The sequence below is a fragment of the Sciurus vulgaris genome, assembly GCF_902686455.1.
Source record: "Sciurus vulgaris genome assembly, chromosome: 6".
Lineage (NCBI taxonomy): Eukaryota > Metazoa > Chordata > Mammalia > Rodentia > Sciuridae > Sciurus > Sciurus vulgaris.
Genome location: NC_136466.1, coordinates 6,002,590 through 6,074,678, shown reverse-complemented (window position 1 = coordinate 6,074,678; position 72,089 = coordinate 6,002,590). Strand labels below are relative to the sequence as shown.

Genomic DNA, 72,089 nt, shown 5'->3' with positions numbered 1-72,089 from the left:
GTGAAAATTTCCAGTGTCCCACCTTTAGGAGGAAGACCATATCAACAACACCCACTGCAACATTATACAGCCTCAAATCTAATAGCTCCAAGCAAGGCATCCACTGCCCTCTCCTACAAACTGCAATCATGAGTTCAATCAGTGTCCACAATAAAATAGAAAATTTGCCAAATGGATTTACGATCTCAAATAGTAAATGTTTAGTCGCAATTTCCCTGCTGTGACTATAGGGTCTGAGCAGAAAAAATTATAGAGGCAGATGGGTTTATTAAAGGGCTCAAAGTTTCAGAGGATTTAATCCTTAAAATGCTGACTCCATTTCTTGAGACTCAAGGTTAGGTTCAACATCATGGCAGGAGAGAGTGGAAGAGGGACACAGCTCACATCTCAGTGATCAGGAAGCTGAGGGAGAGTGTGTCTACTCTCCAGATACAAATATATACCCAAAAGCCATACCCCAATTCCAATCTCCTCCAGCCCTCACCCTACTACTTCAATTAATCCCATCAGAGTTTAATTCCTCTGATTGGGTTAAGACTCTTACATCCTAATCATTCCCCTCTGAACCTTTCTGCAATTTTTACATGTGAGTTTTGGGGAACAACTCATATCCAAACCATAACAGTGGAAAAAGAAAGAACAACAGTAAAGAACATGGTGTTCACGAGGGAGAAACAGATAAGCCACAAGCAAAATTGCACAGGAAGAATGGAAGAGGAACCAACAGTAAATTTGCTATTAGGTGGAGAAAAGGTAGAAAGAGAATCTAGAAAGACAGACAAAGAAGAGGAACAATACACATAAAGAGAAGACAAAACTTAAAAACATGAATAGGCAGAGTATATAGCAGATCAGCAAAATACCATTCATGTATCACCATCTTCAACTAAATGATGCTCAAAAAACACCTGCTCCAAATATGTGGATAGAGAAGAAAAAAATAAAAATAAAAATAATCTTGATATAAAATCAAACAACATTCTCGGCCAGGGTCCAAGATTCTCAGCCCTGTCTTTGACTTCCCACAGGAGTGCCTGGCCCAGACAGGCCCTGGAGAACCAGTCACCATCCCATCAATCTGAATCTCAGATGTACTGGGTTTGGCCACCTTGCAATCCCAAGATCTCAGTGCCACTAGAATTTGGAGAGAGACCACCAGGGATGAGCAATCCTGAGAGAAAGTAACTAGATGGTGGCAACTCACATCCTTGGGAGGAAGAACCCAGTTGCAGCCAAGCTCATAGGCACCATAACACTGAACCTCCAGGTCCTGGTGGCATCCCTAGACCATTGTGGCTGCATCCAAAATGGCAATGGCAACAAACCATTGGGCACCCCAAACAAATCCAAGGCTCTGGCCCGCGTCTCAAAGTAGATGTGGCTGTGTGCAGGTATGCCTGAATTCTCCCTGGAAGTGGACCTCTGAACTGTGTGGAAGTGTTAGTAGCAGAGGCCAGTGGCATCAGGCAGTGGGTAAACAGAAGCTGCAGACCATTAGTGGCATTGGCAGCATGTAGGGGTCTGTGGCAGTAGTGGCAACAGCATCAGCTGTGGCTTCAGCTGCCACATTACCCAGAGAGAAGACCTCCAGGTGAGTGGCAGTCGATTTGGTGGCACTAGTATTGGTGGTTTGGAGCAGCAGTGGAGGTAGCATTGTAGAGGGCAGCCAGGCATCTGAGACAGCGTCAAGGGCAGTAGATGTTCAGGAGACGGTGTCTGCGACAGAGTCAACAGCAGCTGCAGTGGCCTGTCAACAGACCTCGTGTGGTCTGCGGTGGTGTGAGCAACAGTAGCACCTGGAGAACACACCTCTGGGCATGTGGGTCAGTGGCCTCACGACCAGCTGTAACCCTTCCCACAGAAAAAGACCTCTGGAGGGTCTGGATGGTGGCATCTGCAGCGGTGGCATCTGCAAGCAACACACAGAGGAGACCTCATGTCATTCTAAACATTAAGTCTGTTGATGTGGTAAATTACTCTATTGATTATGGATGTTGAACCATCCTTGCCTCCCTGGGATGAACCAAGCTCCCTTGACCATGGTCACTATGTTTTAATAGGTTTTTATTTATTTATTTATTTATTTATTATTTATTTTTTATTGTAAACAAATGGGATACATGTTGTTTCTCTGCTTGTACAGGCATAAAGGCATACCATTTGTGTAATCATAAATTTACATAGAGTATGTTGTTTGATTCATTCTGTTATGTTTTCCCTTTCCCCCCCACCCCTCCCACCCCTCTTTTTCCGTTTTATGCAATTTGCCAGAATTTTGTTAAGAATTTTTGCAATTATTTCATTAGGGGTATTGGTGTGAAGTTTTCTTTCCTTGGTGTGTCCTTTGGTGTTGGTATCAGCTTATACTAGCTTCAATAGAATGAGTTTGAAGGGTTCCCCGTTTTCTATTTCATGGAATACATTGAGGAGTATTGGAATTAGCTCTTGGAAAAGTCTTGTAGAACCCGATTGAGAATATGTATGGTCCCAGGCTTTTCTTGATTGGTTTGACTTTGATGGCTTCTTCTATTTAATTGCTTGAAATTGATTTGTTTAAATTGTGTAAAGTCCTCTTCATTCAGTTTGGGTGGATCACGTGTCTAGAAATCTGTCAATGTCTTTGAGGTTTTCTATTTTATTGGAGTGTAGTTTTTCAAAATATCTTCCTTTTATGTTTGTATTTCAATAGTGTCTGTCACAATATTTAATTTTTCATCATGAATTTTTGTAATTTGAGTTTTCTCTCTCCTCTTCATTAGTGTAGCTAAGTGTTACCAATTTTGTGTATTTTTTCAAAGACCTAACCTTTGTTTTGGTCAATTATTTGAATTGCTTCTTTTATTTCAAATTCATTGATTTCAGCTCTGATTTTAATTATTTCCTTCTCGCCTATTTTTGGTGATGATCTGTTCTTTTCTAGGGCTTTGAGATACAATGTTAGGTCATTTATTTCTTGACTTTTTATCCTTTTTCAAATGTGTTCCATGTGATGAATTTTCCTCTTAGGACTGTTTTCATAGTGCTACAGAGACTTGGATATGTTTTATTGTTGTTGTTGTTTACCTCTAAGAATTTTTATCCCCTTCCTAATGTCTTTTGCTATCCGTGCATCATTCAGTAGCATATTATTTAGTGTCCAGGTGTTTAGTAGTTTCTCATTTGTATTTTATCATTGATTTCTAATTTTATTCAATATGATCTGATAGAATACAAGGTAGTTTGTTTTTTTTGAGCATTTGCTAAGAGTTGCTTTGTGGCATAACAATATGGTTTATTTTAATGAAGGATCCAGGTGCTGAGAAATAAGTGTATTTACTCATTTTTGGATGGAATATTGTACATATGTCTGTGAACTCAAAACTTGTTGACTATATTATTATGTTCTGTGCATTCTTTGTTCATTTTTCTTTGGAATATCTATACAGGGGTGAGAGAGGGTAATGGTAAAGTCACACACTATTATTGTATTCCTTGCCTATTTGATTCCTGAAATTGAGAAGGATTCACTTGATGTACATAAATGCTTCATTGTTTGAGGCATAAATATTTATGATTGTTAGTCTTGTTGATTAATGTTTCCCTTAATCAGCATGAAATGTCCTTCCTTATCCCGTCTAATTTTGACTTGTTGTCCACTTCATCTTACATGACAATGGAAACCTGGGCTTTTTCACTGAGTCCATGTGCATGGTATGATTTTCCTATCCTTTCAACTTCAGTCTGTGAATGTCTTTTCTTATGAGATAAGTCTCTTGAAGGCAGCATATTGTTGGGCCTTTTTAAAATCTAATCATCCCATCTATATATTTTGATTAATAAGCTTAGAACATTAACATTCAGGTAATGATTGAGATATATTGTGTTCCTCGGTCATTTTGGATTATTTTTGGTTTTTAATTTGACTTCGTTTCTCTTTTGATTAGCTTTTCCTTTAGAATAGTTCCTCCCTTTGCTGACTTTCATTGTTAAAATTTCATTTCTTCTTCATGGAATATTTTGCTGAGCATAGTTTTGTAGTCCTGTATTTCTGTTTATAAATTCCTTTAAATTTTGTTTATCATGAATGATATTTTTTTCTCATCAAAGCCTAAGGTTAGTATTCCTGGGTATAAGATTCTTGGTTGGCATTTATGTTCTTTCAGAGTTTTGAGGATCTGGACTGAGAAATATGCTGATATCTGTATTTGTTTTCCACAGTATGTAATGTGATAATTTTTCTTCTGGCATTTATAATTCAATTTTTATTTTGTATTTTGGTAATTTTCATTGAAATGTGGCTTCGTGTGGCTCTGTTGTAATTTTGTGCATTTGGTGTTCGGTAAGCCTCTTGTATTTGATTTTCCATTTCATCATTCAGGTTTGGGAAATTTTCTGATATTATTTCATTGAATGGAATGTTCATTTCTTTGGTTTGTATCTCTGTGCCTTTCTCAGTCCTCATAATTCTTCACTTGGTCTTTTCATGTTATCCCTTTATTCCTGGAGGTTTTGGTCATGATTTCTTAACATCTTCTCTGTGTGGTCAACTTTATTTTCAAGATTAAACATTTTGTGTTCATTGTCTGGGATTCTGTCTTCCAAGCTATCCAGTCAGTTTGGGATGTTTCTGATGAGTTTTCAATTTGGTTTACTGTTTTCTTCATTTCAATTATTTCTGTTTGTTTTTTTTATCAGAATCTTTACCTCTTTATTGAAATGATATTTTGCTTCCTGCCTTCTGTCTTTTAACTCTTTATTGATGTGATAATTCCTTGCCTGCATTTGCTCTCTTATGTCATCCTTTAGTTTGTAGGTCCTTTTAATTATGTATACTCTTAACTCTCTTTCTGACATTTCTTCCATCACAGTGTCAGTGAATTCTCTTAATATAGAATCTTGTTTCATTTGGGATTCTTTCTTCCCATGATTTTCACACTGTTCTTGTATGTTCCCCTCTAGCAGGGCAGATAAGAAATAATTTTTCTCCCCTATAGGTTTATAGTGTATCTGCAGGATTCTGATACTTCACCTTTTAGGAGGAGATCAATATTAGCAGCACACAACACAAAGAACATGCAGCCTTACAAGAAATAGCAACTATTAAGATGATAACAGTATTGTCATAAGATCTGAAGATGATGAGTTTGATTATTATGTACAGCATAAACAATAATTTGCAATAAGGTCTACAATTGCTAGTGGTGGACAGATGATGGGGATGTTTGTAGGATGTAATGTTGATCAGATAGGAAGTGTGTATATAGAGGCCTTAGATCATAGGAAGAGTGAATATGGACTCAAAAGATGTTGGTTTTTAGCATGAGAAAAGGGGAGAGTCCAAGGGAACAGATGTAAGGAGAATAGAGAGACTGAGAGAAATCATAAAAGATAGAGAAATAGGAATATAATAATAATAAAATTTACAACAAAACTGTAATATACTACTAAAACATTCCAGGCTTCAGTAGTCCAATGTGTGAAAGATATTTGATAATGAGGAGTCCCAGGATGGGATCTGCCCCAACTATCAATAGCAGTGTCCTGCTCAGGGATAAACCAAGATGGTGGGCACAGGCATCCCCACATGTTGGTAGATGGGGGAGCCACAGCATCCACTGCTGATTCCTCCCAGGGTGCTGTGGTGCTGGAGATCCATGTGGGTGGGCTGGACCTGGGTGGCATGGTGCTGGAGATACTTGTAGGTCAAACAAAGACATTTCAAATGCAGGGCTACTCTGAATTGGTAAAAGGCAACAAGAACGGCTGCCACATAGGTCAACAAACACCAATGTCACTCTATGGGATGCAAGCATGCTGGCTTCTCACTGATTTACCTTCAATCACTGGAGCCAGAATGCATGTCTGAATCTTTCACTGCACTTTAACTAACGTGTTTTCCTTGGAGTTAAAACTAATGAAGTACAGCCATCAAATTATATGGACTACATTAATATTTTAATGTAAAATCAAAGTGTCAACTTCAGTTTTGATATGCCCAACCCCATTTTTTCCTCCTCCCTCCCCATCTCACAAAGGTAAAAGAAGTGAATTTTTGGTATTTCACTGGGTGCTTCATTATTTAAATTTGATTTGTTTTATTTGAACATTGCAGGGGCTTAAAATATTATTTCCAAGATCCTGCTTCTGCAGTGGGAAGGTCATTTGACTTTTAACAATATTAGATTTTTTATGTTGCTCTTCATTAGCATGCAGAACAAGGCACCATAATGTGGGAACATTTATAGAAAAACCTTTAAATTTAAAAAATAAAGTTTTTAGTGTTTGTTGCCTCCATTCTCAGGTTTCCTTTATTGTGCAATATAGATTTTTTTCTCTTTCTTATCCCTCTGCATCATTTAAGTGGTTCTTGTATTGGTACAATTCCCCATAATATTTAGAATGCACTATTTTGTGAATAGACTGAAGAGATTTTTTTGCTTCTTCACATCCTGTGCAGAGTTGTAATTGAAGACAGATTTCTACCCACAAAGGTTCCAGATGTTAAAATATTTCCCAACATCGACTTAATACAACGATATCACACCTCCCTCCAGGCCCTCCCAGTAGAGTTGGGGTCATACTGTATTCCTTACTGGTTATATGCTTCCCCCCCATAAAGGGTAACTTGTTCCCTGGGTGCAGGAACTCCCTCACAGGCTCTTGAGGACTGCAGTTTAAGCATACTAGATTAAACACCATAAAAATCTGCAAGACACTCTTGAAGGGAAGAGAAAATGGTCTGAGAAATGTCTCCAACGTTTACCCTCAACTTGATTTTTAAACCCATGAAGAATCTTACAGAACATATCTCTGAGATCATCTTTAGGGTCAATCCATGATGAAACCTGGATACACCTGTATAAAAATCCAGTATAACAACCTGGATTACACCACTAGGAATCAAACTGGTCATGGTACAAATCCCATGGAATGCTGAGTCCTTTTCTTCATTGTCTCCTAAGTTTCTCAGAGAGGTACACCAGGGTCTTATGAACTGCTGAAGTATGGGGGTCACCTTTGAACCCAATCATAACCAAGACAACCACTTGTTATTGCTGTATTCTGTAACAAGGTCTTTAGTGTGTTGGGATGTTAATGACTTCTACAAGCTGGTGCCACAATAAGAAAGTAAGCTGCATATCTATACCCATTTGAATGGCGATTTCTCCAGTTGCCCATGAGCATTGTTGCAGCCTGAAATGAACTTAGAATTTTTGTAGGTTCCCAATATTGGCATGAAATAGGCTATGCAAAGTTTAACATGCTGAAAGCAACCTTTATTCATGTCACCTAAATAGGGAAAAGGAACTCTGTCAAACTTGTGGCATTTTCATGACCATGCACTTGTGCATTAGTGTTAGGAAATTGCTTCAGGCTACCAGCTGTTCAATGTTACCTCCAAGTCCTTCAGCCAGGCCACTGAGTAAATCAATAGCCACTCTCATAAAATCTTTTCCTGGAGCCTCATATTGAACTAGTTGAGCATTGCTCAGCAGGGCCTTTGCAAGTGTCTTCTGTGCTTGATTCACACCACGGTGATAGGTTCACAGTATGGAGGGAAGCAAGACTGCAGGGCCATGGTAACTGAAGATATGCACTCAAGTAAAGGAAAGAGATCTCTATGTTCATCCTCTGAAGTATTCCATTTCTGGATCAGTGGAGGAATTAGCTTCTTGTTATGTTCTGTTAGTTTAGATCATATTCTATTGAATCTGCTAGCATTTCTATGGCATCATAAAAATAAGTAGTTTCTTATGTTGGTATTTTCTAAATGTGAAAACCCGGGTGTCAAGCATATAAGCAAGGCAAGGAGCAAGTTCTGTACAAGTCTCCTCTTCAAGGGTATCAAATGCACTGTAGGCCTCCTACTCTCTGTTCCCATCCACCACAGGCTTTAATAACTCTGTCATTAATGGCTCCAGGTTTGTGTTTTGTGGCTGGCTGACTACCCAGTGTGCACAGTGGCTAAGTGTCCAGCATGTAACACAATGCACAGGGGACTTTTCACCATACAGGAACTGAATAAGATGAGGAATAAGCTCAGACAGTTATGGAGTCATGCCCTGCATACAACCTTCAGCAATTGCTCCAAAAATCAAGATGTCTCATTTTTAATGTCACATTCATAAAGAAAAAGCAATTGTTTCAGAAAGGGCAAGATATGTGGCAATAGCTCATCACAATACACTTTTGCAAGAATAACTAGAGCAGCAGCACAACATTTTCTTAGATCCCAGTCAGAAATTGTATCATTATCTTCAATTTCATCATCATCATCCTCTTCAATCCCTTGTTCATCATGCTGCTGAGTCACAGACCTTGATCAATGAAAATGTGGCCTTATATCCTGTTCATTATCAGGAATTATTTCATATTCTTCAACATCACCCTTGAGCAGCATACCTGTATTTGAGTATTTCATATTGTTCACTAACACAGGAATCAATTTAGAAAAATACCTCATAAGTTCATCTTTGCATATTGGCTGCCCAGCCAAAGTAAGTCAAAATTTATAGGATGGTAAATCCACATTTTCATATTGATCTTCAGTCCTCTGTAGCATGTACTCAACTAAATTATTCATGTGAGGAAGCAGACAATCCATTCAAACTTCAAGCAACATCACAAGAGTCCAGCACACATGTTTTTGCACATTTGGTTCCTCACCACCAGGCAATGCAAAGAGATTTTGAATAAAAGTATCAATGTGCAACATCAGAGCTTGAGTCCTACTGAAGACACACTGAGAGACACATGCAAGAGCATGAAACCTCATATTAGGGCTACTGTGATTGAAGAACTATAAACATTTGGGAATCATGACGTTGACAGTGTGATCTGAAATTTCACCATCTAAAATATCAGAAGATCCTTCACTATGCTGAAGGGCTCCAAATACTCTCTTACAGATGTTGTGATTTCAGAATCAATGACTAAAGTTTTGGTAACAGGTCACACCAATTCTGAAATTCTCCCCTGGAGGTGATGTCTGTAGTCAATATCAGTGGCTCTGATAAAGGAGAGTAGTCCCAATATTATATAACATTCACTTTTAGTGAAGTCTGTCACACATTTGGGAGGTTTGGAAAATGCACTTTCACATTATTCTTCAAAATGAAGCTACTCATGGATCTTTTGGGTTCATATTCCAATTTTAATTTTGTATGAACAAAAATGAGGAAGTTGTTAAAATCTAGATGTTGATTGAGATGTTACATTTTCTAGAACAAATTCTATTTAAGGAAACTTCCTTGTGTAACCCAATTTGATATTAAAGAGTTTGGTGCTTATTGACAATAAAGTAGGCAATTGTTTTAAGAGAATTAAATTCTTTAGGCTTATCAAAACAAGGGTAAAATGGTCATTGTCGCATGGTCCTCTGGAGGGCGGTGTCTGGGGACTGGGACTTCTTATACAGTGGCAGGGTTTTCTGAAGCCCTTGCTCATCTTGTTTTCACTCATAAACCAGCTTAGTTTGCTGCCTGTGGTGCCCCAAAGGAAGTCTCTGTGGGTGGATCCCCAAGGAATCACACTCAGTAACTCAGATGCCAACATCTGCTGCTGCCACTATGACCCCTGAGAGTCAGAACCTGACCAGACCATGTTTGAATTTATACGCCCTGATTACTTTGTATGGCTAGAATTATTCAATATGTGCTCTTTTTTGTGACTGGGTTCAGCCTGATGTTTTTGAAACTAGTGCACGTTGTAGCATGTAGCACTTTTATCATTACTTTAAGAGATGAATGGGATTCCATTATATGTATCCAACAGCATTTTAAAAATACACATGTCCTTTGATGGATGTTTTGACCTTCACACTGTTAACACGATGGGAATTCACTGGTGATGGTCTGTTGAGGCTCCATTGCATGCTGGGAAGGATTCCATATGAACATGGTTATAAACATGTTGATATGCTCTTGGTAGATGTGCTTTGTTTAGGCAGATTTTGTTGAAAAGATTTCCTATGTTCTTATAAGGGATATGTTCTGTGGTCCTCTTTCCTTTTGGTGGCATTTTCCATACTACCTTTAGCTGGTCATCGCCAACCCTTTGCCTGTTATAATGAAAAAATTTGTTGTCAATCTATCCAAAGAGAGAAAGAACCCAGATGCTATCTTGAGAGCCACCAAGGGAGATGGACACCTTGGACATTAGGCCAGGAAGTGTGATATATTGGAGGACTCAGGGAGCAGCCTCACCAGAGCTGATGTTTCAACAGAAGAACCTGGGGGTTTCACAGTCTGGTAAAAGTGTACAGTATAAGTGATTCAGGCAAAGGAGACAATGTTAGTTGTCTATGACTATGTCTACAAGTTTATCTGACTTAAAGTCTTATGGCCAATGAAAAGAAGGAAAATGTTCAGGATCAGTGTCAGTAATTGAGTTGGTCCATGTTGGATAGCTTGAGAGTGATCCTGCATTCCTGAAAATTCTAAGGAACAAAAGTATATTTTAACCTATGGCACTTTATGTGTACAGACCAAACTGCCTGGGGCCCAGAGCCTAGCATATTGGAGAAACATTGATCATGATGAACCAAGATGGAAACATGCTTAAGGAGGTCACAGAGTGACCAGTGAGCATCCTCCCACTGTCTCACTCAAGCTCTTCAGCAAAGCCTGGGTCATGGTGAGCAGCCTCCATGCCATTATGGATATTCCACTTGACTCATGGTGAGGAGGACACCTTGCTGGTCATCAGAACTATGTAGCTTCTTAAAACTCGACCACTCTCATGTGGACTCTTAATTTGTCTAGGTTTTATAAGGTTTTGTTTTTTTTTTAATTCCCATTTCTACAATAACATTCCCCAATCTCTGGTGACAAAGTGCATGAATAGAAAAAGCATTGTGAAAACAAAATGAAGTCAGCTGTCTAGAGATAATGTTGATGGAGAAAGGGTTGTATGGGTGAAACCTCCTTAGGTCCAGCAACAGTGTTCCCACAGGTGAGGGAGAAAAGATAAAAAGGATTCTTCAATGTATTTTGTGTTTCTGAGAAGGAATGATTAAGCAATTAGAAAAAAATAGTTTTGAATAATGGAGGATGGGAATAGGCTTCTTGGAGTCCTGGAGGAGTCCAGGTGTCTCAGGATTGATTGCCCTACAGACCTTTGAGAGAGAGGATCTATCACCTGCGGAGGAAATCTGACTGATCCTGGCTTTGGTCTGTAAGTGACTATTAGAATTGTTGTTTATGCCAACCCCTCAGGAACTCAGAGAACTCAGCAAAATCTCCAGGACTGTGCCAATTACAGACTCCTGATCCACACAATATTAAGAAGCTCATGCACAGTACACTGGTCAGGGTGGGGCATGTGAGGTGGGGGCCTGGCCTCCTATGCAGATGGCCTCTGTGGAGGCGGGAACCTGTGCTCAGGGTTGGAGCAAATCCAGTTATCCAGTGGGCTGCTTCCATGGAGGGATGCTTTGAGCCTCTGAGCTACAGCAAGCAATGTTAAAACAGGGTTTTCTAGAGCACAGTTTGGAGTTATACTGATCCTGGCAGCCAACAGCAGCCCATGTCCTCTGAGAATATTCCTGAGCAAGCTCAGAGTCATGTCCACCACCACCCCACAGTACTATTTCAGTGGCAGGTGGACAAAGTTGCCTATAGAGTCCTCGAGAAACAGCCTGACTCCTCTGTCAAGAGTTTCCACTTTAATTTATACAACTGTATCCTCTCAAAAGCAGAGGAACACAGAGACAAAATACTTTTTTATCAGAAAGGTATTAGTAATGATTGTGATTGTGAGAAAATTATTACTGCTGAAATGTATAAATTGGTTTTCATAGCTTAACTGTTTGCTCACATATGGTTTAAATTACCATAGGTAAGAGGCAGAGAGAACCAATTCCTGGAGTGTCAGAGGTTGGTAAAGGCCTCAGGTACACACCTGGGATGGAGCTGAGGAAGATGGACACCACGAGGATGTGAGGGGTGCAGGTGGAGAAGGCCTTCCCTGGGGCTCGTTGGGAAATTTCAGCACAGTAGAAAATATGTGAATATATAATATAATTATTAAACCAAAGCAGCAACAACCAACTATTATAATAGAGATTAGAATAAGTCTCCTGGTGATGTCAGGGCAGAAGAGCCTCATCAGAGAGGTGACATTACACTAGAACTGATGGACCACATTTGACTGACAGAAGGACAGCTGGAATGTGTTTCCAGTGTGCACACCTGCATACACCAGGCCACTAAGCAGGAAGCCAGGGTCGTGTGGACACAAAACTGAGGTTTCATGATGATGTGGTACTGGAGGGACTGCAAGATGACCACATAGCAGTCCCAGACCATAATAGACAGTAACAGATGATCAACACATGCACAAAAATGCTGCTTGCCACCACTTGCCACTTGCTGCATTCAGTACGCCCTTTGGCTCTCTGCCAGTCGCCATCTTAGAGGCATGTGGCGTAACCCTGGGCCCTGGGTCTCTCCCACCACACAAAATAATAAAGAAGAGCTGGGTTGCACAACCAGCCACTGAAATGGCCCTGTTGACAGTGAGAGAGTTGACACAGGCACATATACCTGCCCAAGATGGACAGGTTCCTGAGGAAGAAATATATGGGTGTGTGCAGGTTCTGGTCAGCAGTGGTGACAGTGACAATGACAGGTTCTCTAACAAGGTACCCAAGTAGGTCAAGTTGAATACTGTGAAATAGAGGAAACTCATATTCCAGCTGTCTGGAAGCCCAGGAGGAGAAATTCAGTTACCATGGTGCAATTGGCCATTTACAGATTATTCTGATTGACTGGGAAAATAAAGAGATAATAGGAAGAAAAAACCTGATTATTACAATTCCTCTACATATTCATGTCTAATGTGTTTTCCTGCAAAGGAAAGGTCACTCCTGGTTTTCTCCTGTTTAATCATTTCTGAGCAGAGTGTATCCCCCGTGCAGGTGTGAAGGCCTGCAGCCCAGGGTCGGGCGTGACCTGCAGAGCCTATCCTCAGCTCCTCCATCATGCCTCCCTTGACCTCCTGAGACTCCCATGCAGAGCACTTGCAGGGCTTGCTCTCCTCCTCTCCTGCAGGGTCATTGCTCTCTGAAGGTGCATTTTCAATGTTCTGTAATTTATTAACATCATTCTTTCCATGAACTACAGCTGACAACATTATTTACCACTCTACCCAGTGGTAATACTGTCTTTTCCTCAGTGTTTTTAATCCATGAAGTTGGATTCCTTTCTACATAAGACAATTTGCATTTGTCTCATTGACACTTTCCATTTACTCCATTCTTCTCAATGGTATCATGATCATTTAAAAAACCATTGACTGTAATCCCTAACAGGTAGTTTGTGCTCATAGGTATAACAATTCTGCACCAGCTCAGACTAGCTCAATCCCACGTCATCTACACTGTGATTTCCTCTGCCCTTTGCCAAACTAGGCCCTCCTCAGCACCTTGCCACATTAACAACACTCACACTTAGAAAAGTGACCTTCCTGCTGCGTCTGTCTGGGTTCATCTGGAAATGTGAGTGTCCTCCAGGGTCAGGGGTGGGTGGCCAGACAAAGTAGGTTGCTGTTAATTTTGTAGTCATGGTGAAGTTGAAGTGGTCCTACTCACTCTACCTGCAATTTTTCTGACCCACATCTCCAGTTTTCCCCTGAAACAACTCACACCTGAGGGACTTTCTTGTCACAGCTAGCAGAACTCCTTTTTCTACTGTCACCTAATGATCTAATTTTCCCACTAGAATGTGATGAACCAGAAGGGAACTCAAATGCAACTTTCCTCTATAACCTTCCTCCTAATCTCTAATTTCTTTTTCCACATGTCTGTTCTGTTTAAAAATTGGCATATCATCCCAAATTGTAGGTAATGAGTATGTATTCATAACCCCCACAACACTGTCACACATCCTTGAATTTTGGACAATGTAATGTTCATCTTTTTACACACTTAGTAGAAATGTCATGGCTTCCTTCATTAGAATTAGTAAATAATTATATTGTCACAAGAATGACTAAGCAGTAAAAAGGACTGATTTTATTTTACTAATTTACAAATAAAATGCTCCCAAATAGACTTTGGACCTATAACACATACAGCTCAGGCTGGTTTGAAATAATGAAAGCCTTCATGCCCCCCCCCATGAATTTGTAATGTCAAATCTAAAGCACTAATTGATCTTAAACATTATTGATGACATAACTATGGCCTCAGCTATCCCAAACTCTGCATTATAGGGGAATAAGTATATTATTGTTTTTATAAAATTTATTCACTGCTGAGTGTCACATACAATCAACATGAACAGAAAACAGTCTCTCCTTGGTCTCTCCCACCAACTGTGCCTGCAGCCAGGGTGGACCTGTCCAGCCAGTACAGTGTCAGGAGGGATGTGAGGAGCTCAGTCACCTCTGCTTATGTGAACATGGTGCCTTCTAGGGGTCCTGGGGTTCCATATCACAGCCTGCAGAGACAGCAGGAGGCCTGAGCACACCAGGAGGGAACTGAATCTCCAGAGCCCAGGAGAGAGACCTGGCCACATGCCAGCACGCACAGTGGATGACACAGGGGAGTCCTCTGCTGGGCACCACCCTATGTCATTGCTGAGAAGTGAGTAGCACTGAGGAGAGGCTGATGGGCTCGCTGTGTGTTCCCATCTCTGCCTCCTTCACCTCAGTGTGCGTTAGGGGTGTTTATGAGGATCAGTTAACATTAGGGTGGTGAAAACTCTCACTCTCTCACCAGCCTGTAAGTGGGAAATCTCTAACAGTGTGTGCAGTTTGGCAGCAAAATCTCCTATAATTCAGAGGAAATCCACATGACATAAAATTAACCTCTGTGACCGTTCACATTTATCAATTCAGTGTATTGTTCTGCACAACTGTACAACTTCCAGCTTCATTTTGTTCCCAAACACTTTTATTACTTCAAAGGACCCATTGATCCATTACACAACATTGTCCATATTATCTCTGACTGCAGTCACTGGAAAACACTAAATGTGTTCTATATCTTTGAATTTCCATATTTGTGAAATTTCATATGAATAAAATTATTCAGTATATGATCTGTATTCTGGCTGAAGTTAGCCTAACATGATTGAAATTAATCCACCTGATAACAAGTACCATTATTTCATTACTTAAGGATGAATGACTATCCATTAAGTGTATATGCCAGAAATATTTTCATCAACATGTGCTTTGGTGGAAAATTTTTTTTCATTCTGCTCATATAAAGCAACTGATTTATTGGTTATCATAACTTTTGAAATCTTTGGCATTTCTGGTAAACACTTAACACTCTTTAAGATTATGTTGAATAATTGTGTCTGACTGGTTTCCATTGTTATGAAAATTATACTGGGTCAAAAATAACAAAACAAAACAGCCCGGTGCAGTGGTGCATACCTGTAATCCCAGTAATTTGGAAGGTTGAGTCAGGAGGATCCTGACTTCAAAAGGAGTCTCAGCAAGAGAAAACAACTAAGCAACTCAGTGAGATGATGTCTCTAAATAAAATACAAAAGAGGGCTGGGGATGTGGTTTAGTGGTTGAGTGGCCCTGAGTTCAATCTCTGGTACTAATAAAAAGCAAATGTCAAACAACAAAAATCCACACCCTAAACAAAAAACCAACTCAGATCAAGGAAAGCATATTTTGGCTCACAGTTTCAGAGTTTAGTCATCTGTCTTTTGCCAATTCCATGGTTTTCTGACCATGGTGTGGGCACATTGAGGAAGGACCCAGCAGAGGGAAGCTGCTCAGGAAGTGGCTGCCAGGCAGCAAAGACAGGGAAGGAAAAGAGAATGCAAGGAAGATGGCTGCTTCCAGGGCTTGACCCCAGTGGCTGCCTCCTCCAGCAATGCCCCCACATGCAGAAAACTGCCACCTGGTCAATTCATTCTAACCAGGATGGACTGGTTAGGTTGTTGCCCTCAAATTCCAATCATTTGACCTTGGAAAATTCCTGCCCAAATGGAAGAACCTTGGGGAGATATCTTACATCCCATCCATAACGATTCAACACCAGACCTCCAAACTCATGTCCATGTAACAATGCAAAAGGTTTTAGCCCATCTGCAAGGGTCACTAGTCTGAACAATTCCAACATTGCTTCAAGGTGCAAGTCCAAAATCTCACCTGAAATGATGGTAAACACTTGGCTGCGAGTCCCTGTATACATCAAAAGCAAGTTACTTACAGCCAATTACCACTGTCATGAGGTCATCCTTCCCATAGCAAAAGGGAGCAATAGGGTCATTGAAAGAATGGCATGGGCCCGAGGAAATGCAAAACCCAGCTGAGCAAATATATCACCCAACTCCACCTGTAATTGCTCATAGAGCATCTAGGACCCTTGACTGTGAGGTGTTATTTCCAAAGGGTTGACAATTTCTGCCTTTTTGACCTTGCCAGTTGCAGAACACAGGAGCTGTCTTTTATGTTGGCTTTCTCTGCAGACAGCAGTTTCCCCTGGGTGACAGTCCACGCTATGTGCACCAATTAATTCCTGGAGATTCCATTCCAATTTTGACTTTATCCTCCCTGTTTCACATTCACCATGTAAGGGGCAGCCTGCCAGTCCTCAGACCCTGCTACAGTTTACCTGGTCATCCAGGCCTTTCTTTGTAATGACAGTGGAAGTCTTCATGATGCCTTAATTTGAGCATCCTGCATTTCAGCAGAGTCAGCACCACAATAGATGGAGCCAAATACAGCTGCCATCTCACACCATAGTTGGGTCCCTGAAATTTCTGCCATAGTGGTTTCTGACTGTCTGCCTGGTTGAGCATGATAAAACAATTTCCTGCATTCCCTTTGCAAGCAGGGTTGCCCATGACCATTCTCAAGGGAATTTTACCTTTTACATCTTTAAGTATGCCATGGCTGTGGTCTTGCACATTCCTTAGATGCCTTCTGGCTCTTTCCTAATGTTTCTGTGTGAAAGCCTTAGCATCTCTTCAGGTGCTTCTATCTTTTAAGAAACACACGTTCTTTGGCCCCAGTTTTTACTGCTGTGATTAAATACTGTGACCAGTACAGCTGTAGAAAAGGGCAATTTATTTTTGAGTTCATGGTTTCAGAAGCCTTAGTTCATAGAAAGATGACTTCATTTCTTGGGTTTTAAGGTGAGGCTGAACATCATGGTAGAAGAGTGTAGAAAAGGGAAAAAACTCACCTTGCTATCAGGAAGCAGAGTGAGACCACTTGCCAGATACAGATATAGACCCCAAGCCATGCCCCAGTTCCCACCTCCTCCAACCACATCCTACCACTTCAGTTACCACTCAGTTAATCCCTGTCAGGGGACTAACTGTCAGGGGATTGGGCTAAGACTTTTTCAGACCAATCATTTTTCCTCTGAATCCGCTTGCATTGTTCCACATGTAAGCTTTTGTGGACACCTCACTTTCAAACCATAACAGATCCCTTTCAAATTCTGGTACAATCTGTTTCTTAGCTCTACTAATATAAACAACTGCTTTTTTACAATGCTATATATCTATGATGCTGATTTAAACATTCTACAATTTTGTAAAACTTGGGAAATTCTGCTGGTTCTGGCATTATATTCTCAGTCATGAATATTACCTTAAAACATTCTACAGAAGTTACTATATATCCTCTTGGTTTCTAAACTCCCATCAAATTTCTAACCATGGACTACTCTAAGACCTTCATTCTACAAAACACCCAAAAAACATAATCACAAAAAGACTCTAACAAGTACTCTTAAGTATAGTTTCTTTAAAAGGATAGACCTAGTATTTCAGAAGAGCTCTCTTTCCAATAGATATCTTTCACATGACTGAAATTACTATAAAAATATCTTTGATCATAGCTAATAGACAAAGCAAATATTTTTGCTACATTCTGCTGAAGTTCCATACCACACTCACACACCTACTGAGTTTTGCATTATATGACATAAGATGATAGATATAATGAAGTTCTTATATCAATGTTTCATTTCTTCATATCCCTTGCTTCCAGGACTTTTGATACAAAATACCATAAAACACACATTAAATACCCAACAGCTTTCATCAAGAGGGATGCTTTGCAATAGAACTGGTGTTTGGTTTTGAGTTCTAATCCATCCCACTTAATGATTCTTGATTTTACTTCTTGCACTTTAGGAGTCTTGTTAAGAAAGTCTGGTCCTAAGCCAGCACGATTAATTGGGCTTAACGTCTTGATGGAGTCAAACTAAAAAGCTGCTTCTGAGCAAAGGAAACAATCAATATCATGAAAAGAGAGCCTACAGAATAGAAGAAATATTTAGTGCATGCACCTCAGAGAGAGCACTAATTTCCAGGATATATAAAAAACTAAAAATCTTAAGAATAAACCAAGTAATGCAATCAATAAATGGAATAAAGAACTAAAAAGATACTCCACAGAAGAAATACAATTGATCAACAAATATATGAAAAAAATGTTCAACATCTGTTGCAATTAGAGAAATGCCAATCAAAACCACTCTAACATATCTTCTCATTCCAGTCAGAATGTCAAAAATCAAGCATATAAGCATTAATAAGTGTTGTGAAGATGGGTTAAAGGTACACTCATACATTGCTGGTGGGACTGCAAATTGCCACAACCATTATGGAAAGCAGTATGGAGATTCCTCTGAGAATTTGGACTGAACCCCTCATTTGACCTAGGTATGCCACTTCTCAATTTATACCCAAAGCACTTATAATCAGCGTACCACAGTAGATGTCACAGCCACATGAATGTTTAAGGCATCTCATTTCATAATACCTAAATTATGGAACAAATCTAGATACCCTTCAACAAATGAACAAATAAAACTGTGATATATATATATACACACACATACACAATGGAGTTTTGCTCAGCCATGAGGAAGAATGAAATTATGACATTTGCAGGTGAATGAATGGAGTTAAATAATGTCATGCTAATCAAAATAAGCCAATTCCAAAAAAAATGCTGAATGTTTTCTCTGTTGTGCAGATGCTAATCCCTAATTGTGGGAGGGCTACAGAAAAATGGAGGAACTTTGGATTTGGCAGAGGGGAGAGACGGAGAAGAGCTGGTGTGGAGTGGGAAGGATAGTGGAATGAGACAGACATTATTACCCTATATACATATATGATTGCATAACCAGTGTGATTCTGCATCATGCACAGTCAGAGGAATGAGAAGGTGTGCTCCATTTATGTACGTCTACTCAAAATGCAATCTGCTGTCATGAAAACTAATTATAACAAATAAAAAATATACCATCTGTGCAAAAATAAAAAAGTTGGTGTTTGTAATTTAATTTCTTTTAATATTGTGCATTGAATTTAACATTAATTTATCTAACTACCTCATGTAAAACTTTCAATATCACTCAATAGGATTCAGTAAGCTATATTTTAGAGAAAATGTATAAAGGTGGAATTCACCTCATTTTCCCTGAGGGACCTTCTGCTCTCGCATGAAACATTGGAACAGTGAGAACCAGAAGCCATGGTACAGCCAAGAATGTGTGGCAATATGTTGGTTCAGAGAGAACTGGATGTAAAGTTATCTGGGGGTTGGGGAATTCTATGAGAGAAAGAAGAAGACATGAGTACTGGAATGAGACTAACACAAAATAAATGTTGCAGCATCTGGAACATGTCAATGAATATCATGATGATAAGAAACCAGTAAATTTTTTACGAGGAGGTTGTAAGAACTAAAAAGTTGTTCCCATGAAAAGGTTGGTGATGACATGGCCTCAATTTGTGAATATAAATCTTTAAGAATATTAGCTACACTGTCAGAGATATCAGAAATGTAAACACAAAATGTAGTTTTTATAATGTCATAGGTAACCCTATAAGATGTTGTTCACACATCTAATGTCATCTGATTTTTTAAAATATCTTTGTATAGGATCCTCCATGTTTGGAAGAGTTCCCTTTACTTTTGTAAAGTACGACTAGATAATCATACTAGCAAACACACATTAAATCTGTCTATGTAGGAGGTTAGGATTTTGTTTTTAACTTTAGTTCAGGTTTTGCTTTTAAACATCCAGCAGGTCACTTACACCAGTCTTAAAGTAGGAGTACTGGGTTTTACATTAATGCTTATAACTTTGCAATATTTACCTCTACCATTTAATTGGGGTCAGTAGGAGTAATGGAAGTTAGCCCTACATCCTGTAAATTCTATAGGTGATGGCCTAGTATCTTTAAATTAACTCGGGTTGTTCTATTGAAAGTTGTAATTTGTAAGGAACTAATAGACAATAGTTATAAGGTTTACAAGGGAAGTACAAAATTAAATTAACAAGAGTGAAAACACATTTATTTCTTATAGTAGCTATGAACCAAGAAACATAATTTTTATAAACTCAAATCTTTATTTCAAAACTTTTGTTTGAAGAACACCAGCTTAGAAAGATGTTTTTCTAAACCTTATATTTTAGATTAATATGCCTGGAAGATATGAAATATCTAGTATAGAAAGAAGCCTGCAATAGCACCATGATCACACTCATGTCCTTCAATTAACCAAGTTTAGCTTTTGAAGAAAAATTAAGGATCTTTAGTGTAATGTAGCATTCAAAACTACCAATTGCTGTACAAACAGAGTTGTACAGATCCTAATTCCTTTAAGGCCATGATTTCTAAATAATAAAACTTAACAGACATGAGAAATTATTGTGATAGAAAAGAGCATATTAATATTTTGAGAAATCCTTGTTACTTCAACACATAGAGGATTAAATTTTGGTTTATATCAGTGCATTAATATTTGACCTTGGGAAGAATCCTCAAATAACATCAACTAATTGTGTTAATTAAATATAACCAATAAAGTTGCACACAAACATTTTGAGATTCACTCCCCACAAACTTTCTCTAATTTACTTAGATGTTTTGCAATTTTTACTTTATCACATGAAAGACTTTTCACATCCAGAATCATTAGTTTTTTCTTTTAATTTTCATATATATATATATGGGAAGAGGAGGTACCAGGGATTGAATTCAGGGGCACTCAACCACTGAGCAATATCCTCAGTAATATTTTGTATTTTATTTAGAGACAGGGTCTCACTGACTTTGAATTCAAGATCCTTCTGCCTCACATTCCAGAGCCACTGGGATTACTGGCATGTGCCAGAGCACATTGCTTAAAATATATTTTTTTACCTAGAACTTTCTTAAATCTCTTTCCTAGATGTTGTCACCTGTTTAAGTTTACAGTTTGAAACAATCCTATATGAAATTTTTGAATTTAGACAAATGACTCCACGATAATAGACAAAATACTTTGTTTTATAGAGTCTTGAATGAAGCACAACTAAAATATTTTTATACTCTGTAGAATTATACTTGACAGAATTTTTTTCTTTGAGTATTCTTGTTTTTAGTTACGTCAGAGAAATGTTTTCAATTTATACTTTATGAAAACACATTTAGTGTTTAAATATATTTCCTTCTGGAATTTATGAAGTCAAGACTACTTGATTTTATATTTTGTCGTTGATTTTTAATACTCTAACATTGTAAATTAATCAGATACTTCTTTATTTTTTAACAAAAACATTTATAAAGATTGATTCCATCTGTTAAATCTAATTTACTTGTTTCTAAATGTGAAAAAACAGGATATCAGAAAATTGTAGTTAACAATATTAGCCATCACTTTCCTATTGAAGAAAAATTTGAGACACAATGGATCTTACATTTTAGATATTTTATTGAGACCATTGTGTGACCACCTAGAAAAATTTATGAGTTAATAATTTTAAAGATATCTTACTTTCATTTATTTTTAAAATCATGTGAACAAGAAGATATTTAAGCCCATTTTCATTTAAATTTTAATTTATGAGCACTCATCTCTCTGTCAATTTTGATACCATGTACAGGATGGATGGACACAAGCACATATGTAGCCACAACACCAAAACACACACACAGGTGTGCACACATACTTAACTCAGGCAGGAAACAAAGATTTTTTATCTTTTTGTAGGTAGGTCTCCACAGGTGGAGGCAACACTAAAAATAATATTAAAACCTCTATTAGATATAACCCACTAGGAATCAGAAAGAGCCTATCTGACTTTTACATCATGACTTAAATGCAGGACAGTCCTGTGCAGGTGGAAATGCCAGGTGCAAAGCCACTGTGGACACCTGAATGAAAGGTTCAGAGGACCACTTGCCCTTGATGGCTGTCAGAGTTATTTCAACACCACCATGACTATGCACCCTTAGGATTTGGTAAAAGAAAGTTTTCTAGTGTATTTGAGAGTCAAACCTTGAAAAATTGACCTCTGAACATAGAGTTGAAAACTTCTATAGTTAGATAAAATAAGAGTAATCAGAGTAATATCAATTTAGGCATAAAGGATGAAATGTGAATTTATTATAAAACCATGAGCTTAAATATATAGAATTTTTTCAAAATGGGAGTTCTAAAAATAATACAGTCATAATTACTCTAGTAAAGGAAGCATGCAGAATCTTTTTATCAGATCAGAGTGTACCTTTTTAAAATTTTTTTGTTACTTTTAGTTATATATATAGTAGAATGTATTTTGACATAGTATACATGCATGGAGTATCACTTTCTATTTCTGTATGGTACATGCTGTGGAGTTACATTGGTCGCGTATTCACATATAAACATAGGAAGGTTATATTTAATTTATTCCACTGTCTTTTTTTATTTCCATTAACACTCCCTATCTTTCATCTCTTTTTGTGTAATCCAATGAACTATAGCAGTTGTCTGTAAAGTTAGTGGGAAACAGATGAAAGGAAGGCTGGTGTAAACCAAACTATCTTGATCTTTGTTATGTGTAGTAACACAATTAGTGAAATCACAATTAATAAATTGCACAAACTATCAATCATTGTCCATTTCTGAGACATTCATATTTCTTGTTAATAATACAAAATTTTCAATTTCAAACCAGCACCAGCAATGTAGGAGGCCCCTTAGCAACTTAGCAAGATCTTCACTCTAAGTAAAACACAAAAGGATTGGGGATCTGCCCTTGGGTTAAATCCCTGGAAAAATAACAACCAAACACCCAACAAATTCAACAACATGAAAACCACCACCACCACCAGAAACAGCAAAAGGTTGTCACAAGGCTTTAGGAAACAAGGACATATAGATGTTTCCTTTTTGAATTCCAATAAATTGAGGGAAATTAAAAGTTGACCTGGGTAAGACATTGAGGCTAGATAATTACGGTCCATTTTTCCATAATTATAATCCATGACATGTTAGTATACACATCAGAGAATAAAGATAAGTGGGAGGAAACCTGCCCGAAACCTGTCCTGCAAATCAGCCTTGGGGATTGACCATGACACTGGGCAAATCATGGCCATCATAAAACAGTGGCAGCCAACATGGGCCCAGGAATGGGGGTGCTCTTCCCCAGTGGATGGATTTGACTGTCAGGACATAGGTTCTCTATTTCTTCCATGGACAAGGAGAGTCTTCTTATTTTATGGATTATCTTACAGAAATATTACTGTGATTCACCCTACATTTTTGGTTATAACTTCTTTGGAATTTGATTTTTATATATTTTAGTAGAAATTAAATTGACTCATATGAAGAGGATTGTATCACATTATGAATCTCAATCAGGGAAATTAGGATAATGCTGAAATACATCTTTCTCATTTCCTAGAGAACAACTGTCTTTGTATTACTCTCCTCACAGCTTCCTTTACCTGTTTGTTCCTGAGACTGTAGATGAGAGGATTCAAAAAGGGAGGAACCATGGTGTAAACAGCAGAGAGAAGCATGTCCTGGAGTGTGTCAGAAGTTGCTGAAGGTCTCAGGTACACACCTATGCTGGAGCTGAGAAAGATGGACACCACGAGGATGTGAGGGGTGCAGGTGGAGAAGGCTTTGCCTGGGGTTTTGTTGGGAACTTTCAGCACAGTTGAAAATATGCGAATATATGACATGATTATTATACCAAAGGAGCCACCACCAACTATTATAGTAGAGACAAGCAGAAGGACCATGTTGCTGGTGGTGTCAGAGCAGGAGAGCCTCAGCAGAGAGGGGACATCACAGAAGAACTGATGGACCACATTTGACTGACAGAACGACAATCGGAATGTGTTTCCAGTATGCACACCTGCATACACCAGAGCACTGAGCAAGGAAACCAGGGTCATGCGAACACAAAACTGAGGGTTCATGATGATGGGGTACTGGAGGGGCTGACAGATGGCCACATAGCGGTCCCAGGCCATGATGGAGAGAAAAAGAAGTTCATCACATCCACAAAAAATGACCAAGAAGATCTGGGTTGCACATCCAGCCACTGAAATGATCCTGTTGCCAGTGATGGAGTTGACACAGGCATTGGGGACAGTGATGGAAATGAAGCACATGTCCAAGATGGACAGGTTCCTGAGGAAGAAGTACATGGGCATGTGCAGGTTCTGGTCAGCAGTGGTGACAGTGACGATCAGAAGATTCCCTAACAAGGTACCTAGGTATGTCAGTGAGAATACTGTGAAATAGAGGAAAATCATATTCCAGCCATCAGGAGAACCCAGGAGGATAAATTCAGTTACTATGGTGGCATTGGCCATTTACAGGAAATTCTGGTTGTCTAGGAAGATAAAGAGGTAAGAGAGAGGAAGCAAAGCATGATTAATGCAAATACTCTACATATTCATGTCCAATTTATTTGCTTGTATTTTGTAGTTACTTTCTCTGTAGAGGAAAGGTCACTCTTGGTTTTCTGATTTTTTAAATTGTTTCTAAGCAGAGTGCACCTCTCAGTTCAGGTGTGGAGGTCTGCAGCCCAGGGTCTGGGTGTGCCCTGCAGGGCTTGTCCTCAGCTCCCCCATCATGCCTCCCTTGACCTCCTAAGACTGTCATGCAGGGCACTTACAGGGGTTGCTCACATCCTCTCCTGCAAGGTCACTTGTCCTACAGTGTGTTCTTTAATGATTCATAAAATAGTTGCCCTCATTCTCTTCCAGAAATGCAATTCAACCCTGTTTTGCCATTGTATAAAAATAAGAATTATAACTAATAATTTGAATTGCAGTCAATGTTTAATTTATGTAGGAATCTATCTATATAGTTGGAGTATTTATCACCATGAACAGGAATAGATCTTACTCATGAGGAAACCATCTACAGGATTCAAACTTTCCCATTCCAGGCCCACAAGTCCAGAGCTGTGGTAATCTGAGGTCACCTGACTGTACGTGGTCTCCCCTCAGTTCCCCACTGTCCCTGCTGATCCCCAGGACCTGGGTGGTGCTGTCTCATGGCCACACATCCTCAGCCAGGCCAGTTGCAGCCCCCACTGGGGCTCTGTTTTCTTCTCCTACTGATTTGCGTAAGGTGTTTAAAGCCACCTGCTTCCAGGACAGCTGACATTCTCCTAAACTTTTAATTTTTACCTTAATATATTTTTATTCTGTGTTCATCACCATGAAACCTAATATTCCACTGTCTATGCAATCATTTGTCCTCTTTTCTTTTTTTGGCAGTGCTGGGGGTTGAACCCAGGGCCTCGTGCTTCCAAGGCAGGCAATTTACTACCTGAGACATATCCCCAGCTTGTCCTTTTCTTTTTGACATCATCCAGTATATTCGTTTCTTCTCAATGTCATAACTATACAAAAAGATACTGAGTTTTTACACTGATAGGAGGATTTGCTCATAGTTATAACAGTTCTGCAGCAGCTCAGACCAGTTCAATCCTGAGTCACCTACATCATCATTCCCTGTGGCCTCTGGAAATCTGGGTCCTCCTCAGCACCTCGACAGGTTAATCACACTTTCCCTTAGAAAAGTGATCCTGATGAGCCCGTCTGGGCTCCTCTGGAAAAATGTGTGTCCCTCTGTGTCACTTGTGGGTGTCCAGACACAGGTAGTTTGGTGTTAATTTTGCAGTGAGTGTGAGATTCAAGTGGTTCTATGCAGTCAACTTGCATTCTTTGTCTCCCCATCCCCATTCCTCCCGGACACAAACCTGAAGCTCATGGTTGAGTGTCCTCCTTGTCCATAGTACACACCTAATACTTGCTGACAGAGGCCTTTTCTACTGTGACAAGATGACTTAAATTTCCCCATTACTATGAAGTGGGCTTTAGAGGACAGTCAAATGCAACTTTTCCTCTGGATACTGCTTTACAGTCTCAATTTTTTTCCACTCTTCTATAATGTTACAAATCAGCATGTTCTACAGCCATTCACTAAATTGGTATGTATTCATCTCTCAAATCTCTGGTGCAAGTTCCTTGATTTGGCACCTTGTATCATTCATATTTTTATCATTCTAGGAGCATGTGCATGACTTCCTGAACAGTGGTTAATGAACAAATGCCTGGTGGCTTGTTGACTGAACATTCACCAGTACTGGCTTTCTTTACTGATTGACAGATGAAGAGCTCCCAAGCAGACTCTACCCTTGGGGTGCAGGGTCAGGGAAGCCCTGGCCCCATGTGCATTTGCAAGGCAATGTGTCTTTTCAGTAGTCACTCAACAAACGTTATTGTTGATGTAAATATGCTCACAGTTTCAGAAGTTGAAGTTTTGTAAACAAGAAAAATATTTGTATTTTAAAATAATTTGATTACCTTGAGAGGTAACATACAATAGATAAGAGTGTAAATACATAATACAAATTTTGAAGTTGATGAGTAACGACACAAATCCATATTAAAAACCATGCAGCTTTTCAGCCTTCTATACTGACCTTCAGACATGTCAGGGATCCTTATTGACCACCCCTAGACATTTATGTCAAATATAAGATGGAAAAACAAATATGTGTTTGGGTTCTGGAGGCTAGCATAGAACTACAGAGACATTTTGTTGGTTTCCAGTTTATGTATGCTAAACCATGTATTGCTTTGTATTTCCAAGAGAACTTAAGTCAATTCTCCAGTAAATGTAGTTGCATTCTATGAACTTAGTTTATTTCCTTCTTTGCTTATGTAATTAACTACAATTTGAAAAATTCTTCTCTCTATTTGACTTTTTCATGAATCAGTCTTATGGGAAACTTCACATTATGGATATGATGTCTTGATATGAATCACCACCTGATTTCATAGGTCTTCAGAGTATTCTTGAAGATCTTCAAAATATGATTACTTTGTGAACCTAGTTTTTTTAAATAAGGAATAAGCTTTAGTTTCTGTAGTTTGACCTCAATAACTTTAGAGTAGTCAGAACTACATTCTTGTTTATGGGGTGAAAATTGCTTTTTGAAAATTATTTCCTAAAATACTTGAGATGGGGGAGTAAAGAAAACAAACCTCAGGTAGCATGAGTGTCAGGAAAAGAAACAGGAGGAGAAGTTAGCATATGTTTAATGCCAGAAGAATGAGGAGGAAGTGCCCAAGTCCTTTCTTCTATAAGTGGGTCCAGCTGGGAGGTTTCATTTTGGTCCTTCTGTTGAAAGAGCTTAAGATAAGGAAATGGATGGTAAACAGATTGAATTTAAATATGCAAAGGATTGCTTGGGTTGATCATATAGAGGAAACAGAGGGGTGGGAGGGATGGGGGGCAGGAAAAATAACAGAATGAGACAAACATCATTTCCCTGTGTACATGTATGATTACACAAATGGTGCGACTCTACTTCATGTAAAATCAGAGAATCAACAGTTGTACCCCATTTGTGTACAATAAACCAAAATAAATAAACTTAAAAAAGATACAGAATGAATGAAATACATTGCATTTTTCCCTATTAGCAATTTTGGCTTAGTGCTATTGATCAATCATTGAGGAATGCTTAAGGAAACTTTTTAAAATCCTGACATTCATAATGTGTTTTCAAAGACTGTATGAACCTATTTTTAAATTTTTACCACTGGACACCCTGCCCCATACTTACACCTAATATATTTTAATAAAAAATGTGAAAAATTATTTAAAAATAAGAGAACATAATTGTGATCAGGACAAAAAGATGAGATTGATGAATTCAAAGTGCTTCACTGAAAATTATATATAGTATTAGATGCTTTCTTACTAATGCTACTGAAGACTAAGCAGGTATGTCATTTGCTGAATGAATTAATATCCACCTACCTGTCACCTGCCAATTATTTGACAATTTGGCCTTCTTGCCTTAATCTGAATGAAATTTGTCTTCTCATGAATCTTAGGAGATAATTCTGTCCATTTTCAAAGTGTGGCAAGTAAAAGTAATTTGAAATGACTAATTTAAACCCATAAGAGGCAGCATGAAGAACTATCAAATGTGTTACTTGCAACATACTCTAGTGACATTACTCTTGAACCACTAGGAATCAGCAAATACTACAGTTTTCACAAGACATCTCTGTGCCTGTTATTCTTGCAGAATTAACCAATCAATTCGTGGGCTAGCTGAATATCTGATTGGGATTGCAGTTTTCTAAGCATAATAAAAATGAGACATCTTATACTTTAAACTCTTACTGCCAAGTACTCACACTGGAGTGCTGCCTGTTCTCCACATGGGAGCAGAACTGAGTCTCTCCTTGGCTTCTCCCATCAACTGTGTCTGCAGGCAGTTGGATATGTCCAGTCAGCCCATTGCCATGTGGGATGTGGGGAGCTCAGTCACCTCTGGTTTATGTAAACAAGGTGCCTTGCCAGAGGAAGAAAGGTCTCTGGGAGCTTGGAGCTCAGCCTGCAGAGACAGCAGGAGACCTGAGCACACTGCCAGGCAGCAGCATCTCCAGAGGCCAGGAGAGCAGTCCTGGCCACCTGCCAGCATGGACAGTGGATGACACAGTGTGAATACTCTGTTGGGAATCACCCTAAGTCATTACTGAGAAATGTGTGACCCTGAGGGGAGAAAGATGTTCTAACTGGTGTGTTTTCATCCTGCCTCCTTCACCTCAGTGTGAGTAAGGGGTGCTTATGGGGATCAGTTGACATTAGGGTGGTGAGCAACTCTCACTCACTTACCAACCTGCAAGTGGGAAACACCTAACACTATCTGCATTTCTGAGCAAAGTTTCTTATTTGAGATGAAATCCACATTACAGGAAATTAACCTTTGTAAGAGTTCATGGTTATCAATTCATTAATATTTACCACTTTACAAAGTTGTAGAACTTCCAACTCTATCTTGTTTCCAAATACTTTTATTACTTCAGATGAACCATCAAATCTGCTACACACACTGTCCCTACGATCCCTATTGCAGCCACTAGAAAACTCTAAGTATATTCTGTGTCTTTGGATTTACATATTTGTGAATTTCATATGAATGAAATAATTCAACATATGATCTTTCTTCTGACTTGACTTAGAAGTCAATATTAATCCATCTCATAGAGTGTATCACTAGTTCATTCCTTACTGATGAATGACATTTCATTATATGAATATGCCAAAACTATTTTTATCAACACATCCAATTTTGTACCTAGTTGTACTCAGTCTGTTAATATAATGGGACTAATTCATTGGTTATATGTGTTTCCATTTTTGATATCTCTGGTATACACTCTGTACTCTGTATGATTGTGATGAATAATTGTGCCAGTCAGATTTTCATTTCTATGACCAAAATACCTGGTTTAAAAGCCCACAATAATACCAATTCAGTTGAGGTAAATCATATTTTGTCTCATGGGTGCTGGGGCTCAGTCTATCTTTGGCCAATTCCAAGACTTTTTACCCATTTTGTGGAAACATTATGGAAGGACCCAGCAGAGTGACGCTGCTCAAGACATAGCTGCCAGGAAACAAAGACCAGGAATGGGAAAGGGGATGGAAGGGCAATGAATGCTTCCAGGGCTTAACCCCAGTGGCCCATCTCCCCCATCAATGCCCTCACATGCCTAAAGCTCCCACCCAGTCAATTCATTCAAACCAGGATGGACTGAATAGGTTGTAGCTCTCACAATCCAGTCTTTTCCCAATTCAAAATTGCTGCCCATGCATAGGAACTTTTGGGAGACATCTCACATCCCACCCATAATATTTCACCACTGGTTCTGCAAATCTCATGTCAATTGCACATTGAAGAATGAATTTAGTCCATCTCCAAGCATCCCATGGTCTTCACAATTCCAACTTTGCCCAAAAGTTCAAGTCCAAAATCTCACCTGAAACTGAGGGTAAACTCTTACCTGTGAGCCTCAATAAAAATCAAAGCAAGTTATATACATCCGATGTCCACTGGTAAAATGTAAACCTTCCCATTGCAAAGGGATTGATAGGGCTATGGAAAGAACGGATGGGACCTGAGGAACGCCAAAACCAGTTGATCAAACATAACTCCACCTGTAATTCCTCATGTTCTATACAGGACCCTTGACTGAAGTGTTCTTTCCAAAGGGCTTGGGAACTCCTCCTCTTTTGAACTTGCCAGTTGTAGAGCTCAGGGTCTCTCTTTGCCTTTAGCTCTCTCTGCTGCCAGTAGCTTTTCTTGGGAAGCAGTTAATGCTACAGGTAATTATTGATTTCTGGGAATTCCATTCCAACTTTGCTTCACTAATCAGCATGTCAGGGGTAGCCTGCAGAGCTGCAGACTATGCTACAGTTTCCTTGGATTAACTGGCCTTTCTTTGAAATGATGTTAGAAGGCATCATGACCTGTTCAGTTGCATACCCTACTTTCCTGCAGAGCCAGCACCACATAATTGATGCTAAGTAGGATAGCAACTCACACCATAGTTGGGTCCCTGAAATTACTGTCATGGTGGTTTCTGAATGTCTTCATTGCTGAGCATGGTAATCTCAATAGCTGAGCCCCTTGTGCATGCAGGGTGTTCCCAAGACACTTCTCAAGGAAATTTCCCTTCTACATCCTTGAGTGTGTGATGGGTGTGGACGTGCAATTTCTTAGATGTCCTCAGCACCTTTCCTGTTGTCTACATGTGAAATATTTGGCATCTTTTCAGGGTTTGCAATCTGTTTACAACCACTCTTTCCTTGGCTCCAGTTTTTAAAATGATCTGTTTTAAACTCTGGTAAAATCTGATTTTTAAATGTACTGATAGAAATAACTGCCTTCTTACAATGTTATATGTCTCTGGTATTGACATAAACATTCTGAAGCCTTCATAAACGTGGGACAGTGAGAACCAGAAGCCATGGGACACAGGTTGAGGGTGGAGCTTGCGTTCTGGCTTGGATCCTATTGAGCAAGTCAAGGTTTCCTGCATCAGCCAACTCCTGAGTGTTCATTTGTCCTCTTAAAGTGCTCTCGTGCTCGAAAACTTTAAGAAATGTCTTTATTAATTAACTACATATGTTTAGGTATGTATTTTCCTAGCTAATAAATACATTTATGCTCTCCTCCAGTGTTTTCTATTAGTGTACTGATGAACAGAATTGTCCTTCAAATGGAATTTACTATATTGATTGTGATATTATATAAACAATTTTTCTCAGTTTGTTATGTAGATACCCCTACTACCTTGACATTGAGCATATGTCAGTTATAATTAATGATCACAGAGAATATTCCAGTTAGAACACTAAAACATTTGGAGAGAACTAACTTGTGTGAGATAATGAGCTGCCACAAAATGGGCACAGGCATGAGCACCTGCAATCTCAGTGGATAGGGAGGCTGAGGAATGAGGATCTCATGTTGGAAGACAGGTTCTGCAACTTAGGGAGACCCTAAGCATCTTGGCAAGACCCTGTTTTGTGTATTAAAACAGAGAAAGCCTGGGGTTGTGCTCTGGCATTAAATCCCTGCTGAAAACAACAACAACAAAAAAGATGGCCACAAGTACAGTTGGGGGTTTCCTTTATGAACTTCAGTAAAATGAGAGAATGTGTGGAGTTGACATTTGTTAGACACTGAGGTGAGGCAATTATCGTCCATCAGGCATGATTCATTGGCATAAACATTACAGCAATAAGATATGTGGGAGGAAAACCCTCAAAAACTGCCTTGAAACTCAGCCCTCGGGGTTGGTCCCGGACACTGGGTCACTTATGAAAATAACAAAACTGGCAGCCATCACAGCTGGGGGAGTCAGGGGTGCTCTTCCCCAGTGGACGAATTTGACTGTGAGGACATGAAGGTTGTAAGCTTTGCCTTTTGCTTTCTTCATGGATACCGAGATTCTTCCTATTTTATATTCTAGATGCAGAGAAATATTGTGATCTTTCTCAGTTTTGGTTACAAACGCTTTAGTATTTGAAATTTATATTTTCTCATAGTAATTAAATAGACTCAATTATGTATGTCAGTGCTTAAAAATCTGACACAAGGGCAGATTATCTGAAAAAGGGCAGATTATGTATTTATACATTATGTCCACGTTTTATTTATGATGTTTTCCCCTGTGACAATGTTTGATACAAGAACTGTGACATATTTGAAGAAACTTTAACAATAGTAACCATAAATGATTTCAGAAAATATAACGAATTATATTTACACATTAAACCACATTGACAAAGTTATACATTTTATGAAGTATTCATAGCATAATATGGAAATCATAAAAATTATTTTATAAAATAATTGACCTTCTAATAATACAATGGTGGGCTAGGCAGTGAAAATTATAAAGCCCAGATCAGAAGAGCACTTGATGTTTTCTACTCCACTCACTGAAATTAGGGTAATAGTGAAATGCATCTTTATCCTTTCTTCCAGAACAACTGTATTTCTATTATTCTTCTCACAATTTCATTTAGCAATTTGTTTCTGAGACTGTAGATGAGCGTATTCATGAAGGGAGAAACTATGGTGTAAAAGGCAGAGAGAAGCATGTCCTGGAGTGTGTCAGAGGTTGCTGAAGGCCTCAGGTACACACCTGGATGGAACTGAGGAAGATGGATTCCATGAGGATGTGAGGGGTGCAGGTGGAGAAGACCTTCCCTGGGGTTGTGTGGGAAATTTCAGTAGAAAATATGTGAATATATGTCATGACTATTATGCCAAATGGGCTATGACCAATTATTACAATAGTGACAAAAAGAAGGATCATGTTGCTAGTGGTGTCAGAGAAGGAGAGCCTCAGCAGAAAGGGGACATCACAGAAGAACTGATGGAACACATTTGATTGACAGAAGGACTGCTGGAAGTTGTTTTCACTGTGCACACCTGCATATCCAAGGCAAGTGAGCAGGAAAGCCAGTGTCATGTGGACACAAAACTGAGGGTTCATTGTGATGGGGTACTGGAGAGTTTGATAGATGGCCACATCGCAGTCCCAGGCCATGATGAATATAAACAGACTCTCCACATATGCAAAATAAATGACCAAGAAGATCTGAGTTGCCCAGCCAGCCACTGAAATGGCCCTGTCGCCAGTGATGGAGTTGACACAGGCATTGGGGACAATGATGGAAATGAAGCACATGTCCAAGATGGACAGGTTCCTGAGGAAGAAGTACATGGGTGCGTGCAGTTTCTGGTCAGCAGTGGTGACAGTGATGATGAGCAGGTGTCCTAATAAGGTGCCCATGTAGGTCAGTGGGAATACCGTGAAATAGAGAAAACCCATATTCCAGCCATCAGGAGAGTCCAGGAGTAGCAATTACGTTACAATGATGTAATTGGTATTTATTGGAAATTCTGATTGGGAAGAAAAAGAGATAATAGGCAGTAATCAATAAACATGATTAATAGAATTACTCTACATATTTCTTTGCATGGTGTTTTCTTATAATTTGTAGCAGCTTTCATTTCTGAGGAAAGGTCACTCTTTGTTTACTGATATATGTAATCACTCTAAACAGAGTGCATCTCCCAGTGCAGGTGTGGAGGTCTGCTACCCAGGTCTGGGTGTGCCCTGCAGGGTTTTCCTCAGTTCCTCCATCACGCCTCTCATGGCCTCCTGAGACTCCCATGCAGAGCCCTTGCTGGGGCTGCTCAACTCCTCTCCTGCAGGGCCACCTGTCTGACATTGTGCTCTTCAATGCTCTATAATTTATTTACCTTCTTTCTCTTTCATAAATACAATTTCACCATTGTTTTGCCTTTTTCCCACACTTACGTCATTCTAATGGTAATTACTTTTTATATATTTATGTAAGAAACTATTCATAACTTTAGAGTGTTGATTGTAATGAACTTGAAAACAATTTTATTTGTGAGGAGAGCGTCTCTAAAAACAACCCTTTTATTTGCAGAGAGGCAGGTCCTCAGGGTTGTGGAAATCTGAGGTGACCTGACTTCTCCTGGACTCTCCTGCAGTTCCCCACTCTCCCTCTTCTCCATCAGGACATGGTGGTGCTCTCTTACGACCACACACCCTCAACCATGGACCTGTTTCATCTCCCACTGGGGCTCTCTTTTCCTTTCCACTAGATCACTGTAAGCTCTTTAAGATATCCATGATCCAGCTCAGATGACATTCTCCTGGACTACTACTTTTCCATACTGTGCTTCTATTCCATGTTCAGCACCATGGAGTTGAAGATTCCTTTGTCTATAATAATTTACTTTCCTCTTGTTGACACCTTCCATTATGGTCATTTCTTCTCAATGACATAATAATCATTAAAAAGACGCTGACTGTATATCCTAAAAGGAAGGATTTCCTTATTGCTATAGCACTTCTGAAGCTGCTTAGATCAGTTTAATCTCCAGTCAACTACACTGTCATTTCCTCTGTCCTCTGCAAACCTGGATCCTCCTCAGCACCTTGTCAGGTTAACCACACTCACCCTTAGAAAGGTGACCTTCCTCCTGAACCTGCTTAGGTTTCCCTTGAAATGTGTGTGTCCCCCAAGGCCAGGGATGGGTGGCCAGACTCAGGTAGGTTGGTGCTCATTTCACAGTGAGGGTGAAGTTCAAGGGGTCCCACTCAGTGTGGCAGCAATTTGTTTCTTTCCCCATCCCCCATTTCTCCCTGACACAAACCTGAAGCTGACACCTGAGTGACATCCTTATTAACAGTATGCTCTGGAACTTGCTGACAGAGACCCTTTTCTACTGTCACATATGGATTTATATTTCCCAATTAATATGTTTTGGATTTTAGAGGAGGGTTAAATGAAAGATTTCCTCTGGAAACTTAAAATTTTTGCACTTTTCTGTAGTGTTAGAAATGGACATGTTATACGACCTTTAACTATATCAGTATGTATCCAACACCCAAATCTGCTGGTGCAAATTCCTTGATTTGGGACCATGTATCATTACCTTCTTATCCTTTCCAGAACAAGTGCATGACTTCCTGCACAGTAGTTAATGAACTAATGCCTGGTGGCCTTGTTGGCTGACCACTCACCTGGACTGGCTTTCTTCTACTTATTTATTGGTAAAGAGTTCCCAAGCAGGCTCTGCCCCTTCTACACAGCTGTAGCACACAGAGTGTGGACTGGGGCAAGGTCATGCAAGCCCAGGGCCTGTGTACTTGCAAGGTAAGTTCTCCCTACAGCAGTAATCACTCAACGTGTGCTTATTGATAATACAAATATGGCCACTGCAATTTCAGATACTGGGGTTGTAAAGAAGAAAAATATTGGTGTTTTAAAAGATTTGATCACAGTAAGAGAAAAAATACAATAATACAATATGTAAGAAAGTAAATATATGATAAATTCTGAAGGTGATTTGTGGTGTGACAAATTCATATTAACATCTTGCAAAATTTTAGCTCTCTGTACTAACCTCTGTGCACTACCAGGGTTCCTGGGTGACCACCCCTAGACATTTGTATCAAATGTAATATGGACAATCAAATATTGGTTTGGGATCCAGAAGCTGACATAGAGTTATAGAGGTATGTTTCTTGTGTCTACTTTTTTCTACTAAACCACATGCTGTTTTAGTTTCTCCAGAATAAGTTAGTAAATTGTCCAGTATATAATTTGATTTATTTGTTTTTATTTGAAGTCCATCTTTGCTTTTGTGTTTTAATTTAAACTTGAAAAATTGTCTAAATGTGACTTATTTTTTCATGGATCAGTCTCATAGGAAAAATTCAGATTGTGGATATGACAAAATAAATATATGAATCACCACATAACTATCATAGGTCTCAGAGTATTCCTGCAGATCAACAAAATATGATTACTTTAAGAAGCTACGTTTTTAAAATAAGGAATAAGCTTTAGTTTCTATAGTTTGACTTCAATGATTTTAGAGTGTACAATGTCCTTTAAAGGGTAAACAATGTCCTTTAAGGGGTAGACAAACAATTTTAAAAAATTATTATTATTTTTTATCCATTGTACTCAAATGGGGTACAACTTTTTATTTTTCTGGTTTTGCAGGATGTACAGTCACCATTGTGTAATCATACATGTACATAGAGTAAGGATTATTGTCTCATTCCATTATCTTTCCTTCTCTCCTTTCCCACCCATAATTTCACTGTACACAATCCAACATTCCTCAATTCTTTCCTTAAGTACCTATTATGTATCATCATTCACTTATCAGGGAAAATATTCAACCGTTGATTCTTGGGGATTGGCTAATTTCACTTAGCATGATAGTCTCCAGTTCCATCCTTTTACCTGCAAATTCCATAGTTTTATTCTTCTTCGTGACTAAGTAATATTCCATTGTGTATGGATGTCACAGTTTCTATGTCACTCATCTATTGAAGAGCATCAAGGTTGGTTCCACAATGTAGATATTGTGAATTAAGCTGCTATAAATACTCTGGTGGTTGCATCACTGTAGTGTGCTGATTTTAAGTTCTTTGGACAAAGATGCCAAAAACATACAGTGGAGAAAAGATAGCCTCTTCAATACATTGTGCTGAGAAAACTGGAAATCCATATGCAGCAAAATGTAATTAAACCTCTAGCTCTCACCCTGCAGAAAACTCAACTCAAAATAAATCAAGTACCTAGGAATTAAACCAGAGACCCTACAACAAACAGAGGTAAAAGTAGGCCCATATCTTCATCATGTCAGCTTAGGACAAGAATTTCTTAAGAAGACTCCCAAAGCACAAGAAATAAAAGCAGGAATCAATAAATGCAATGGATTGAAATTAAAAACTTTCCTTAGCAAAAAATACAATCAGAAATATGAAGAGAGAGCCTACAGAGTGGGAGAAAATGTTTGTCACACACACTTCAGATAGAGCACTATCTACAGAATTTATAAAGTACTCAAAAAACTTTACACCAAAAATACAAAGAACCCAGTCAATAAATGGCCTAAGAAACTGAGCAGACATATCACAGAAGAAGACAAACAAGAAATGAACAGATATATATATATATTTTTTTTCAAGTTGGAACATGACTGTAATTATATATATATATTTTTTTTAATTGTAAACAAATGGGATACATGTTGTTTCTCTGTTTGTACATGGCGTAAAGGCATACCATTTGTGTAATCATAAATTTACATAGAGCAATGTTGTATGATTCATTCTGTTATTTTTTCCCTTCCCCTCACCCCTCCCACCCCTCTTTACCCTCTATACAGTAGTTCCTTCCTCCATACTTGCCCCCCTCCCTAACCCTAACTCTAATCCTTCCCTCCCCCCCATTATGTGTCATCCTCCACTTATCAGCGATATCATTCGTCCTTTGGCTTTTTGAGATCGGCCTATCTCACTTAGCATGATATTCTCTAATTTCATCCATTTGCCTGCAAATGTCATAATTTTATCATTCTTTATGGCTGAGTAATATTCCATTGTATATATATACCACAGTTTCTTTATCCACTCATCAATTGAAGGGCATCTAGGTTGGTTCCACAGTCTGGCTATTGTGAATTGAGCAGCTATGAACATTGATGTGGCTGTATTTCTGTAGTATGCAGATTTTAAGTCCTTTGGGTATAGGCCAAGGAGTGGGATAGCTGGGTCAAATGGTGGTTCCATTCCAAGTTTTCTAAGGAATCTCCACACTGCTTTCCATAGTGGCTGCACTAATTTGCAGCCCCACCAGCAGTGTATGAGTGTACCTTTCTCCCCACATCCTCGCCAACACCTGTTGTTGCTCGTATTCTTGATAATCGCCATTCTAATTGGGGTGAGATGGAATCTTAGGGTGGTTTTGATTTGCATTTCTCTTATTACTAGAGATGTTGAACATTTTTCCATATGTTTGTTGATTGCTTGTAGATCTTCTTCTGTGAAGTGTCTATTCATTTCCTTAGCCCATTTGTTGACTGGACTATTTGAATTCTTGGAGTAGAGTTTTTTGAGTTCTTTATAGATTCTGGAGATTAGTGCTCTATCTGAAGTATGATTGGCAAAGATATTCTCCCACTCTCTAGGCTCTTTCTTCGCATTGCTGATAGTTTCCTTTGCTGAAAGCTTTTTAGACAGATATATTTTTAAAAGTTCAACATCTCTAGTAATGAGAAATGCAAGTCAAAACTACCTTAAGATTTCATCTCACCCCAATGAGAATGGCTATTATCAAGAATAAAGCAACCATAGGTATTACCCAGGATGTGGGGGAAAAGGCACATTCAAACATTTCTATTGGGGTTGCAAATTGGTGCAGTCTTTCTGGAAAGCGGTTTGGAGATTCCTTTGAAAATTTGAAATGGAACCGCTATTTGACTCAGATATCCCAGTCCTTGGACTATATCCAAAGGACTTAAAATCAGAAAAATGCTTTCTGAACTATCCGTTCTAAAAATCATGAGATGCAACATAAATAATACAAAGGTCAGGTAGCATGAGGGTCAGGAAAAGAGGTACTAGGATAAGTTAGCATTGTTCAATTTCAGAAGCATGAAGAAGGAGTGCTCCAAGTGCCTTCCAGTGACATCTGGGTGCTCCTTTTTGGTCAATCTCTCATGGTACATAAAATAAGGAAGTGTATTGGAAACATTGGATTTAAAATGCAAAGGATTACTAGGACTGTAGGACACAGAATTTAATTATTTTCTAAATTACAGTTTTTCCTATTAGCAATTATCACTTAATGCTATCGATCGTCATTGAGGAATGCTGAGGGGCAATTTGTGATATCCTGGCCTTCAGAATGTGTTTCCCAAGGCTGCACAACCCTGTTTTTATATTTTTACCACTGGATACAGATCCTCATCACACCCAATATATTTCTTTTGTACAATGTGAAAATTATTGAAAAGGAGAAAATAATTGTGATCAGGACAAAAAGGTGAGGTTGTGGAATTCAAAGTGCTTAAGGGAAAATTTTGTATACTATCAGTAGTTTTATTTCCAAAACTGCTGAAAAATAAAATTATATGTCATTTACTAAATGAATTCTTATCCATCTTCCTGTCACCTACCAGATTTTTGGGATTTTATCCTTCTTGCCTTAATATGAATGTATTTCTTTGTCACCTCTCAAATCTGTGCAGAAAATTTTGTGCATTTTCTGTGTGTGGTAAGAAAAGTAATTTTAAAAAAAATTTAAGCCCATAAATGGAGCATGACAAACTATCACATTCATTACTTGCAAACACTATGCAGATGTCCATGACACTCCAGGTACATTATTATTGAAGCTCCAGGAATCATAGCAAATAATACTGTGTAGAAGTCTTCTCTGTGTTTGTTTATCTTTGCAGAATTAATCATTTGTTTCCTGGGCTATCTGACTTTCTGGATGTGAATGTAGTTTTCTAAGCAGAATAAAAATGAAGATTTGGGTGTGTTTGGACTCCAACTACCAAGTACTCACTCCTGAGTGTTGCCCATTCTCCATGTGGAAGCAGAACTGTCTCTTCTGTGTCTGCAGCCAGGGTGGATCTGTCCAGCCAGCACAGTGCATGTGGGATGTGGAGAGCTCAGTCACCTCTGCTTTATGTGAACCTGGTGCCTCGACATTGGGAGCAGGGCCCCAAGGAGCCCAGAGATCAGCCTGCAGAGGCAGCCAGAGGGGTGAGCACAGCACCAGGCAGCAGTATCTCCAGAGCCCAGGAGAGAGGACCTGGCCACATGCCAGCATGCACAGTGGATAACACAGTGGAGTCCTCTGCTGGGCACAACCTACGTCATAGCTGAGAAGTGAGTAGCACTGAGAAGAGGCTGGTGGGCTCACTATGTATTCTCATCTCTGCTTCCTTCACCTTAGTGTGAGTTAGGGATGTGTATGGGGATCAGGTGACATTAAGAGTGCTGAGAACTCTCACTCACTCACCATCCTGCAAGTGGGAAACATCTAACACTATTTCAGCTCATTAGCAAAATTTCTTATCCTTCACATTAAATCCACATGATATAAAGTTAGCCTTTGTGCAGTTCATGGTAATCAGTTCAGTGTCATTTCCCACATTTTCAAAATTGTACAACTTCCAACTATAGCTTGCTCCCAAATGCCTTTATTTATTGAAATGAAACATCTAATCCATTACACATATTATTCCTCCCTATCTTTATTACAGTCACTGTAAACCACCAATTTTAATTACCAGGTTGAATTGCTGTTTAACATAACTAGGATTTATTCACAGGAATAATGTCAATCTCTAATTCTTTATTGAAGTGATCTTTCACTTTCTGCATTTTCTGTTTGATTTTACACTTTATACCATCCTTTACTTCACAGATCAGATTAACTGTGTACATTCTAAACTCCTTGACCATTTTTTCTACTGTCTTGTCAGTGGCTTCTCTTACTGAGGCATCTTGGTTTGTTCAGGGCATTTTGTTCCCCTGTTTCTTCATGTTGCTTGTGTGTTTTTCCACCTAGTTGTGTGGATCTGAGGTGATACAGGCTCTATCCTATACACCTATATTGCCAGTGAAAATTTCCAGTGTCCCACCTTTAGGAGGAAGACCAATATCAACAACACCCACTGCAAACATTATACAGCCTCAAATCTAATAGCTCCAAGCAAGGCATCCACTGCCCTCTCCTACAAACTGCAATCATGAGTTCAATCAGTGTCCACAATAAAAATAGAAAATTTGCCAAATGGATTTACGATCTCAAATAGTAAATGTTTTAGTCAGCAATTTCCCTGCTGTGACTATATGGTCTGAGCAGAAAAATTATAGAGGCAGATGGGTTTATTAAAGGGCTCAAAGTTTCAGAGGATTTAATCCTTAAAATGCTGACTCCATTTCTTGAGACTCAAGGTTAGGTTCAACATCATGGCAGGAGAGAGTGGAAGAGGGACACAGCTCACATCTCAGTGATCAGGAAGCTGAGGGAGAGTGTGTCTACTCTCCAGATACAAAATATATACCCAAAAGCCATACCCCAATTCCAATCTCCTCCAGCCTCACCCTACTACTTCAATTAATCCCATCAGAGTTTAATTCCTCTGATTGGGTTAAGACTCTTACATCCTAATCATTTCCCCTCTGAACCTTTCTGCAATTTTTACATGTGAGTTTTGGGGAACAACTCATATCCAAACCATAACAGTGGAAAAAGAAAGAACAAACAGTAAAGAACATGGTGTTCACGAGGGAGAAACAGATAAGCCACAAGCAAAATTGCACAGGAAGAATGGAAGAGGAACCAACAGTAATTTGCTATTAGGTGGAGAAAAGGTAGAAAGAGAATCTAGAAAGACAGACAAAGAAGAGGAACAATACACATAAAGAGAAGACAAAACTTAAAAACATGAATAGGCAGAGTATATAGCAGATCAGCAAAATACCATTCATGTATCACCATCTTCAACTAAATGATGCTCAAAAAACACCTGCTCCAAATATGGTGGATAGAGAAGAAAAAAATAAAAATAAAATAAATCTTGATATAAAATCAAACAACATTCTCGGCCAGGGTCCAAGATTTCTCAGCCCTGTCTTTGACTTCCCACAGGAGTGCCTGGCCCAGACAGGCCCTGGAGAACCAGTCACCATCCCATCAATCTGAATCTCAGATGTACTGGGTTTGGCCACCTTGCAATCCCAAGATCTCAGTGCCACTAGAATTTGGAGAGAGACCACCAGGGATGAGCAATCCTGAGAGAAAGTAACTAGATGGTGGCAACTCACATCCTTGGGAGGAAGAACCCAGTTGCAGCCAAGCTCATAGGCACCATAACACTGAACCTCCAGGTCCTGGTGGCATCCCTAGACCATTGTGGCTGCATCCAAAAATGGCAATGGCAACAAACCATTGGGCACCCCAAACAAATCCAAGGCTCTGGCCCGCGTCTCAAAGTAGATGTGGCTGTGTGCAGGTATGCCTGAATTCTCCCTGGAAGTGGACCTCTGAACTGTGGTGGAAGTGTTAGTAGCAGAGGCCAGTGGCATCAGGCAGTGGGTAAACAGAAGCTGCAGACCTTAGTGGCATTGGCAGCATGTAGGGGTCTGTGGCAGTAGTGGCAACAGCATCAGCTGTGGCTTCAGCTGCCACATTACCCAGAGAGAAGACCTCCAGGTGAGTGGCAGTCGATTTGGTGGCACTAGTATTGGTGGTTGTAGCAGCAGTGGAGGTAGCATTGTAGAGGGCAGCCAGGCATCTGAGACAGCGTCAAGGGCAGTAGATGTTCAGGAGACGGTGTCTGCGACAGAGTCAACAGCAGCTGCAGTGCCTGTCAACAGACCTCGTGTGGTCTGCGGTGGTGTGAGCAACAGTAGCACCTGGAGAACACACCTCTGGGCATGTGGGTCAGTGGCCTCACGACCAGCTGTACCCTTCCCACAGAAAAGACCTCTGGAGGGTCTGGATGGTGGCATCTGCAGCGGTGGCATCTGCAGCAACACACAGAGGAGACCTCATGTCATTCTAAACATTAAGTCTGTTGATGTGGTAAATTACTCTATTGATTTATGGATGTTGAACCATCCTTGCCTCCCTGGGATGAACCAAGCTCCCTTGACCATGGTCACTATGTTTTTAATAGGTTTTTATTTATTTATTTATTTATTTATTTATTTATTTATTTATTTTTTATTGTAAACAAATGGGATACATGTTGTTTCTCTGCTTGTACATGGCATAAAGGCATACCATTTGTGTAATCATAAATTTACATAGAGTAATGTTGTTTGATTCATTCTGTTATTTTTTCCCTTCCCCCCACCCCTCCCACCCCTCTTTTCCGTTTTTATGCAATTTGCCAGAATTTTGTTAAGAATTTTTGCAATTATTTTCATTAGGGGTATTGGTGTGAAGTTTTCTTTCCTTGGTGTGTCTTTGGTGTTGGTATCAGCTTGATACTAGCTTCATAGAATGAGTTTGGAAGGGTTCCCTCGTTTTCTATTTCATGGAATACATTGAGGAGTATTGGAATTAGCTCTTGGAAAGTCTTGTAGAACCCGATTGAGAATATGTATGGTCCCAGGCTTTTCTTGATTGGTTGACTTTTGATGGCTTCTTCTATTTAATTGCTTGAAATTGATTTGTTTAAATTGTGTAAGTCCTCTTCATTCAGTTTGGGTGGATCACGTGTCTAGAAATCTGTCAATGTCTTTGAGGTTTTCTATTTTATTGGAGTGTAGTTTTTCAAAATATCTTCCTTTTATGTTTTGTATTTCAATAGTGTCTGTCACAATATTTAATTTTTCATCATGAATTTTTGTAATTTGAGTTTTCTCTCTCCTCTTCATTAGTGTAGCTAAGTGTTTACCAATTTTGTGTATTTTTTCAAAGACCTAACCTTTTGTTTTGTCAATTATTTGAATTGCTTCTTTTATTTCAAATTCATTGATTTCAGCTCTGATTTTAATTATTTCCTTTCTTCTCCTATTTTTGGTGATGATCTGTTCTTTTTCTAGGGCTTTGAGATACAATGTTAGGTCATTTATTTCTTGACTTTTTATCCTTTTTCAAATGTGTTCCATGTGATGAATTTTCCTCTTAGGACTGTTTTCATAGTGCTACAGAGACTTGGATATGTTTTATTGTTGTTGTTGTTTACCTCTAAGAATTTTTATCCCCTTCCTAATGTCTTTTGCTATCCGTGCATCATTCAGTAGCATATTATTTAGTGTCCAGGTGTTATAGTAGTTTCTCATTTGTATTTTATCATTGATTTCTAATTTTATTCAATATGATCTGATAGAATACAAGGTAGTTTTTTTTTTTTTAGCATTTGCTAAGAGTTGCTTTGTGGCATAACATATGGTTTATTTTAATGAAGGATCCAGGTGCTGAGAAATAAGTGTATTTACTCATTTTTGGATGGAATATTGTACATATGTCTGTGAACTCAAACTTGTTGACTATATTATTATGTTCTGTGCATTCTTTGTTCATTTTTCTTTGGAATATCTATACAGTGGTGAGAGAGGTATGGTAAAGTCACACACTATTATTGTATTCCTTGCCTATTTGATTCCTGAAATTGAGAAGGATTCACTTGATGTACATAAATGCTTCATTGTTTGAGGCATAAATATTTATGATTGTTATGTCTTGTTGATTAATGTTTCCCTTAATCAGCATGAAATGTCCTTCCTTATCCCTTCTAATTTTGACTTGTTGTCCACTTCATCTTACATGACAATGGAAACCTGGGCTTTTTCACTGAGTCCATGTGCATGGTATGATTTTTCCTATCCTTTCAACTTCAGTCTGTGAATGTCTTTTCTTATGAGATAAGTCTCTTGAAGGCAGCATATTGTTGGGCCTTTTTAAAAATCTAATCATCCCATCTATATATTTTGATTAATAAGCTTAGAACATTAACATTCAGGGTAATGATTGAGATATAATTTGTGTTCCTGGTCATTTTGGATTATTTTTGGTTTTTAATTTGACTTCGTTTCTCTTTTTGATTAGCTTTTCCTTTAGAATAGTTCCTCCCTTTGCTGACTTTCATTGTTAAATTTCATTTCTTCTTCATGGAATATTTTGCTGAGCATGTTTTGTAGTCCTGTATTTCTGTTTATAAATTCCTTTAAATTTTGTTTATCATGAATGGATATTTTTTTCTCATCAAAGCCTAAGGTTAGTATTCCTGGGTATAAGATTCTTGGTTGGCATTTATGTTCTTTCAGAGTTTTGAGGATCTGGACTGAGAAATATGCTGATATCTGTATTTGTTTTCCACAGTATGTAATGTGATAATTTTTCTTCTGGCATTTATAATTCAATTTTTATTTTGTATTTTGGTAATTTTCATTGAAATGTGGCTTCGTGTGGCTCTGTTGTAATTTTGTGCATTTGGTGTTCGGTAAGCCTCTTGTATTTGATTTTCCATTTCATCATTCAGGTTTGGGAAATTTTCTGATATTATTTCATTGAATGGAATGTTCATTTCTTTGGTTTGTATCTCTGTGCCTTTCTCAGTCCTCATAATTCTTCACTTGGTCTTTTCATGTTATCCCTTTATTCCTGGAGGTTTTGGTCATGATTTCTTAACATCTTCTCTGTGTGGTCAACTTTATTTTCAAGATTAAACATTTTGTGTTCATTGTCTGGGATTCTGTCTTCCAAGCTATCCAGTCAGTTTGGGATGTTTCTGATGAGTTTTCAATTTGGTTTACTGTTTTCTTCATTTCAATTATTTCTGTTTGTTTTTTTTATCAGAATCTTTACCTCTTTATTGAAATGATATTTTGCTTCCTGCCTTCTGTCTTTTAACTCTTTATTGATGTGATAATTCCTTGCCTGCATTTGCTCTCTTATGTCATCCTTTAGTTTGTAGGTCCTTTTAATTATGTATACTCTTAACTCTCTTTCTGACATTTCTTCCATCACAGTGTCAGTGAATTCTCTTAATATAGAATCTTGTTTCATTTGGGATTCTTTCTTCCCATGATTTTCACACTGTTCTTGTATGTTCCCCTCTAGCAGGGCAGATAAGAAATATTACATTTTCTCCCCTATAGGTTTATAGTGTATCTGCAGGATTCTGATACTTCACCTTTTAGGAGGAGATCAATATTAGCAGCACACAACACAAAGAACATGCAGCCTTACAAGAAATAGCAACTATTAAGATGATAACAGTATTGTCATAAGATCTGAAGATGATGAGTTTGATTATTATGTACAGCATAAACAATAATTTGCAATAAGGTCTACAATTGCTAGTGGTGGACAGATGATGGGGATGTTTGTAGGATGTAATGTTGATCAGATAGGAAGTGTGTATATAGAGGCCTTAGATCATAGGAAGAGTGAATATGGACTCAAAAGATGTTGGTTTTTAGCATGAGAAAAGGGGAGAGTCCAAGGGAACAGATGTAAGGAGAATAGAGAGACTGAGAGAAATCATAAAAGATAGAGAAATAGGAATAATAATAATAATAAAATTTACAACAAAACTGTAATATACTACTAAAACATTCCAGGCTTCAGTAGTCCAATGTGTGAAAGATATTTGATAATGAGGAGTCCCAGGATGGGATCTGCCCCAACTATCAATAGCAGTGTCCTGCTCAGGGATAAACCAAGATGGTGGGCACAGGCATCCCCACATGTTGGTAGATGGGGGAGCCACAGCATCCACTGCTGATTCCTCCCAGGGTGCTGTGGTGCTGGAGATCCATGTGGGTGGGCTGGACCTGGGTGGCATGGTGCTGGAGATACTTGTAGGTCAAACAAAGACATTTCAAATGCAGGGCTACTCTGAATTGGTAAAAGGCAACAAGAACGGCTGCCACATAGGTCAACAAACACCAATGTCACTCTATGGGATGCAAGCATGCTGGCTTCTCACTGATTTACCTTCAATCACTGGAGCCAGAATGCATGTCTGAATCTTTCACTGCACTTTAACTAACGTGTTTTCCTTGGAGTTAAAACTAATGAAGTACAGCCATCAAATTATATGGACTACATTAATATTTTAATGTAAAATCAAAGTGTCAACTTCAGTTTTGATATGCCCAACCCCATTTGTTTCCTCCTCCCTCCCCATCTCACAAAGGTAAAAGAAGTGAATTTTTGGTATTTCACTGGGTGCTTCATTATTTAAATTTGATTTGTTTTATTTGAAACATTGCAGGGGCTTAAAATATTATTTCCAAGATCCTGCTTCTGCAGTGGGAAGGTCATTTGACTTTTAACAATATTAGATTTTTTTATGTTGCTCTTCATTAGCATGCAGAACAAGGCACCATAATGTGGGAACATTTATAGAAAAACCTTTAAATTTAAAAAATAAAGTTTTTAGTGTTTGTTGCCTCCATTCTCAGGTTTCCTTTATTGTGCAATATAGATTTTTTTCTCTTTCTTATCCCTCTGCATCATTTAAGTGGTTCTTGTATTGGTACAATTCCCCATAATATTTAGAATGCACTATTTTGTGAATAGACTGAAGAGATTTTTTTGCTTCTTCACATCCTGTGCAGAGTTGTAATTGAAGACAGATTTCTACCCACAAAGGTTCCAGATGTTAAAATATTTCCCAACATCGACTTAATACAACGATATCACACCTCCCTCCAGGCCCTCCCAGTAGAGTTGGGGTCATACTGTATTCCTTACTGGTTATATGCTTCCCCCCCATAAAGGGTAACTTGTTCCCTGGGTGCAGGAACTCCCTCACAGGCTCTTGAGGACTGCAGTTTAAGCATACTAGATTAAACACCATAAAAATCTGCAAGACACTCTTGAAGGGAAGAGAAAATGGTCTGAGAAATGTCTCCAACGTTTACCCTCAACTTGATTTTTAAACCCATGAAGAATCTTACAGAACATATCTCTGAGATCATCTTTAGGGTCAATCCATGATGAAACCTGGATACACCTGTATAAAAATCCAGTATAACAACCTGGATTACACCACTAGGAATCAAACTGGTCATGGTACAAATCCCATGGAATGCTGAGTCCTTTTCTTCATTGTCTCCTAAGTTTCTCAGAGAGGTACACCAGGGTCTTATGAACTGCTGAAGTATGGGGGTCACCTTTGAACCCAATCATAACCAAGACAACCACTTGTTATTGCTGTATTCTGTAACAAGGTCTTTAGTGTGTTGGGATGTTAATGACTTCTACAAGCTGGTGCCACAATAAGAAAGTAAGCTGCATATCTATACCCATTTGAATGGCGATTTCTCCAGTTGCCCATGAGCATTGTTGCAGCCTGAAATGAACTTAGAATTTTTGTAGGTTCCCAATATTGGCATGAAATAGGCTATGCAAAGTTTAACATGCTGAAAGCAACCTTTATTCATGTCACCTAAATAGGGAAAAGGAACTCTGTCAAACTTGTGGCATTTTCATGACCATGCACTTGTGCATTAGTGTTAGGAAATTGCTTCAGGCTACCAGCTGTTCAATGTTACCTCCAAGTCCTTCAGCCAGGCCACTGAGTAAATCAATAGCCACTCTCATAAAATCTTTTCCTGGAGCCTCATATTGAACTAGTTGAGCATTGCTCAGCAGGGCCTTTGCAAGTGTCTTCTGTGCTTGATTCACACCACGGTGATAGGTTCACAGTATGGAGGGAAGCAAGACTGCAGGGCCATGGTAACTGAAGATATGCACTCAAGTAAAGGAAAGAGATCTCTATGTTCATCCTCTGAAGTATTCCATTTCTGGATCAGTGGAGGAATTAGCTTCTTGTTATGTTCTGTTAGTTTAGATCATATTCTATTGAATCTGCTAGCATTTCTATGGCATCATAAAAATAAGTAGTTTCTTATGTTGGTATTTTCTAAATGTGAAAACCCGGGTGTCAAGCATATAAGCAAGGCAAGGAGCAAGTTCTGTACAAGTCTCCTCTTCAAGGGTATCAAATGCACTGTAGGCCTCCTACTCTCTGTTCCCATCCACCACAGGCTTTAATAACTCTGTCATTAATGGCTCCAGGTTTGTGTTTTGTGGCTGGCTGACTACCCAGTGTGCACAGTGGCTAAGTGTCCAGCATGTAACACAATGCACAGGGGACTTTTCACCATACAGGAACTGAATAAGATGAGGAATAAGCTCAGACAGTTATGGAGTCATGCCCTGCATACAACCTTCAGCAATTGCTCCAAAAATCAAGATGTCTCATTTTTTAATGTCACATTCATAAAGAAAAAGCAATTGTTTCAGAAAGGGCAAGATATGTGGCAATAGCTCATCACAATACACTTTTGCAAGAATAACTAGAGCAGCAGCACAACATTTTCTTAGATCCCAGTCAGAAATTGTATCATTATCTTCAATTTCATCATCATCATCTCCTCTTCAATCCCTTGTTCATCATGCTGCTGAGTCACAGACCTTGATCAATGAAAATGTGGCCTTATATCCTGTTCATTATCAGGAATTATTTCATATTCTTCAACATCACCCTTGAGCAGCATACCTGTATTTGAGTATTTCATATTGTTCACTAACACAGGAATCAATTTAGAAAAATACCTCATAAGTTCATCTTTGCATATTGGCTGCCCAGCCAAAGTAAGTCAAAATTTATAGGATGGTAAATCCACATTTTCATATTGATCTTCAGTCCTCTGTAGCATGTACTCAACTAAATTATTCATGTGAGGAAGCAGACAATCCATTCAAACTTCAAGCAACATCACAAGAGTCCAGCACACATGTTTTTGCACATTTGGTTCCTCACCACCAGGCAATGCAAAGAGATTTTGAATAAAAGTATCAATGTGCAACATCAGAGCTTGAGTCCTACTGAAGACACACTGAGAGACACATGCAAGAGCATGAAACCTCATATTAGGGCTACTGTGATTGAAGAACTATAAACATTTGGGAATCATGACGTTGACAGTGTGATCTGAAATTTCACCATCTAAAATATCAGAAGATCCTTCACTATGCTGAAGGGCTCCAAATACTCTCTTACAGATGTTGTGATTTCAGAATCAATGACTAAAGTTTTGGTAACAGGTCACACCAATTCTGAAATTCTCCCCTGGAGGTGATGTCTGTAGTCAATATCAGTGGCTCTGATAAAGGAGAGTAGTCCCAATATTATATAACATTCACTTTTAGTGAAGTCTGTCACACATTTGGGAGGTTTGGAAAATGCACTTTCACATTATTCTTCAAAATGAAGCTACTCATGGATCTTTTGGGTTCATATTCCAATTTTAATTTTGTATGAACAAAAATGAGGAAGTTGTTAAAATCTAGATGTTGATTGAGATGTTACATTTTCTAGAACAAATTCTATTTAAGGAAACTTCCTTGTGTAACCCAATTTGATATTAAAGAGTTTGGTGCTTATTGACAATAAAGTAGGCAATTGTTTTAAGAGAATTAAATTCTTTAGGCTTATCAAAACAAGGGTAAAATGGTCATTGTCGCATGGTCCTCTGGAGGGCGGTGTCTGGGGACTGGGACTTCTTATACAGTGGCAGGGTTTTCTGAAGCCCTTGCTCATCTTGTTTTCACTCATAAACCAGCTTAGTTTGCTGCCTGTGGTGCCCCAAAGGAAGTCTCTGTGGGTGGATCCCCAAGGAATCACACTCAGTAACTCAGATGCCAACATCTGCTGCTGCCACTATGACCCCTGAGAGTCAGAACCTGACCAGACCATGTTTGAATTTATACGCCCTGATTACTTTGTATGGCTAGAATTATTCAATATGTGCTCTTTTTTGTGACTGGGTTCAGCCTGATGTTTTTGAAACTAGTGCACGTTGTAGCATGTAGCACTTTTATCATTACTTTAAGAGATGAATGGGATTCCATTATATGTATCCAACAGCATTTTAAAAATACACATGTCCTTTGATGGATGTTTTGACCTTCACACTGTTAACACGATGGGAATTCACTGGTGATGGTCTGTTGAGGCTCCATTGCATGCTGGGAAGGATTCCATATGAACATGGTTTATAAACATGTTGATATGCTCTTGGTAGATGTGCTTTGTTTAGGCAGATTTTGTTGAAAAGATTTCCTATGTTCTTATAAGGGATATTGTTCTGTGGTCCTCTTTCCTTTTGGTGGCATTTTCCATACTACCTTTAGCTGGTCATCGCCAACCCTTTGCCTGTTATAATGAAAAAATTTGTTGTCAATCTATCCAAAGAGAGAAAGAACCCAGATGCTATCTTGAGAGCCACCAAGGGAGATGGACACCTTGGACATTAGGCCAGGAAGTGTGATATATTGGAGGACTCAGGGAGCAGCCTCACCAGAGCTGATGTTTCAACAGAAGAACCTGGGGGTTTCACAGTCTGGTAAAAGTGTACAGTATAAGTGATTCAGGCAAAGGAGACAATGTTAGTTGTCTATGACTATGTCTACAAGTTTATCTGACTTAAAGTCTTATGGCCAATGAAAAGAAGGAAAATGTTCAGGATCAGTGTCAGTAATTGAGTTGGTCCATGTTGGATAGCTTGAGAGTGATCCTGCATTCCTGAAAATTCTAAGGAACAAAAGTATATTTTAACCTATGGCACTTTTATGTGTACAGACCAAACTGCCTGGGGCCCAGAGCCTAGCATATTGGAGAAACATTGATCATGATGAACCAAGATGGAAACATGCTTAAGGAGGTCACAGAGTGACCAGTGAGCATCCTCCCACTGTCTCACTCAAGCTCTTCAGCAAAGCCTGGGTCATGGTGAGCAGCCTCCATGCCATTATGGATATTCCACTTGACTCATGGTGAGGAGGACACCTTGCTGGTCATCAGAACTATGTAGCTTCTTAAAACTCGACCACTCTCATGTGGACTCTTAATTTGTCTAGGTTTTATAAGGTTTTGTGTTTTTTCTTTTAATTCCCATTTCTACAATAACATTCCCCAATCTCTGGTGACAAAGTGCATGAATAGAAAAAGCATTGTGAAAACAAAATGAAGTCAGCTGTCTAGAGATAATGTTGATGGAGAAAGGGTTGTATGGGTGAAAACCTCCTTAGGTCCAGCAACAGTGTTCCCACAGGTGAGGGAGAAAAGATAAAAAGGATTCTTCAATGTATTTTGTGTTTCTGAGAAGGAATGATTAAGCAATTAGAAAAAAATAGTTTTGAATAATGGAGGATGGGAATAGGCTTCTTGGAGTCCTGGAGGAGTCCAGGTGTCTCAGGATTGATTGCCCTACAGACCTTTGAGAGAGAGGATCATTATCACCTGCGGAGGAAATCTGACTGATCCTGGCTTTGGTCTGTAAGTGACTATTAGAATTGTTGTTTATGCCAACCCCTCAGGAACTCAGAGAACTCAGCAAAATCTTCCAGGACTGTGCCAATTACAGACTCCTGATCCACACAATATTTAAGAAGCTCATGCACAGTACACTGGTCAGGGTGGGGCATGTGAGGTGGGGGCCTGGCCTCCTATGCAGATGGCCTCTGTGGAGGCGGGAACCCTGTGCTCAGGGTTGGAGCAAATCCAGTTATCCAGTGGGCTGCTTCCATGGAGGGATGCTTTGAGCCTCTGAGCTACAGCAAGCAATGTTAAAACAGGGTTTTCTAGAGCACAGTTTGGAGTTATACTGATCCTGGCAGCCAACAGCAGCCCATGTCCTCTGAGAATATTCCTGAGCAAGCTCAGAGTCATGTCCACCACACCCCACAGTACTATTCAGTGGCAGGTGGACAAAGTTGCCTATAGAGTCCTCGAGAAACAGCCTGACTCCTCTGTCAAGAGTTTCCACTTTAATTTATACAACTGTATCCTCTCAAAAGCAGAGGAACACAGAGACAAAATACTTTTTTATCAGAAAGGTATTTAGTAACTTTACTTGTGATTGTGAGAAAATTTATTACTGCTGAAATGTATTAAATTGTTTTCATAGCTTAACCTGTTTGCTCACATATGGTTTAAATTAAAAAATGTCACTGTATTTTCTTTTCCTACAGTGGAACATATTGTTATTTTATGAAGGAAGGCTAGAAATGATAGTGTAATTCACAAAATTTTTTTATTGAAAATTTATATAACTGGGTCTCCTTAAGATGATGTTAAGGTAAGCAGTAGAACTTATGGAGTCCAGACTCAAATAGCTTTATATAATTGTGAATTTGAATGAGTGAAATGAGGATAATAATGAAACACATGTTTTTCATTGCCCTGAGAATAACTGTCTATGTAATAATCTCTCTCAGCTTTTTTAACCTGTTTGTTCCTGAGACCGTAGATGAGAGAATTCAAGAAGGGAGGAACCGTGGTATATACGGCAGACATAATCAAGTCCTGGAGTGTGTCAGAGGTTTCTGAAGGTCTCAGGTACACACCAGTGATGGAACTGAGGAAGACAGACACCATGAGGATGTGAGGGGTGCAGGTGGAGAAGGCCTTCCCTGGGGCTCTGGTGGTAGACTTTAGCACAGCAGAAAATATGCAAAGGTATGACATGATCATTATACCAAAGCAGCCACCACCAAATATTATAATAGAAACAAGAAGAAGGACCATGTTGCTGGTGGTGTCAGAGCAGGAGAGCCTCAGCAGAGAGGGGAGATCAGAGAACTGAGGGGCCACATTTGACTGACAGAAGGACAGCTGGAATGTGTTTCCAGTGTGCACACCCGCATACACCAGGCCACTGAGCAGGGAAGCCAGGGTCATGAGGACACAAAACTGAGGGTTCATGATGATGGGGTACTGGAGGGGCTGGCAGATGGCCACATAGTGGTCCCAGGCCAAGATAGAGAGAAAAAGAAGTTCATCACATCCACAAAAAAATGACCAAGAAGATATTGGTTGCACATCCAGCCAATGAAATGGCCCTGTTGCTAGTGAGAGAGTTGACACAGGCACTGGGGACAGTGATGGAAATGAAGCACATGTTCAAGATGGACAGGTTCCTGAGGAAGAAATACATGGGCGTGTGCAGGTTCTGGTCAGCAGTGGTGATAGCGATGATCAGAAGATTCTCTAACAAGGTACCCAGGTATATCAGTGGGAATAGTGTGAAACAGAGGGACTCTTTTAGTCCAGCCATCAGGAGAGCCCAGGAGGAGAAATTCAGTTACCCTGGAGGAATTGGTCATTTACTGGAAATTTTGGTTGTCTAGGAGATAAAGTGTAAGAGAGAAAAAGCAAAGCATGATTAGTAAAATCACTTTACATATTCACCTTCGCAGAATTTTCTTGAATTTTTGATTACTTTCACTGAAGAGGAAATGTCACTCCTGGTTTACTGATACATTTAAATTATTTCTAATCTGAGTGCATCTCCCAGGGAAGGTGTGGAACTCTGCAGCCCAGGGTTTGGGAGGGACCTGCAGGGCTTGTGCTCAGCTCCTCCATCATGCCTCCCATGACCTCCTGTGACTCCCATGCAAAGCACCTTCTGGGGTTACTCACCTCCTCTGCTGCAAGTCCTTCTGTCTGGAAGGGGGATCTTAATGCTTTGTGACTTAGTTAACATGTTTATTTTCCATAAATGCAATGCGAACTTTTTATCATTGTATCCACAATTATTACAAATTATCATTAATAATTCAAATTTTAATTTTTTTCTATTTTCAGGTAGGAATCTATATATAACAGTGGAGTAGTTATCTTCAGGAACATGATTACATTTTTCTCATGAGTAAACCATCTGAGGTATTCAAACTTTCCCATTCCAGGAAGAAGGTCCAGTGCTGTGTCAATCTAACGTGCCTGACTGCACCTGGACTCCCCTCAGTTCTCCACTCTGCCTGAGACTCATTGCCAACCTCCCTCAGCTGGACCAGTTCCAGCTCCCACTGGCACTCTCTTTTCTTCTCCAGTGGACCATTGTAATGTGTTTAAATCCTCCAGGTTCCAGCCCAGCTGACATTCTCCTATAGTTCTAATTTTACCTTAGTATGCTTTTACTCTGTGTTCAGCACCATGAAGATGAGGATTCCTTTGTTTATACATTCATTTGCCCTTTTCTTGTTGGCACTTTCCATTATATTCTTTTCTCCACAATGTCATAATCATACAGAAAGACACTGACTCTGCACACTGAGTGGAAGGTTTAGCTCATTGCTGCAGCACTTTTCTAGCAGTTGAGACCAGTTCAATCCCATGTCTCCTACATCTTCATTTTCTCTGCCCTGTGCAAACTCAGGTCCTCTTCAGCACCTTGCCAGGTGCTTGCCAGGTTAACTATACTCACCCATAGAAAAGTCAACATCCTGTGAAGGCTGCCTTGGATCCCCTGACAGTGTGTGTATCCCCTAGCATCAGGAATGGGTGGCAGGACACTGGTAGGTTGGTGCTAATTTCTCAGTAAGTGTGAAGTCAAGGGGACTTACTGGGTCTACCTGCAATCTGTTTATCCCATACCTCATTCCTCCCTGAAGCAAACATGACTTTTCACCTGAAGGACACTCTTGTTCACAGTTGGTTTCTTATTATGATCTGATGTTTAATTTTCGAATTTGTATGTCATGACCTTTAAAGGAGAATCAGATGCTTCCTTTCTTTTGTAATCTTTTCCATAATCTCCAATATTTTTCTGATTTTGTTGTGTTAGAAATCAACATGGTTTACTACCTTTCGGTTAATCAGTATGTATTCATCTTTTGGTCCATGTATCACTCATCATTTTATATTAGAATAGCAAATGCATGACTTTCTGCACAGTGGTAAATTAACTAATGCCTGGTGGCATTGTTGACTGACCACTCACCTAGACTGACCTTTTTTCTTCTACTGATTGACAGATGAAGAGCTCCCAAGCAGGCTCTGCCCCTTCTTTACTGCTGAAGTACACACAAAGCAGGCTGGGGTGAGGTCATGCAAGCCCAGCACCCTGTACACTCAAGGTAAGGTCTATTTACAGCAGTGCTTCATCAACAAACATTACTGATGACACAAATACAACTAGTTTTCTAGGAAGCTAAAGAGATGGTGACATTTTGAAAAGAAGAAAAGTATTCTTTTTTTAGTAATTTGATTATTATTAGAGGACAAAGAATATAATACAGTATGTATGTGTATAAATATATATGACAAATTCAGAAGGTGATGGGTCATAAGATAAATTCATATTAAATACCTTGCAGCTTTTCACCCTTCCTACTGACTCCCAGGCACTGCATGGGTTATTGCTGATCAACCCCAGGCATTTGTGTCAAATATAAGATGGAAAATTAATTGTGTGTTTAGTATTTCAATGCTGGCACCAAAATACAGAGACATGTACTGGAATTATATTTTTTCTACTAAACCATGTACTGCTTTAGTTTCTCATATATATTGTAGTAAATTCTTCAGTAAGTAGTTTGAATCATATCAATGTAATCTATGTTCTTCTTTGCTTATAATCACAACCTGAAAATCTTTTCTCTAAATTTTACTTATTTTCTCATGGATCAGTCTCACAGGAACTTCAGATTATAGATATGATACAATAAATACATGAATCATCACCTAATTTTCATAGGAACTCAGAATACTCTTGCACATCTCCAATGTGATTACTTTATGAATCCTGGTTTTTAAAATAAGAAATAAGATTTAGTTTCTCTAGTTTGACTTCGATAATGTTAGAGTGTTCAGAACTCTATTGTCCTTCATGGAGTGAAAATTATTAAAAATGCCCCCAGAAAAATAAGAAGATTGAAAAATAAATATAAAGATCAGGTAGAATGAGAGTCAGGAAAAGAAGTAGGAGGAGAAGTAACACACATTTAATGTCAGAAGTATGAAGAGGGACTACTCCAAGTGCTTTCCTCTGTAATGGGAAAGCTGGAAGTTTTCATTTTGGTCTTTCTCCTAATAGAGCTTAACATAAGGAAGCATATGGAAACAGATTGCATTTAAAAATGAAAAGGACAGCTTGGATTATAAAACACATTCATTAACTATTTTCTAAATCACATTTTTTCCTATTAACAATTGTGGCTTAATGCTAATGATCAGTCACTGAGGAATGCTGAGGGGCACTTTATTACATTATGACCTTTATACTATGCTTCCAAAGGCTGATCAATTTTAGTTTTCAATTTTTCCCAGGGGATCCATATCCTCATCGCACCTGACATACCTTTAGAATGAAATGTGAAAAATTATTGAAAAGGAAAACTTAATTTTGATCAGGACAAAATGTGAGATTGATGAATTCAAAATGCTTCAATGAAAATTGTATTAAATGTTATGTTTACACTGAAAAATTATATATATATATATATATTTTTTTGCTAAATAAATTCTTATCTACCAACATATAATCTGCCAGGTTTTGGGGAACTTGTCCTTCTTGCCTTAATATGAATGTATTCCTTTGTTATCTTTTGAATCTGTGCAGATAATTCTGTGCATCTTCTAAGCATGTGGTCAATAAAAGTAATATGAAAAGAATAATTTTAAACACATAAGAGGCAACATGAAGAAATATTATATGATATACTTGCAAAAACTGCACTTGTCCATGACATGCCAGGTACATTACTAATGAAGCACTAGGAATCATGCAAATACTACAGAGTTTATAAGACTTCTCTGGACCTGTTTTTCTTTGCAGAATTGACAGTTTGTTTCCTGGGCTAACTGACTCTCTGGATGAGATTGCAAATTGTTGAGTAGAAAAAAAATGAGGGTCAGATGCATTTGAATGCTAACTGACAAGTACTCACTCCTGTGTGTTTCCAATCTCAAGTGGGAGCAGAACTGAGTCTTTCCTTGCCTTCCCTACTCAACTGTGTCTGCAGCCAGGGTGGGAACTGTCCAGCCAGTACAGTGCCATGTGGGATGTGGGGAGCTCACTCATCTCTGCTTTAGACAAGAAGGATTTATGCAAATATGTTGAATCATATTTAAGCATTCAAAGATGCATTGATAAAATCACACATTTTATGAAGGATCCATGAATATGATGTGGTAATTCTCAAAAATTACTTAATAAATTGACTCAGATTCTTGTAAGGTGATATTACGACAGGTAGTATAACTTAAAAAACCAGATATGAAGAGCATTTGATCTACTCCAGAACTCCACTCAGTGAAATTAGGATAATTATGATCCATTCTAATTATTTCCCTGAGAACAACTGTCTTCCCATGACACTCCTCACAGCTTCCCCATCTGTTTGTTCCTGAGAGTATAGATGAGGGGATTCAAGAAGGGAGGGAAAAAAGGCAAATACAATCATGTTCTGCAGTGTGTCAGAGGTTGCTGAAGGTCTCTGATATGCACCTGTGCCAGAAATAAAGAAGATGGACACCATGGAGATGTGGGGGATGCAGGTGAAAGCCCTCCCTGTCTCTCTGGTGGGATATTTCAACACAGCAGAAAATATGTACATATATGACATGGTAATAAAAGTAAAGCAACCACCACAGATCACCACGGCAGAGACAAGAAGGACCATGATCCTGGTAGTGTCAGCAGAGAGGGGACATCACAGAAGAACTGATGGACCACGTTTCACTGGCAGAAGGACAGCTGGAATGTGTTTCCAGTGTGCACACCTGCATACACCAGGCCACTGGGCAGGGAAAGCAGGGTCATGCAGATATACAGCTGAGGGTTCATAGTTATAGAGTACTGGATGGTCTGGCAGATGGTTACATAGTTGTCCCAGTCAATGGTGGAGAGAAACAGGAGTTCAGCACATGCACAAAAAATGACCAAGATCTGCTTTGCACAGCCAGCCAATGAAATGGCCCTGTTGCCAGTGAGAGAGTTGACACAGGCATTGGGGACAGTGATGGAAATGAAGCACATGTCCAAGATGGACAGGTTCCTGAGGAAGAAGTACCCGGGCATGTGCAGGTTCTGGCCAGCAGTGGTAACACTTAGGATGAACAGGTTCCTAATCAATCCCTCAATCCTGCATCACCTACATCATAATTTCCTCTGCTCTCTGCAAACCAGGGTCTCCTCAGGACCTCGCCATGTTAATCACACACTTTCTTTGAAGAGTGACCTTCTTGCTGAGTCTGTCTGGGCTCCTCTGGAAATGTGTTTGCCCCACATGGCCAAGGATTGGTGGCCCTACTCAGGCAAGTGGCTTTTAATTTCACAGTCAAGGTGAAGTTCAAGGGGTCCCATTGAGTCTGCCTGTCACCTGTGTCTGGTCCCCATCTCAGCTCCTCCCTGACACAAACCTGAAGCTCACCCCTGAGTGACCTCCTCTTCAGAGCTGACAGACATGCCTTTTTCTACTAGACAAATGATGAGAATGCACTGGACCTGAGAGGTGGCTCAAATGCACTTTCCCTCTGAAAACTTATTCATAATTTGTAATTCATTCTTCCACTTTTGTATTTTGTTGAAATATTGACATATTATACTAAGTTGCAGCTAATATGTGTGTGTTTATCATCTCCAGAACGCTGGTGCACATCTTTAAATTTTTGACCACGTGATATTCATCATCTTACATGTTTAGTAGCAATTACCTGACTTTCTGCAGAGTAATTAATAAATTAAAATATTGCAACATTATTGACTACTAATGTGACTGACTTTATTCTACTAATTCACAAATGAATAAACTCACAATAGGCTTTGGGCTTTCTTCTGTTCTGTAACAGATACAATAAACACTCTTGAAATAATAAAAGAGTATACTCCTCCCCCCATGCCTTTGCAGGGTAAGATCTAAAACAGTAATTGCTCAGAAAACATTACTGATGACACACATATGGCCAAGCTATTCCAGATGCTGGGTTTAGGAAACCAAGAAAATTATTGGAATTTTACATAATTTTATTATTGTAGAGGGAAAATATGATAATAGAGTATAGAAGAATGCAAATAAATACCAAAAATTCAGATGGTACTGAGTGATGTGATGAATGAATATGAACATGGGTCAGGCTTCTCACCCTTGCTGTGAATTGCAGGACTATAGAAGAGGCTTGTTTTCTTCTTTTCTTCTTTGTATGAAATCTATGATGGAAAAGCAGACATGTATTTAAAATCCAGGAGGTGACTGAACCATGGAGCAATTTCCTTCATGTTGAACACTATATACTATATTCTTTGTGTTCATTTCTCCAACAGAACTTAGTGCATTCCCCACTAGTAGTTTGAGTTATATAAACTTAATTGTTTTTCTTCTTATTTATGTGATTTAACTGTAGTTTTAGAAATTTTCTGAATTCGACTTTGTCTCTTGTTCCTTCTGTCTCAGAGGATATCCTGGGATCATGGAGCAGTGATCCATCCTCATGTGTAACATGGCAAAAACAAGAATAGGAGCTACCCCTAATTTCTACAGAGAGCCTCAGTCAATTTCAGTAAGTTTCAAACATCGTTTCTTTAGGAAGAAAGATTTTTTTAAAAAAAGCAAACATGCTTTACTTCAGATATCTTCTCCAGAAAAATTTTATTGTTATTCAGAACAGTATTAATATTTAAGTGCAGACAAATGCCTGTCAAAAAATTCCATTCTGTAAACAATTAGATGAAGAGAAAATAAAATAAAAGGTGGGAAAGAAAGACAGGGAAATGCTTCTGAAGAGAGGCGAGCAGGTCTTAATGCCAGGAACATGAAGAGGGTGCGCCCAATGGCTGCCTCTAAAAGTGGAGAAAGCTGGGAGTTTCACTTCTTGTATTTCTCCAGATAGTGCTTAAAATAAGGAAATGAATGATAAGTAGGCAATTTAGAAACTGCAAAGGATAATTCAGGTTGCAAGGCACAGGGAATTTTCATTTTCTAAATTAAATTTTTTCATTTTTAAAATTATTAATTACTTCTAGTTAAATCTTTGACAAATATTAAGGTGATATTTATAGTTTCTGAAATTCATAGTATGCTTCTAGAATTTTATAATTTCATTTTTTGTATGGTTACCACTGGACAGAGATTTCCTCATAGTCACACCTCATATATTGGTAGTAAAAAATTTAAAATTAGTTGAAAAAGAATATAATTTTTATGAATGCAACAAGATGAAGTGGATGAATTAAAAATGTTTCCATGAAAATTTTATGTAATGTTGAAATTTTTTTCCTTCCTTAAAATAATATTTTAAGGTATATTATTTATGTAAATACTTTGGTATCTATCTACCTATTGCCTATCAGGTATTTTCCATGTTATACTTTTTGCTTTAAAATGAATGTATTTATGTTGTCTTCTCTGGAATTTCTGTGAAGACTATTCTGTGAATTTTCTGAGTATATTATAAGTAAGAGTAAGTTAAAGAATTTGAAACCAACCAGAAGCCACTTGAGGAACTATCACACACTTTATTTGCATGTACCATGCAGACACCCACCAAGGTCCCTGTGAACCTATTGAAAACTTGGCAATCATAAAAAATGGAATTATGCAGTTTTAAGGACCCTCTGGACTTGTTGTGTTCTTCACAGAACTAACACATTTTTTTCCCTGGGCTACCTGACCCTTGGATGATATTGCAATTTTCTTAGCAGAATGAAAATGAAGCTTAGATGTGTTTGAACTCTAACTGCCAAGTACTCACTCCTGAGCATTGTCCAATCTCCATGTGGGAGCAGAACAGAGTCTCTTCTTGGCTTCTCCCATCAACTGTGTCTTCACCACAGTAGATCTGTCCAGTCAACACAGTGCCATGTGGGATGTGGGGAGCTCAGTCACCTCTGTTTTATGTTAACCTGGTGCTTTGCCAGTGGAGCAGGGTCTCCAGCATTCCAGAGTTCAGCGTTCAGAGATAGCAGGGGACCTGAGCACAGCAGCAGGCAGCATCTCCAGAGCCCAGGGGAGAGAACCTGTGCCAGCATGGGCAGTGGACACAGGGGAACTCTTGTGCTGGACATTGCCCTAAGTTGTATATGAGAAACTAATGACACTGTGGATAGACTGATGGACTCACTGTTTGTTTTCATCTCTGCACTCCTCCTCAGTGTGAGCTATGGGTGCTTATGGGGGCCAGTTAACATTAAGGGAGACGAGAAGCTCTCACTCACTCACCAACCTGTAAGTGAGAATCCCCTAACACTATCTGTAGATTAGCAGTAAAATTTTTTATCATTGAGACGTAATTCACATGATATAAAATTAACCTTTGTAGGAGTTAATGATATCTATTCAGAGTTATTTACCATATTTTCAAATGTATACACATTCCAACTACATCTTGTTCCTAAATATTTTCATTAGTTCAGATGAACTATCTAATCCTTTGTACAACTTGTCCCTATTTTCCCTAACTACAGTCACTGGAAAGGAGTATGTACATTGGGGATCTTTGAATTCAAAATTTGTTAAACTTGATATAAATAAAATCATTCATTATGTGATCTTTATTGTTTAACTGCCTAATGTTTTCCTTACTAGTCTTCCTGGTAGCTTATATCATTAGTTCATTTCTTAAGAATGAATGACTATTCATTATATGTATATGCTGGAAATATATTCAGCTGTACATTCATTTTTGCACATATTTTTCTTCATACTGTTAACATAATGAGACTGATTTATTGGGATTCATATATTTTACCAGCTTTGACTTCTCTGGTATACAATTCAAACTCTGTGAGATCATGTTTAATAATTATGTCCATAAACAACTCAGATGAAGAAAAACTTATTTTTGACTCATGAGGTTATAGTTTTATTCTGTCATTTGCCAGTTCCATGGATTTGTGCCCATGGTGTGGGAACACTGAAGAAGGACACAGCAGAGGGAAGTTGTTCTGGAATGTGACTTTTAGGAAGCAAAGACAAGGAAGGGAAAATGGGTTGCAAAGAAGATGAATGCTTGCAATCTTGCAATCCCGGGGCCATCTTGGGACTGCAGCGTGGCAGAGCCCATGGACATTGAAACCCAGGTTTGTAAGGTACTGGAAACTTTCAGGGACACTCTAAGTCTACAGGGTAGAAAGTGAACTGCTTCATATTCCTATGGCTAGATGAGAAGGCACACAAAATTAAAAAAAATGTGGAATAAAGCACTCCAAACAAATCAGGATGCTCCAGTTATAGACTCCATTGACAACACAGTAGATAAAATGTCAGAAAAGGAGTTCAGAATTTACTTAGTAAAACTGCTCCACCACTTCAAGGAGGATATAGAAAGGGAAATCAGAGCTGTTTCATGACATGGACGATAACAGATTAAATGATGAAGATCCTGAAAAAGAAATCTAGAAGAAATCTTTGAAATGAAGGAATCAATAAACCAAAGTAAAATTCAATGGAAAGTAGAACCAACAGAGGAGACCATTCGGAAGACAGAGCCTCAGGCAATGAAGACAAAATATATAACTTTGAAAATTAATTTGACCACACAGAGAAGATGATAAATTGTGTGATGTTTCCTCACCCAGACACAATGCCTGAACAGCAGCTGTTGAAGCCAAAACAGTGGAGCTACTGTGACTACTTCTGGGCTGATAAGAAAGACCCCAAGGCAATGGCACCATGGCGGGGTTTGAACTGCTGCTCTTTAAGCAACTGAAAGCTGAACAAATGCAGAAAGAAATGTCTGAATTCATCCAAGAGAGGATAAAGATTAAAGAAGAATATGCAAGGAACCTGGGAGAAGCATGGGTTCACATGAAGAAGATCCTGGTAGATGAAGAAGAAGTTCATCTCAAGCTCTCCACCAAGCATCACAGCAAAGTAGGAAAACCCCTAATGAACATTTGTGAGAACTTCAAGAAAGACATGAAAAAGTGTGACCACCATAATGCTGACCTCCGCAAGCAATGTGCCACCTGCTATGCATTTGTGGAGAAGGCCCAGAAGCCCTCACAGAGTGGCAGAGAGACCTGGAGATGAAGACCCAGCAGCTGGAGATCAAGCTGAGCAACAAGAAGGAGGAGGACATTCACAGCAGAAGCCCACAGAGGCTGGTGATAACTTCGTGCTCTGTGTGGACGTCTACAACCAAGTCCAGTTCAAGTGGTTTGAAGAGATGGTGACCACCAAGAGCTGGAGTGGCTGGAAGTGGAGAGGGTGGAGATTATCTTGCAACATTTGTACCAGTACACATATGTGCAACACAAGACGGACATGTTCAACCAAAGCAGAGTTGAGTCTGCTTTGAAAACTGCTTTGAAAAGTGGACCTGGCCAAACACAGAGAGTTGTGGCTCAGAGCACAAAATGGGCAATATGCACCCTGTGGACAGGGAGATATAGACATGGCTGTGTGGTTCCAAGGGTACTGCCCAGGAGAAGGGTTGAGCGTCCCACAGAGAGGACATGGTGACTCCTGCTTGGCGAAGCTGCCCTCCCACATGCTCTCCTGCCCACTGAGGAGAGAGCTGGCAATTCCAGAAGGGATACTTGGATGGCCCACCTGAGGGAATCCCAAATATTCCCAGGCCAAGAAGACAGACCTGCAACCCTGCTGTTGTCTCCAAAGCTGAAGTCCCCCAAACTTTATGCCATGCTTATTGCTCTGAGAACAGACTGAGTCTGGAACTTTGTGGTCCCTGCTGGGTGTCATAGGGGTGGCCATCACAGATTTGTGCCCTTGGGTGCCCCAAGGCCTATCTTCCAACTGGTCACTTTATCTACTTAGGGGCTTTGGAAGATCAGAGGATGGTCACCTCTCCCTCCAAGACAATGGCAGGATCAGAATCATGAATAGAAGGCACCATCAACTCAGCCTGCACCTAAAATCCTTTACAGCCCTCTATTTTTCTCATTGCATTCTTGAAGCCCAAACCTAGTTTTCTTGGAAACTTTTCATCCCCATGAGTCTTGGGAAGGTCAGTTTTCTGTCTTCCCAGACCAACGCTGCCTAGAGTTCAGGGTAGAAATATCTCACTTAGCAAATTACCCCATGTCAAAGCATTGAATCATGGTTCATATCATATAAGTATCATCTCTGAAGTCTCTGGAAATTCCAATCCATCCATTATTCAGCTACTTTCTCAAGGCAGTCCCTACCCTGCCTCCCCTGCCCAGTCTCACTATAGGGAGTTTTCCAAAGTTCTCAGCCAGCAAGACCTCCTTCAGCTCTCTGCATGTAAAAAGACTTTGAGGGATGGAGATGAACTCACCTCAGAAACCAGATTGGATCTGTCTGCCATGGCACCCTGTCCTTCACTGGGCTACCCTGACCAGCACTCTCCCAGGCTACCCATCATGGGCTTAATGGGTCTTGCTCAGTCCCATATGGGAGACAGGTTAGGGCATGTCCCTTTGTAATTTTCCATATAACTCCATGTGCTTATGCATGATAGGGTTTGGGCTGTTGTCCCTTGTATGAGCACTGCAGACTTTCATGGCCATAGGAGTTCTTTGCTTTCCAGGCTTGTCCTGCTACCTGGGCCTCAGCTCCTCTGAACTTTCCAGAGCCCTAAGCCAGCCCTCAAATGGTGCCAGCACCTCCTTTCCCTCTGTCCATCTTTGCTGGAGAAGCTTGGGCCAGGTGTGATTCAAGAAGCTTTTCAACACTTCCACTGGGTTCAGTCCATCACTTCTTTTCTCTACTACAGTAAGCATGATATCCAGTATATTAACCTAGGAGGGGACTGGGAGAAAAAATTGACATAGTGAGCAAGAAACAAATTCCAACCAGAAATCCATGCTATGAGTGTCCATCTTTCTTCATCTTTCTATCAATGTTTGGATTTACCCTTACATCTCCCATAGGGGCAAAATTCTATGAGCACAATTCACTGAACTTTCCCTCAATTTACAGGCTAATAATGGAAAACATTAATCTTGACACTTCCATTAAATTGGAATTGCTTTCTCGTAGTTTATTTTAGAAAGATTTCTAATGTACTAAAAGCAAATCAGAAAAAAAAATGTAGATGAATGATTCCAGGGTTTAACCTCTGTGGCCACCTTCTCCAGCAATGCACCCACTTACTGAAATCTACCACCCAGTCAAGTCATTCAAACCAAGGTTGTAACTCACACAATCCAATCACTTAACTTTGAAAATTTCTGTGTCAACACAGGGACTACTGGGAAACACCTCACATTCCATCCATAACATTCACTGCTGGTCCCAAGTCCCATGTCCACTTAACAATACAAAATGAATTCAGTCCATCTCCAGGTGTCACTTAGTCATAACAATTCCAGCATTCCAAAAGTGCAAGTCCAAAATATCAACTGAAAATGAAGATAAACTCTTGGCTGTGACTCCCTGTAGAAGTCAAAAGCAAGTTACATACATCCTATATCCACTGGAAAACAGTAAACCTTCCAAGTATAAAAGGAAATACGAGGAGCATAGAAATAATGGATGAGGAATACCAAAATCAACTGAGCAAACAGGTCACACAAGTCCACCTGTAGTTCACCATAAGGCATCCAGGACCCTTAACTGCATGTACTATTTCCAGATAGGTTGAGAATTCCTGCCCTTTTGGCCTTGCAAATTATACAGCAAAGGATTCTGTTTCTCTTTGCCTCTATCTGCAGCCAGCAGCTTTACTTGGCAAAGAGTCTATGCTACTTTGATGCGTTAATTCCCAGAGATTCCAGTCTAACTTTGGCACACTTTCAGAGTTTCATATTTCACCATGTCTGGGGAAACCTGCAGGGGCTCAGAAATTGTTAGTTTGCTTGGTCTCCCAGGCCTTTCTTTGAAATGATGTTGGAAACTTCCACGACCCCTCAACTTGAGCACCCTGCAATCTTGTAGAGCCAGAACCACATAGTTGTCTGCTGCCAGCTCACCATACTGGCATCCCTGAAATTACTGCCATGGTGATATATGAATATCTTTCTTGCTGAGAATGGTAAAAACACTTTCTGGGACCCTGTGCAAGCAGGGTGCTGACAAGACACTTCTCAAGAGAATTTTCCCTTTTTCATCATTAAATATGGATTGTGTGTGGGTTTGAAATTCCATAGATATGCTCAGCTTTTTTCCAATTGTCTCTATGTGACAAATTTAGCATGTCTTTAGGGGCTGAAATCTCCTTATAACCATAACTTCCTTTTGCCCAGTTTTTAAAATGATTCCTTTAAAACTCTGTCCAATACGGTTTTTAACTCTACTAACAAAAATAACTGCTTTCTTAAAATGCTGTATGTCTATGATATTGATATAAATATTCTAAAGACTTTATGAAACTTGGAATAGTTTGATGGTTCTGGCTTTATGTTCTTAGTCATAAATATTACCTTAAAATGGTCCATAGATTATGTGGCAATATTGTCCTTTTGATGATTAAATTCTGATCAAATTTCTAACTACAGGCTGCTCCAAGGCTTTTGTCTCTGCAGTTTTGATTCTATAAAGTACTGACAAACAAATCATGAAGTAGACTCTAACAAAGACTCCTAAATACAATTTCCTTATAAAGGTCGATCTATTATTCAGCAAAGATTTATTTCCAATAGATACTTTTGCCTTAATTGATACTACTAAAATCACTTTCCTGTTTAAAGAAGAGTAAACAAAGTAAATATTTCTGTTAGATTCTGCAAAAGTTCATACTACACCAACATACCCCCAGAGTTTTCCATTATCTGACACAAGATGTGAGATAATTTGAAGTTCATATATCATTATTTTTTTTTTCATTTCCTGTGTCACCAAGTCTTTCAGTTTAAAACATAAGTTAAACATCCAAAATCTATGTCAAAATGAATACATATCATTAGGGTTGGTGCTTGCAATTTAATTTCTTTCAAAATTAATTCATTAGTAATATATTCAATTTACCTGCCTAACAACTCAACAATTGGTGATACAAGTCACTTATTGTGGTTCAGCAAGCTATGTATTTGGAGGAAATGCACATAATGTTTGAGTTTGCAGAATTCACCTGGAGTTCTCCGAGGTCCTTCTGCTCTAGCAGTGAGAACCAGAAGCCATTGGACAGAACTTGTGGATGGAGCTCGTGTTGTGATTGGATCCTGTTACAGGAAGGCAAGGGTTCTGTCATCAGCCAGTGCTGGGGTGCCCACTCGTTCCTATTTCTTCTATGCCCACTTTAAGAAATGCCTCTATTAATATATCACATAGGTTTAGGTTTTTGTATTTTCCTAGGTAATAAATACAGTTGTGTTTTTCTCCAATTGTTTTCTAATAGTACAATGGTGAAAAAAATTGTTTCTCAATATTTAGAATTTGGTGTATTGATTGTGATATGACAAATATTTTTTCTCATTTTTGATATAAGCATTCCTATCCAACTTGAAATTGAGCATATGTCTGTTATAATTAATATTTGGCAAAGCATATCCTATTGAGGAAGCTAGAATATTTGGACAGATATAAGCTGTCTGAGATGAAAGATAGCCACAAGTCAGGTATGGTGGCACATGCCTGCAATCCCAGTGCATCAGGAGTTAAGGCAGGAGGGTGGGAGGAATGAAGCCAGTATCAGCAACAGAGTGAGGCTCTGAGCAACTTAGCAAGACCCTGTCTCTATATTAAACAGAACAAAGTCTGGGAATATGCCCCCATGTTCAATTGCTGTGTAAGAAAAAAAAAATAGTCTGTCTCAAGGTTTAAGGAACAAGTAAAGATAGATATTTACTCTATGAATTCCAGTAAACTGAGAGTAATTTTAGAGTTTATTTGGTCAGACACTGAAGAAAATTAGAGTACATCTTTTCCTAATTATCAGGCATGAGACATTAGCATAGATTATACAGAATTTAAATGATTGGGATGAAGACCATCCTTAAGTCCACTGCAGCTCAGCCTCTGGGATTGTTCAATCACACTAGGCAACACATGGACATAACAAAAAAGACTTTCATCACGTCTATTCAATATCGTCCTTGAAACTCTAGCCAGAGCAATTACAGAGACCAAAGAAATTAAAGGGATATGAATAGGAAAAGAAGGACTCAAACTATCCCTATTTGCTGATGATATGATTATATACTTAGAGGAACCTGGAAATTCCACCAGAAAACTTTTAGAACTCATATGTGAATTCAGTAAAATAGCGGGATATAAGATCAATGCACATAAATCTAATGCATTTTTATACATAAGTGATGAATCGTTGGAAAGAACAATCAGGAAAACTACCCCGTTTACAATAGCCTCGAAAAAAATAAAATACTTGGGAATCAATCTCACAAAAGTGGTGAAAGACTTCTACAATGAGAACTACAGAACGCTAAAGAAAGAAATTAAAGAAAACCTTAGAAGATGGAAAAATCTCCCATGTTCTTGGATAGGAAGAATTAATATTGTCAAAATGGCCATACTACCTAAAGTTCTATACAGATTCAATGCAATTCCAATTAAAATCCCAATGACGTACCTTACAGAAATAGAGCAAGCCATTATGAACTTCATCTGGAAGAATAAGAAACCCAGAATAGCTAAAGCAATCCTTAGCAGGAAGAGTGAAGTAGGGGGTATCACAATACCAGATCTTCAACTCTATTACAAAGCAATAGTAACAAAAACAGCATGGTATTGGTACCAAAATATAAAGGTAGATCAATGGTACACAATAGAGCACGGACACACACCCAAATAAATAAAATTTTCTTATACTACACAAAGGGGCCAAAAATATGCAATGGAGAAAAGATAGCCTCTTCAACAAATGGTGCTGGGAGAATTGGAAATCCATTTGCAACAGAATGAAACCAAACCCATATCTCTCACCATGCACAAAAGTCAACTCAAAATGGATTAAGGACCTCGGAATCAGACCAGAGACCCTGCAAATTATAGAAGAAAAAGTAGGTCCAGATCTTCAACATGTCGGCTTAGGACCAGACTTCCTCAACAGGACTCTCATAGCACAAGAAATAAAAGCAAGAATCAATAACTGGGATAGATTCAACCTAAAAAGCTTTCTTTCAGCAAAGGAAACTATCAGCGAAGCAAAGAAAGAGCCTACAGACTGGGAGAAAATCTTTGCCAATCATACTTCAGATAGAGCACTAATCTCCAGAATCTATAAAGAACTCAAAAAACTCTACACAAAGAATGCAAATAATCCAATTGACAAATGGGCTAAGGAAATGAATAGACACTTCACAGAAGAAGATCTACAAGCAATCAACAAACATATGGAAAAATGTTCAACATCTCTAGTAATAAGAGAAATGCAAATCAAAACCACCCTAAGATTCCATCTCACCCCAATTAGAATGGCGATTATCAAGAATACAAGCAACAACATGTGTTGGCGAGCATGTGGGGAGAAAGGTACACTCATACATTGCTGGTGGGGCTGCAAATTAGTGCAGCCACTCTGGAAAGCAGTGTGGAGATTCCTTAGAAAACTTGGAATGGAACCACCATTTCACCCAGCTATCCCACTCCTTGGCCTATACCCAAAGGACATAAAATCAGCATACTACAGAGATACAGCCACATCAATGTTCATAGCTGCTCAATTCACAATAGCCAGATTGTGGAACCAACCTAGATGTTCTTCAATTGATGAATGGATAAAGAAACTGTGGTATATATATACAATGGAATATTACTCAGCTATAAACAATAATAAAATTATGGAATTTGCAGGCAAATGGATGAAATTGGAGAATATCATGCTAAGTGAGATAAGCCAATCTCAAAAAAGCAAAGGTCGAATGATATTGCTAATAAGTGGATGATGACACATAATGGGGGGTGGGAGGAGTTAGTGTTAGGGTTAGAGTTAGGGTTAGGGAGGGGGGCAAGAATGGAGGAAGGAAGGTCTGTATAGAGGGAAAAGAGGGGTGGGAGGGGTGGGGGGAAGGGAAAAATAACAGAATGAATCAAACAACAATACCCTATGTAAATTTATGATTACACAAATGTTATGTCTTTACGCCATGTACAGAGAAACAGCATGTATCCCATTTGTTTACAATAAAATAAATCATGAAAATAATGATTAAAAAAAATAAGCCAAAATGACCAGCAATACAAATCACATATCAATAATAACCCTGAATGTTAATGGCCTAATCTCATTAATCAAAAACATATACTGGCAGATAGTATTAAAAAGAAAGCCCCCAAAATATGCTGCTCTCATGAGACACATCTCATAGAAAAAGACATCCACAGACTAAAGATGAAAGAATGGGTAACAACCTATCATGCATGCAGACTCAATAAAAATGCGGGTGTTACCATCCTTATATTAGATAAAGAGGACATCAAGCCAAACTTGGTCAGAAGGGATAAAGAAGGACATTTTATACTGCTCATGGTAACCATAAATTATCAAGACATAGCAATCATAAATATTTGTGCCCCAAACAATGGCATAACCATATATGTCAAAACCTTCTTAATACCATGAACAAAATAGACCACAATACAATAATACTGGATGAGTTCAAAACACTGCACTCACCATTGGAAAGTTATTCTGAACAAAAATTGAACAAAGAAACCATAGACTCAATAACACAATCAATAAAATAGACTAAACAGACTTATATAGAATATTCCATTCATCAAAAAAAATATACTTTCTTCTCAGCAGCACATGGATCCTTCTCTAAAACAGAACATGCTATTAAATAAAGCAGCTGTTAGTAAATACAAATAGAGTCATAATCCTGTATTCTACCTGATCATAATGGAATGAATGTAGAAATAAATGATAATATGAAAGACAGAAACTACTCCAAAACTGGATACCACATAAGACTCTATTGAATGATGTGTGGAAAACAGAAGACATCAGGAAGAAGATAAAAAGAATTCTTAAAAGTAAAGAAGAAAAACTATAAAACTTATCAAAATGTGTGGGCCACTATGAAAGCAGTACTAAAAGGAAATTCATTTCATGGAGCACATTCAATAAAAGAATAGAAAGTCAACAAATAAATGATGTAATATTACATCACAAAGTCCTAGAGGAATAAGAACAGATCAACACAAAAAGTACAAGAAGAAAGGAAATAATAAAAATCAGAGCTGAAATCAATAAAATTGAAACAGAAAAATTTAGAAAATTGACAAAACAAAAAGTTGGTTCTTTGAAAAAGTAAATTGATAAACCCTTAGCAACATTAATGAAAAGAAGGAGCAAAAATTCAAATCACTAAAAATCATGATGAAAAAGGAAATATCATGGTAGGCACCATTGAAATACAAAGCATAATTATAACCTATTTTGAAAGTCTGTACTCAAAGAAACAAAAAAGTTCAAAGAATCTGACAAATTTTTAGAGCCATGTGATTCTCCCAAACTGAATCAGGAGGACATACACAATCTAAGCAGTTCAAATTCAATCAATAAAATAGAAGAAGTCATCAAGAGCCTAACAGTCAAGAAAAATCTGGAACAAGATTGAGGCTCAGCTGAGTTCTGCAACACCATTAAAGAAGTACTAATAGCATTCCTCAAAGTTTTCCATTAAATAGAAAAGGAGGAATTGTCCCAAATTCATTCTATGAAGCTACTATTACTTACCCTGATACAAAACCAGACAAAGACATATCAAGGAAAGAAAACTTGACCGATAACCCTGATGAACACAGATGCAAAAAATTCTGGAAAATCGTGTACAAAAACATATAGAAAAGATGGTGCACCATGATCATGTGGGGTTCATCCTAGGGGGGCAAGGTTAATTCCATACCCAGAAATCAAAAATGTAATTCATTATATCAACAGACTTAACCTTAAGAATCATGATTATTTTAATAGATGCAGAAAAAGTGTTTGCTAAAATATACTACCTCTTCATGATCAACCCCTAGATAAAATAAGGATAATAGGAAAACACCTCAATGTTGTA

The 72,089-nt window shown here is 38.8% G+C and overlaps 1 protein-coding gene and 3 pseudogenes across 4 annotated transcripts; all 4 read right to left on the bottom strand.

The window, feature by feature from the left end:
- Nucleotides 1–1,462: 1,462 nt before the first annotated feature.
- On the bottom strand, nt 1,463–8,800 carry LOC306663393 (transportin-1-like; annotated as a pseudogene). The gene is made up of 3 exons: nt 6,743–8,800; nt 1,760–1,909; nt 1,463–1,674 (listed from the first exon to the last, which is right to left on the bottom strand). The product of its transcript is annotated as a transportin-1-like (transcript).
- Nucleotides 8,801–23,624: 14,824 nt separating this feature from the next.
- On the bottom strand, nt 23,625–24,557 carry LOC306663392 (olfactory receptor 14C36-like; the record flags this gene model as incomplete). Its single annotated transcript, XM_079143770.1, has 1 exon — nt 23,625–24,557. The coding sequence occupies one exon, from the start codon at nt 24,555–24,557 to the stop codon at nt 23,625–23,627; it is 933 nt and encodes a 310-aa protein (XP_078999896.1).
- A 17,449-nt stretch (nt 24,558–42,006) lies between these two features.
- On the bottom strand, nt 42,007–49,403 carry LOC306663391 (transportin-1-like; annotated as a pseudogene). The gene is made up of 3 exons: nt 47,328–49,403; nt 42,413–42,470; nt 42,007–42,238 (listed from the first exon to the last, which is right to left on the bottom strand). The product of its transcript is annotated as a transportin-1-like (transcript).
- A 3,179-nt stretch (nt 49,404–52,582) lies between these two features.
- Nucleotides 52,583–53,531, bottom strand: LOC306663390 (olfactory receptor 14C36-like; annotated as a pseudogene). Its single transcript has one exon. The product of its transcript is annotated as an olfactory receptor 14C36-like (transcript).
- Between the last annotated feature and the right edge of the window lie 18,558 nt (nt 53,532–72,089).